This window comes from Porites lutea, chromosome 1, assembly GCF_958299795.1.
Source record: "Porites lutea chromosome 1, jaPorLute2.1, whole genome shotgun sequence".
Taxonomy (NCBI): Eukaryota; Metazoa; Cnidaria; class Anthozoa; order Scleractinia; family Poritidae; genus Porites; species Porites lutea.
The window spans coordinates 48,914,982-48,984,531 of NC_133201.1; the positions used below are offsets into that span (position 1 = coordinate 48,914,982).

At 39.8% G+C, this 69,550-nt stretch overlaps 6 protein-coding genes across 10 annotated transcripts in view; 3 read left to right on the forward strand and 3 right to left on the reverse strand.

The window, feature by feature from the left end:
- Positions 1–5,824: 5,824 nt before the first annotated feature.
- On the reverse strand, positions 5,825–10,613 carry LOC140939400 (pyridoxal kinase-like). Its single transcript, XM_073388843.1, has 3 exons — positions 10,477–10,613; positions 7,254–7,308; positions 5,825–6,447 (listed from the first exon to the last, which is right to left on the reverse strand). Exons 1-3 carry the CDS (start codon positions 10,567–10,569, stop codon positions 6,200–6,202), a joined length of 396 nt encoding a protein of 131 aa, XP_073244944.1. The 5' UTR covers positions 10,570–10,613; the 3' UTR covers positions 5,825–6,199.
- A 2,355-nt stretch (positions 10,614–12,968) lies between these two features.
- LOC140953574 (importin subunit alpha-7-like) lies at positions 12,969–26,743 on the reverse strand. Its single transcript, XM_073402991.1, has 13 exons — positions 26,514–26,743; positions 26,307–26,396; positions 23,693–23,789; positions 22,468–22,559; positions 22,182–22,313; positions 21,671–21,759; positions 21,471–21,570; positions 19,758–19,921; positions 19,439–19,517; positions 18,735–18,860; positions 16,741–16,868; positions 15,941–16,116; positions 12,969–14,255 (listed from the first exon to the last, which is right to left on the reverse strand). The coding sequence occupies exons 1-13, from the start codon at positions 26,634–26,636 to the stop codon at positions 14,068–14,070; spliced, it is 1,584 nt and encodes a 527-aa protein (XP_073259092.1). The 5' UTR covers positions 26,637–26,743; the 3' UTR covers positions 12,969–14,067.
- Positions 26,744–32,095: 5,352 nt separating this feature from the next.
- On the forward strand, positions 32,096–33,347 carry LOC140931375 (uncharacterized). The gene is made up of 2 exons (XM_073381182.1): positions 32,096–32,373; positions 32,779–33,347. The coding sequence occupies exons 1-2, from the start codon at positions 32,130–32,132 to the stop codon at positions 33,345–33,347; spliced, it is 813 nt and encodes a 270-aa protein (XP_073237283.1). The 5' UTR covers positions 32,096–32,129.
- Positions 33,348–33,769: 422 nt separating this feature from the next.
- On the reverse strand, positions 33,770–44,672 carry LOC140953658 (zinc finger-containing ubiquitin peptidase 1-like). Of its 2 annotated transcripts, XM_073403074.1 has the most exons (11): positions 44,358–44,672; positions 44,164–44,226; positions 43,737–43,802; positions 41,947–42,128; positions 41,395–41,526; positions 40,440–40,608; positions 38,887–39,078; positions 37,923–37,985; positions 36,990–37,095; positions 35,816–35,985; positions 33,770–34,278 (listed from the first exon to the last, which is right to left on the reverse strand). In XM_073403074.1, exons 1-11 carry the CDS (start codon positions 44,530–44,532, stop codon positions 34,013–34,015), a joined length of 1,584 nt encoding a protein of 527 aa, XP_073259175.1. In that variant the 5' UTR covers positions 44,533–44,672; the 3' UTR covers positions 33,770–34,012. The 2 variants fall into 2 exon arrangements, with proteins under 2 accessions (XP_073259175.1, XP_073259182.1); XM_073403081.1 differs by lacking the exon at positions 43,737–43,802 and having other exon boundaries at positions 33,771–34,278.
- Positions 44,673–46,637: 1,965 nt separating this feature from the next.
- LOC140953584 (serine/arginine-rich splicing factor 5-like) lies at positions 46,638–53,579 on the forward strand. Of its 4 annotated transcripts, none has more exons than XM_073403017.1 (8): positions 46,638–46,852; positions 46,936–47,006; positions 48,780–48,848; positions 49,363–49,456; positions 50,584–50,657; positions 50,944–51,037; positions 51,289–51,359; positions 51,826–53,579. In XM_073403017.1, the coding sequence occupies exons 1-8, from the start codon at positions 46,721–46,723 to the stop codon at positions 52,157–52,159; spliced, it is 939 nt and encodes a 312-aa protein (XP_073259118.1). In that variant the 5' UTR covers positions 46,638–46,720; the 3' UTR covers positions 52,160–53,579. The 4 variants fall into 4 exon arrangements, with proteins under 4 accessions (XP_073259118.1, XP_073259124.1, XP_073259103.1 ...); XM_073403023.1 differs by having other exon boundaries at positions 51,886–53,579; XM_073403002.1 differs by having other exon boundaries at positions 46,639–46,852; positions 51,805–53,579.
- A 4,638-nt stretch (positions 53,580–58,217) lies between these two features.
- LOC140953612 (uncharacterized) overlaps positions 58,218–69,550 on the forward strand; it is a 20,789-nt gene continuing 9,456 nt past the window's right edge. Inside the window, exons 1-13 of the mRNA XM_073403033.1 lie at positions 58,218–58,501; positions 58,647–58,839; positions 60,421–61,690; positions 62,530–62,659; positions 63,541–63,831; positions 64,172–64,514; positions 65,318–65,616; positions 66,497–66,639; positions 67,156–67,355; positions 67,971–68,045; positions 68,819–68,847; positions 68,971–69,042; positions 69,274–69,339. Coding sequence (XP_073259134.1) covers positions 58,394–58,501; positions 58,647–58,839; positions 60,421–61,690; positions 62,530–62,659; positions 63,541–63,831; positions 64,172–64,514; positions 65,318–65,616; positions 66,497–66,639; positions 67,156–67,355; positions 67,971–68,045; positions 68,819–68,847; positions 68,971–69,042; positions 69,274–69,339 — 3,219 coding nt within the window. The 5' untranslated portion in view covers positions 58,218–58,393. The remainder of the gene's footprint in view (positions 58,502–58,646; positions 58,840–60,420; positions 61,691–62,529; positions 62,660–63,540; positions 63,832–64,171; positions 64,515–65,317; positions 65,617–66,496; positions 66,640–67,155; positions 67,356–67,970; positions 68,046–68,818; positions 68,848–68,970; positions 69,043–69,273; positions 69,340–69,550) is intronic.

A 69,550-nucleotide genomic window follows, 5' to 3' on the forward strand; every position in this document is an offset into this window, starting at 1 on the left:
TAGCTCCCGCTCTACCTTTCGCGTAATAACTCGATTGAAAACGCTTGCTACGCAGGCTAGAAGTTTTTTTGTTAGATAGGACTTCTGTTCACACATAGAACGATGATTTCGGCGCGATTTCCGTAACGGTGCGAAGCAGCGCCTCGCCGATCTCTTAAGTGGAGACTGACATATCGGATAGGTATTTATAATTTTCCCGATAGCTTTTCGTGTCGGCACGACAACCGAGCTATCCGGTAAAGTACGAAGATAGCCTTAAGGTCCCTTGTATAGGGACAGGTGGCCCCGGGGGGGGGGGGGGGAGGAGGTGGTACTTGCTTACTAGAGGCTAGTGGGGATGTGCCCCTGGGTGGGGTCGCATTTTCACGACTGGATTGACTATAACGGGGCTGCATTTTCAAGGGAGTAAATAGAATAGGGTCGCACATTTTCGGATTTTTGGGGTAAGAAAGTTCTTTACATTAACGGTTAGTAAAAGTAACTCAATCTTTCTACTGTACGTAAAAAGTAAGGTCTTCAGTCAATTTAAAAAGATGGGTCAATTCCTTTTAGGATGACCTATTTAAAAGATTGATAAGGTAGATGCATAAATAGAAAGTGACTAAGTGGGGATCGCGAAAATTACATTTGCCCAGAAGTGACTAAAATAGGATCTACAGGGACTCTGAGAGGCCAGCGGCACATACACAGCAAAAATTAACCTAAGTACCCTCTCCCTGGGGGTACGCAATAAGAGAAACATGTAATGTCAAAAATACATTCTTTAAGTGAGAAATAAAAGTGATTTCCTCGTTCTTTAAAAAAAAGAAAAACAGGCGTGCCACGCTTGAGTTAATTCCGCATACCGCGTAGCCACTGTTTTTCAGTGACGTAGTCAATGTGGCAGGGTATTCTGCGGTTACTCCACAGCCAAGAAAGAAAGTTGTAAAAAAGCGAAACGAATTCAGTCAGCTGACCAGTGACTGTAAAATAGTCGTAGGCCTACTTTTTACCCTCTGCGGAGAATTTTGCGAAACATGCATTTTTTTGACCCCAGAGACTGAAGATGCAATAAAGTGTAAATGTACATCACGGTCGACCCAAGGAACCTCGCGAGAGAGTTATGACGTGACAAGTGGTGCAAAGATTTGTGGTTAAAATTAGTCAAGTCACTATCACTCACTTCCTTAAATTTCTGATAGCGCTTGTTAAATTTTATGCAAGTTCAATAAAGGTAATAAATCAATTGAAAATTCTGCAGTACAGCTTCCGCATAATAATAAATCAATCAGAGGTTCAGGTTAGACTGGATCCGAAGAGAGTGACCCTATTTTAACAATGAATTATCTTGGCAACGTCATAGGGTTTACCGATCATTTATCGCTTATTGAGGCCATTAATAAATGGTTTATATTTCTGAAAGTTAGTAAGGCGGATACAGGGGGATCTGACGTAAGAAAACGCCTACAAAATTTACATATTTTTTGAGGATAATACCGTCTCAAGCAACATTTGATCACGCGAAGTCGAGAACCGAGAACTCGCAAATCTAAAGGATGGCATTACTAAGAGTTGGTATGGTGCTCTGTTTATCTTACAAGAAAAATATCATATTGTGTACGTTGATTGTTTTGGGGGCATTTATTTCTGGCGTGAAGTGCATCGGTGAATCCTGTTCCAGCTCGAGCGATTGCAGATATTCGGAAAAGTGTTGCAGACAGACTTCAGTCGGGATTTGTCGCTTCGAAACAACACCTTGCCTCGGTGATTACTGCTCTTCCAACACTCAGTGTCCGAGTAACTCGGTATGCTGTGATTCCAGATGCGTTCAAGGCAACAATTGCATCGGTCGCTTCTGCGTGCTGCAGTCGGAATGTGGTTTTGATGAATCATGCTGTAATGATGTGTGTGTTCAAGGGAAAGATTGTAGTGGTCAAGGCTGTACTTTAAACTCTGACTGCTCTGGTGGTCAAGTTTGCTGTGGTAGGAAGTGTAAAAATGGCACGAAATGCAATCTGAACATCATCATACCTGTTACCGCAGCATGTGCATTTGTTGTTATTGTTGCTATCGTAGTCTTCGGCTACTTTTATCACCGGAGACGGCAACAACGTTTAATGGCATTCTCCAACGTTCCTTTCGGGCACTTGACAGAAAGCACCACATCTCACCTCCCGCAACCGGCCATCAATACCTTCCAACAGCCCCCACCAGAGTATACAGCAAGTGTAACACCACCGCAGTACACATTAACATCAGGAAATGGATCCGACGGAATGAATGCCACTCCAAAAGCCTCTGTTACTTCCCCACATCATCAATGAAGTTTGCTTGTCTTGTGATCACCCGATGGAAGACGACGTAGTTTATGACGGTGGATTACGACGGCGTCTACGCCGTAAAGAGAAGTGGAAATAAACATTTTCACGTCGTGGTGGTGCGGAGACGATAAAGAAATGTACAAAAAAGTGTGCTGCACGTGCAAAGCTGTTGTTAGGTAGTGTTGTTAAGTTAGATAAGGGCTTCTGTTTACACATACAACGGTGATTTTGGCGCGGTACATATGATACGTATTCATACTACTTCCGATAGCTTTTCGTGTCGGCACGTAAACTGAGCTATCCGTTAACCCCTTCAGTCCCAATATCCAAATACAAATTCTCCAAACTGATCTCCATACATTTCCTTTAAGAATTAGTTGAGAGAATTTAATAAAAGATCAAGGCATTTACTCTTTTGTGATCATTTGTTAATTCTCATAACTGTATCTCTTGACAGTGAATGGATATCGTTAGGAGAAAATTGTTGTTGGTCACTATTGGGACTTAAAGGGTTAAAGTACGAACATAGCCTTGATGTCCCTGACAGCGTGCGTAGCAGGCGCTTGGAAGTGTGGGCGCAAGAGAAAACGGGCGCGCGAGAGGGAGACACGCAAGAGGAGACGGAGGGAGGGAGGGGGAGTTCCCTCTCTCGCGCGTCCGTTCTTTCATGCGCCCACTACTTCTAAGCGCCTGCTAGGTAGGCTAGGTCCCTGATACAGGGACAGGCGTTGGAATCTAATCAGCCAAAATATTTAGAACCAAAAATGAGAAGTCCAAAGACTACTGCAAAGCTGATTAGAAAAACGTATATTGAATTTTCTAAACATAACCCAAGGAAGGGGGGTAGGCAGTAACAAATACGCAGGGAAGGGGGCAGGCAGTAGGAAATACGTGTAATGTCAAAAAATTACATTGCCTGAGTGACAGATAAATTCCCGAAGTGAACGCGCGTGTTACGCAAGTGAGTTCTCCGTTCTTTGAAAAAGGCCTTAAGTAAAACAAGCATGCCATGTTTGAATTAATTTCGCATACAGCGTAGCCATTTTTTTTTCAGTCGCGTAGTCAATGTGGCAGGGTATTCTGCGTTTACTGCAGAGCGAAACGAATTCAGTCAGCTGACTAGAGACTGTAAAATGGTCGTAGGCCTATATTTTACCCTTTGGTGCAAAAAATGCATTTTTTGGACCTTAGAGACTGATGCAATAAAATGTACATCAAAGTCGACCCAAGGAGCCATGCGAGAGAGTTATGACGTCAAGAGTGTGCAAAGATTTGTGGTTAGCATTAGCTTAGCTTCTGTCTCACTGTATGTTTCTTAAATTTCTTAAAGTGCTTGTTCAATTAAATATTAACCCTTAATAATGCAAGTTCAATAAAGGTAATCAATCAAAATCCCGCAGGAAAGCTTCCATATTATATTTAATCTCGTACCCAGATCTCCCACGGCCAAGGGAAAAAATTGTAAAACAGAGTGAGATCTGGGTACGAGATTATATTATATTAAATCAATCAGTGGTTCAAATTACTCTGGATCCAAAAAGAGTGACCCTATTTTAACAATGAAAATTATCTTAGCAACTGCAGGGTAGGGTACTGGCATACCAATCATTTATTGCCTACTGAGGCTATTTGCAAAACTATACACCGTATTCACAAATGGCGGACACGCGGGAAAAAACTGGTGCCTAGTCATGAAAGCGAGGCGTTGGAGGGTAAACAAAAATTGCAAATGAAGACTTTCAGTGAACTTGCAGAGTGTTTAGCACGGATTCCACCTAAATTAACTTTGTACGGACTTCTTTTTTAATTCAATTACGTGGGATGTCTTCTGCTTTTAATGTTTAGTATTGATTTGCTGTTTGCAATCAAAAGGGACGCGTATACCTTCGAGGAAACAGGATGATTTTGTAGGTTTCCGAAGCATCAGAAGCTCGACAAGTGGGCGATGGCTGGAGAAAAGCGGCAAACATGTTGGCCCAAACTTCACATTGAAACCGAGTTTGAAAGCCAGCTCACTGCAATTCGGTAAAACAGAAATATAAACAATGCAAATGTTGGTGGCAAGAAAAAAAGAAAAAAGCGATGGATATATGGCCTACTTGTTAACGCAAGAGACGTGTGCCATTGAACAAAACAGTTCAAATCGAGATGGAAAAAAGGAAGACAGGAAAGAAGCGGTGACTGAGGTTTCGATGAAGTTATGTTTGGTGTTTATTTGCCAGGACGTTATTCTCTGGTCTTTATCGATAAAGGACATCAATTAGAACAATCTTTTTGGTATAAATGCAGGAGCGATCGAGTGGCGTACGCTCAAAATTTCAACTTGTTACTCGGCAGACTCGGTAAGCCGTCCACATTTCATTTCAGCGAGTAATTTTCCTATTTCTTATCTTTGGCTGTTAAGAGTTTTAACTTCATGTTCCATAATATTTTAAAAGTGAAGAATAGAACATAAATAAATAAAATGATGGTCTTCCTAAACGGATCCAGACTCGCATTTAATGATTCGAAACAGAAGCTTGCCGTGTTCAGTCCTGACACAAACATTGCCTTAAAAGTTTAACCTAGTAAAATGTGAGCTTTATACCACTTTTTTACTAAGAGCTCTCCGAGATAATGCCGTAAAGGAGACTAGGCAAATAGCAAGCCATAAGATTCACACACTAGAGCTTCTAGTTTTGATAAAATTATTTTATTTCGCAATGACAAAGAAATCAAAAGATTTTAAATTTGCACTGAATTTGCTAAGCTCTGCCAACGTACCTCTAACAATTCACTCCAAAAGCGACGGAATTATTATCATCCAAAGGAAGTTGTAAATACAGACATACATAGATATGTGTAAAATGACACTGACATGAATGAACGAGTCTCGTGAATGAATCTTTCACCCGCTCTCGGCTTAACCTGTTTTGAGTAATGGCGGAGGTCTCTTCCGTTGACAAGTAGGCCATATATCCGTCGCTTATTTCCTTTTTTGTTGCCACCAATATCTGTTTTTACTTCTGTTTTACAGATTTGCAGTGAGCTGGCTTTCGTATTCGGTTTCAGCGTGAAGTTTTGGCCAACATGTTTGCCGCTTTTCTCCAGCCATCACCCACTTGTCGAACTTCTGAGGCTTCGGCAACCTACAAAATCATCCTGTTTCCTTGAAGATATACGCATCCCTTTTGATTGCAAACAGCAAATCAGTACTAAACATTAAAAGCAGAAGACGTCCCACGTCATTGTATTTAAAAAGACGTCCATACAAAGTTATTTTAGGTGGAATCCGTGCTAAACACTCTGCAAGTTCACTGAAAGTCTTCATTTGCAATTTTTGTTTACCCTCCAACGCCTCGCTTTCATGACTAGGCACCAGTTTTTTCCCGCGTGTCCGCCATTTGTGAATACGGTGTATCCTGTATCAGAGTTGCATTTTTCTTGCTAAGTCTAATGAGGTGAAATACTGGCTTCTGATTGGACAACAGCAGCAACAGTTCACATGTTTTTCTAGACTTTCATCTGGCTTTCACGTTCAAAAAAGAGAGTCAGAATGCTGCCACAACTACCCACATTTGAGCTAAACTTGTAACAGACTTCTTTAATTCTTTTTTGCAATTGTTAATTTTCATTTTTCTATTGCATACCCTACGATTTTCCTAGAAAAAGCTGTCTGCATGTCAACTTTTTCTGGTCACAATTATTTAAAGGACAAAAGAAACAGAACTATTCAGAAACAAGGTGTTCACAAGAAACAAAATGGGGCAATGAAAGGGAAATTAGAGGGGAGGTTAAGACTGTATCAAACCCAACACTAAGAAAAATTGCTTTGATCTGCAAATGCCCAAGCTTCGAAAGCTGATATTTCATTGCACCTGGGACAAACAGGCCTCGAAGTGCCCAACTTATAAATGGCATTATTTTGACTCATTATAGCCAGACAACGACCAGAAAACAGCTTGACTACCCTCAAAAGGTGATTTTTGACAAAATTCCCTGGAGCAAATGGGTTTATGAACAACCTCTTTTACACTGCATACAACATAGTTAAAATGTGTACCTGTAAGCAGATGAGAAAAGTGATGCAAATTGTTGAGTTTCAGTCCTTCAAACAGTTCTTTAAGTTCCTTTGAATCCAACACTTGACCTTTCATATGCTCATAGCCTACTAAACAGAAACATGCACCTTTAGAAGTAAGTGTTTATCAGACTGTGTAATGGTGTGAAAAAAAATTTGAGGAAACTAAGACATCTCTTGAGGAGATGGCACACAAATGAAGCACACATCTAAGGTTTATCATAGGGAAATAAATTACGCGATAATGTGAATATTTTATAGTTTGTTCACTAGATTAACATCAAAACTTGAGGAACATTTTGGAAGCTCAACACAGTATTTTGAAACTTTTTAATAGCCTTACCGCAGCAGGATAAGGCCAGTAGGTTGAGTGTTTGACCGCACAGTGGGGAGGGGGGGGGGGGGGGGTGTAGGTTTGATTCGCTGGACTGGACTAATAATTATCAGGGTCTTAAAATAACTGAGAAATGAAGGTACTCCCTTTGCTAGACCTTCGCATGGCTAGCATGACCACGTAAAATGGCAGTCCTGTCTCCAGTTGTAGCCATAAAAATAGTGTCTCCAATTAGTACTTTTGTACTAATTAAAATCACATTGACACTCAAATAAAAGTGCATTTTTTCAAATTAGTAGTTAAATTTGTTATCTGGTGCAGATTATGCAGCAGTTTATTACAGGATTTCTTATGGATTACACAATCAGATATGATTTGGATTAATTGTACCAAATTGTACCATCTCACATTATCAGGTGCCCTGGTTTAAAAAAACAATGACATTGTTAAGTAGGAAGGATCATTAAAATATGTATTAAAAAGAACAACATGTGAAAAACTATTTTACTATCTGTCGTTAAACAACAAAAGCAATATTAATGATAGACATGAAACAAACCAGTGTGATTGGAAAGTTGTACTGAATTGATTGTGTCAACCTCAAATCCAAGAACCTAAAATAAAAAAAGGATGGAGTAACATCATGTTAGGATTACCTCAAGTACCTATAGTCCTTTTAGGGTAGATTTCCACTGTCAAGTAGTTTTAATGTCCATACATGCGTAAAATTGATGTGCATAAATAAATTAGAGGCAATGTAGAAAAGGCAAAAGTTGAACCTCACTCAACTTTTACTTATACTTTTGCATGACACTTCATACACTGCCTTTACTCTATTTACACTTATAAAATTTAGGCGTAAAAATTACGCGGTAGCGGAAATCCACTCTTAGTCTGATTTTCACTCATAACAAGATCAGAATTGGAGTCTGCATGCTTTCGAAAGAGTGACAATCAAAAATTATTGGATTCGTTAAGTGGAGTCATGAGTGCGGTTATAAAAATAAGAACAGCTTAGGTTTCTTCCTGCTCTGCTCATCATCCCATCACTTACAGTGCTCACTCTCACATTCAGTTATTGCCTTTCAAAAATTAAAGAAAGTCACTGATCACCAAATGGATGGTCAAGCCAGCTATTCAAAATTTCAAATGCATAACTAGACTGTTTTTTTTTTTCCGGGGTGCTAACAGTTAAATACACTGGATTTCAGTAGGAGTATTAAGCTTGAAAGGCATTTTTCATCTCCAACTCCCCCTGCCCCCCTCCCACTTGTTGGTGTCTCACAGGGACTGTGATACCTAATGGAAGATCTTTGATCAGCTCTATTCCTCTATTAATCCAGTAACTGCATCCGTGATCTACAAATCAGAAATGTGGCTCTATCCCAGATAGCCTCTGACACAGACATTGTTGGGGCTTCATCAGCAGTTTCTGCCCCAAGAACATCTGATGAAACAAGCAGTTAAATTCCTTTTCCCTTTGTTTGCAATTATCAGCTGGAGATCACTAGCAAATGAACAGAGAACAAATCAGCACTAAGTCATGGTTTAATATAAAGGCCAATAATCATAAACGACAGTATCCCAGCTGAGATCTTCGAGGCTGCGAGCCCCAATGCACTGGAGGCTTTCCATGATGTTCTGCAAAGCATATAGAGCAAAGAGGCCATGCCTGAAGACTTTTTTTTGCAATGCTCTCATTGCTGCTCTCTACAACAACAAGGGGAGCAAGTCCAACTGTGGAAACTACAGAGGCATCTCACTTCTTTCTGTAGCGGGAACTATCGTTACTCGCATTCTCCTGAACTGACTGATCATGGAAACTGAAAGAGGTTTCCCAGAGGTGCAGTGTGGCTTCAGACCAGGGTGCAGCACCGTGGACACAATTTTGTCATCAGACAGGTGCAAAAGAAGTGCATTGAACAGAACAAGGCCCTCTTCTCTGTCTTTATAAATCTGACAAGGGCCGTTGATACAGTCAACAGGGATGCCCTCTGAATGGTCCTGGAGAGATATGGCTGCCCAAAGAAGTTTGTGAGGCTGATCCAGCTGCTTCATGATAGAATGACAGGACAATTAAGTCTTAGCAGCAGCGACCAGTCAGCTGCCTTTGCCATAACAAATGGAATAAAACAGGGCTGCATCCTACACCCAGTCCTGTTTAATCTCTTCATCACACACATGCCGCAGGCATATCAAATAGGTGGAGAACTTTTGCATGTGTGCTCTCCGTTCCATACTTGGCATCCGCTAGCAAGACTATATCACAACCTCGAGGTCCTGGACCATGCAGGGTGCACCAGCATTGAGACTATACTCATCAAGGCCCAGCTGCGATGGGTGGGAAATGTCATCAGGATGGACAATCATCGCCTGCCCTGTCAACTGTTGTATGGAGAGCTTGGGGCCGGCAAGAAAAAGCAAGGCTGCCCACGCAAGCAGCACAAGGACACTGTGAGGGAAAACCTTCAGTGGTGTTGGCAACCAGCCGAAAGAACTTGAGGCTGTAGCCAGTGACAGAAGTCACGGGCGCTCACTGACCCACACAGCCTCCAACACTTTCAAGGATGACCACTGTCAAAGACTTATCGTAGCCTATGAACGACACTACAGAGCATCCTCTGCTGATATCACAGTAATGGAGTTCTAGTGCCCCACCTGTTCTAGACTTTGCCCTCCCAGACTGAGTTTGCAGAGCCACCAGAGAATCCATAGATGATCATACAACACGCAGTCTTCTTTGGACACGAAGGACAACCACCTGAATCATTATCAGCAGAAAATAAAGTGTTGACAGGCCAAACAAGACTCACAAGTGAAGCGTATTTGTGACCTTAGAGTTTTGATATAAACAAGGAGATCTTCCAGAGACTTTCCGTTCTTATCCCGTTTTTGTCCCAATTTCATCAAGATTGCCCCAAAGTTGCTTGAAAATCCAGAAATCTTACTAATGTACAATCGGGATATGACAAATCCCAATTATTGTTGGCACTCGAGTTATTTCTCTATGGTTTAGCAATCTCCAGAGTTTTCATACTCAAAAGGTTGGACAGTGTAAAATACACTTCTGAGATCTGAAAGTGTGCTGTGATTGGTCTAAATTTTTTACTTTCTTGTTTCACAAGACATTTCTGGGGTATTATGCATGACGACACCCTTATTAAAACATCTGCGTGAGAGGCTATTTCTAAGAACACCTATGTGAGATAACACTGTTTACAAACGTTGTTTTTGTTATTCAGCTTCGTAACGAGTGGTGAGGTCAGCGTGCAGGTGTATGAGTATCGCTAGCAATACTCACGCTGAAGTCACCTATTGATATTAATGTGCCAACCAGAAGCACATTGATTCTGGAAAAAAAAATATTCCTTTGCTTCATGCGTGACAAATTTGAATAACAAAACCAGTAATTACAAATTTCCAACACTAAATTCTTCAGCCACTGATCAATCACCCCCTAAAACACTGACCAATGGATTCTTATTCCCTGCCCTGCTGTCCTAAACAAAACAGCTCGCATTCTAAACACTTCAGAGTAGCACACATCCCCACACAATATGACAACTGCATTGATCACTGATGTTGTTATAAGTAACAATATCCGAACGAAAGTATGTCGAAGGAATCCTTGACTTCTAGTATGAAAACACTTTTCAAAAGGTAGCTCTGTCATGAAGCTGAACATGGTCTAATTAGTGTACAGTGGTACCACTGCAGCCAGCGGGAAAAACCGGTGTTGGTGTCACGTTCCACTGGTACGGGAAGTGTAAAAACTAGCTTACCTGAAGAGGAAATGTCGCTGAATCATTCCCTACATAACCTGATACAACATGGCTTTGAATAGAAAGGACTCTGCACGTCTCAGTGGATTCCATTATTTTGTTGCATAAACCGTACTTTTGCTGATGTTACTGACTGGCTAGTACTGCCACGGACACACTTAACTTGGTAGCCTCGCAAAGGCCGTCAGTTTCAAACGTGGACTGCGGACTGCGGACCACGGACTGCGGACTTGGCATAAAGTGCGGACTACGGACTGTGTATATAAAAACAGCTTCGACTGAGAGAAAAGGATAGTGGACTAGCATTAAACAGTAGTCCCAGCTTCTTGCCTAATAACATAACAACTTTATTTAAATGTCGATGTCTTTAGCTTATAAAAGCTAATTGGGGACACTAAAATAATGGGCAAAAAAATATAAAATGAAACATGGTATAAATAGGTAAATTTATAATTCTCTAAAATCTGAAAATTTACAAAAAGTTAAAAGACTCTGAAAATTTAAAAGTTAAAAGATTACGGAGTTATCCACACTAACATACACAGAAAAATGCTTAAAATATTTATAAAAATTCTCAAGAACTACAAATAGGACAAGAGCCACAGTTGTCAACAATCATAATTCCTTTGGCAGGTCACGCAGTCTATTCTCCCAACGTCGGCGTGGAAAAGGAAAGCATAACTTTCTTTCCTCCCTTTCTTCCCACCCCCTCCCCGCTGTTTTACTTGCGCCATTTTTCGCGCGGTCTTTGACTGTCGTTCCTCGTTTTTTGCTCCTAAACCGCACGGAAACGCTTGATGGGCAGGGTAGGTTATGCCGCTGCTCAAGGCAACTGAAAATGAAACTCTGAATTTTATTAAAAGGAGTTAGAAGAGAATTCAATTTATAGTTTTAAACCAATAGGAGATATGAAATTGAGAGGCACCGAAAAAAAAAAGAAATTAGTATGTGTTAGTAAGAGGGACATTCTTATATATGCCACATTTCCATTTGAAAGCCCTGGGGATATGAGGAAGGGAAAATCCAGACGAGAAGCCCAACATAGGGGCAGTCGAAGCAAAAAGACAGTATTTGGAGGGGAAGGGGGGGGGGGGGGCGGTTAATGACCTATTCATGAATAAGAACCGAAATTAAATAATGACATGACTTCCACCTATATTAACATGTACATCGCGTTTGTGACCCCTTTCATGGATGTTAGAGACCGAGACCAGGTCTAAAAATGGGTGTAGAAAATAGCATTTTCGACAGGCTCAGATTTGGAGAACGGCCATTTAGTACAGTACTTGTGTACCTGAATTGCGTGTGCTTGCGAATCGACTGCAAACATGATTGTTGCATGCATGTGCTTTCACCTGATAACCGTGACACCAGACGGACCTTAAACTCAACACCAGGGCCTTCGAGGCCACATACAATACATATTAGTCGGCACAACAATGTGGAGAGCACTTAAGGAGAGCACTATGCAGTTGAAAGAGTGCCGCTGACCAAGAACAGGCGGCCGGCTCCCAATATCGCCCGCAATAAAGGAAAGGGAAAAGCGTCTTCAAAACAGTGCCATATATAGTGCAATTCAACACGATACCTGTCCAGTCTCATATAAACCCCCAAATGGCTAATACAAAAATGTTGGCTACCTTTCTGCAAAGGAAAGGAGGCAAAGTAGGTTGAGTTAACGTACGTAGTCCTGAAAAAGACTGTTGTTGACAGTGACTGACGTTTCGACGACCTGTACGGTTGTCATCTTTAGAGTCAAAGTGAGTTGTATCACATCAGTTCATGGTATAAATATAAACTCTGGTTATTGACCTGATAGGTCAATTAAGTCGCGATGTTAGTGGTCGTCTGTCAGTTTAGTCGTGATATTATTGGCTACCTACTTACAAAATGACTCCTGGGTTCAAACCTTTCAGTTTTAAAGGAGGCAAAGGCTGTTTCCCATTTGCATGCGCAAACCGGTCGGTCCACAGTTTGGGTAGCCTCCCACACAGACGTTCTTAGGAGTTCGTCACGGGTTCCCGCACCACAGGAACGTGACGAACCTTAAAGAACGTGCGCGTGGGAGGCTACAGTTTGGGCAAATGGTACGCAAAATTCAGGACTAGTAATTTAATCCTGGAATGGGCTTTACCATTTGTACAAATCAAATCCATTTACCGATAAACGGCCGCGAAGGCCTGAAACTGGTATCATAGATGGCTTTGATGAAATGGAACACAATTTCCTTTTGGAATATCCCGACCGGGAAAACAGGACATTTTTTCAAATGTTCCGCTGCTCCAAGTATTTTTCCACTGGAACGACCCAAAAAGTCGTGTTCAATTTACTGTTAAACCGGATTTTAAGGAATTTTTTTGCGCAAGGTAAACCACCAAAACCACAACCATAAATTTCTCGTCATCGGAAACGGACGTAAATAGCCTGTTCCAGGCTCTTTGCGCCGTCCCCACAATCTGGACGCCTGCAACTGGCTAGGAAGTAAATGACACTTCAGCAATACCTAAATATTTATTGTGTATGTACATGCTCGAAGCGTTTTTCATTAAATTCAAGTCTTTGCTTTAAATTTAAAAAGCATGATCAGTGTCTTTCTCGTTACATTCGAATGCCCTTTCTAAATCATCTAGGCTATACGCAACGTCTCTCGAAGTTACTGGCTTCGACTAAAGTCAACTAGCACTGTGCATTTCGTAAGAGCACAAAATGAAGCCCAAAGAAATCTAACATTTATTGTCCCTTTCTGTAAATTCTGTCTTTATTCTCACCACCAATATGGGGAGGTACGGGGTCCATTCTTTCGGGGTATACCTACGTACTGTGGGACAATTTTATCGCGGGGTAACTCTCTCTCTCTCTCTCTCTCTACTCAAAGATCCATTCTTGTGGGGATATTTATGGACACGGGAACTCCTCCTTGGGGATCTGGCGTTTTGGGTATCAACTCTTTATGTCTGGGGTCATTTTATTAAATTTTTTCCCTGGAGATCAATTCTAACCTTTTATAAGACGGGAAGGGTGGGGTCCCGGAGTTCTCATTAAGGGGGGTTGGGTTGGGTTCACCATATATCTCACTCGAGCTCGTCTCAATGCCTCAATGAACATAAGACGGGTAGGGGTCCTGACGGTGTCCTTATTGGGGTTGAGTGGGATTTACCATATATCTCACTCTTTATCGTCTCAACTGTCTCAATGTATTTTTTAGCCTTTTACAAGACGGGCAGGGGTCTTGGAGTTCTCCTTATAGGGGTTGAGTGGGATTCACAATATATCTCAGTCTTTATCGTCTCAATTGTCTTAATGTATTTTCTAGCCTTTTTATAAGACGGGCAGGGGTCTTGGAGTTCTCCTTACAGGGGTTGAGTGGGGTTCACCATATATCTCGCTCTCTCTCTCGTCTCGCTCGCGCGATGGAAGTTTGCAGGCTCTACACACTTCAGATGAGTGTGTGCGTGGCTTAGCAATGATGGGAGGGGAGGGTAGGGAGGGGTGTCCTGTCCGTCATCAGCTCCTCGTCAAGGGGGGTGTCTTCTCCGGTGTAGGAACGGGGGATTTTAAGTCCAGTTTCAGTCTTGCCGAAGCACACGCAGTCTATAACTGAAAGCCTCCCTGGGGCACGCTGACTCCTGCATATTGGTATTGGTTCGCTTCCTGATCAATGCCAGGCATAATCTTGTCATCCTCGTCTTCACCGCTAAAATAGTATTCAATTATTTCAAATGCTTTTCTGTAGATTTCCTCATTGTCGTGGCTTTGAAGAAATTCAATCTTGTCTAAACCTAAAGAGAGACAATTAATTTATATTTATGGGTTATCTGTGAGGAAACCAGTGGTTTCGATACAAAATCGTTTCGAAACAAGTCGTTTAGACTGCTTACAGTCCGCCTTTTCTCTTAAAATCCGTCTAGTACTTATTGTAACGTAACATCGTGGTTTGCAGTCGCGTTGGCTGAGATAAGAACTAGACGGATTTAAAAGGAAAGGCTGACTGCAAGCAGTCTACAAGTCGTTTCGAGACGCACTCAAGCAGTGAGATAGCACAAAAATTTGTTTCACTTCCAATCTTCGAATACAGTATGTGTAACGGCGTGACTTCATGCGTGACAGGCATAGTGATGCTAATAGTATGCATCTTAGGTATTGTTACATAACAAGTGAGGTTATCCTAGAATAGAGTGGGTAACGGACGTTAGCGGTAGCTTCAAGAATTGTGAAGTAAAGAAAATGTAAACTAGACATTAAATTATAGCGTGGGGCCTGAGCCCGAGTTGGGTCGGACATGCGCAGTTTAGGAGACCTACGACTCGTGTAACTGTTATGCTAGTTTTAGTTTAAGTGATTCGAACGCTAGCTGTGTTAGTTTTGTTACAAAATTGGCGACGAAGATGGAATGCGTGAACAAGAAAAACATTCTGGGTGAATATTCTTCGTTCCTTAGGTCAACTACGTAGAACTATTTACAACTAAACTGAGTAAACTTGTATCGAAACGACCGGTAACCATCTATGATATGGACATATCACTAAAACGAGCACCTGGGGTGGGTCCCTGCCTTTCTTTGCACCTTTCACTCTATACGACAAACACCTTGTTACAACAGACACTTAACAGTCTTTACTCCTCTACAAGATTAGTTGAACATCTCTCAAAGGTCGTGTTCTATTGGGATCAACCGTTTTTGGTTGGTCGGGCTTTTTAGTGTTCTATAGCGAAAAAAAACCGTTTTTGGTTGAAACTGTTGGTCCCAATAGAACATCTAAGACACGTTGCACCGCTTCCAAAGGTGTTAATTCAAAGAGTTAAATGTACAAGGAAAGTAAGTAAAAGCTTTCCGGGCAGAGACCTCGAGGATCATCAGGGTAGCCAAGGTACTAGAGATAGAAGCTCTTGAAAAATAATTAAAATACCTTTTTTTGGAATTAGCCATATAAATTTTTACAGTCTTGCTTAACATTTGAGTTCGCACTCAATCCTGGGTACATTTGGGCCCAATACTTCGAAGGCTGATTAGCACTAACCCGGGATTACATTTCAATCTGGGGTTTTTTCTTTTGTGAAAATCATTTTCTATTCTTTTTAGAGCATCTAGTCATCAAATTGTGGACAAAACGAACTAAACTGAATTTGTCTTTTACGCTTTCAAATCTGAATTTAAATTTCGCACTAACCCGGGGTTATCTTAACTCACCTTTAAACAACCCGGTCCAAGGGCCCGTTTCTCGAAAGGCCCAATAACTTTTCGGACCCGAAGGCAAATTTTGAAATAAAACCTGTTGAACAGTAACACAATTCCTGGCGCACAAACCAGTCAATTTTGCTTCGTTAACTGATAGTTTCAAAACAATTGAAACTTTGATCTTGAATGCAGACGCAGCAAATATAAACAGCTTTTCGGGCCCGAAAATTTACCGGGATTCTCGAGAAATGGGTCCCTGGTACTTAGAAGAAAATGAAGATGTCTTACCATACGCTTCCTCCACCATAACAGCAAACTGATTAACACCATCCATCTGATGTCCCTCCTGTTTTCCCACTCTTAAAATATTTTCTAATCCACTAAGCGCAACTTGAACAATCTTTGAATCCATAACCGTTAAGAGCTCACACAAAGGCTTGATAGCTCCTTGGCTGACAAGGTAACTGTTATGGGAGGAGAATCAGAGAGTTCTTAAATGAACACATCAATTTGGGGAAGGCGCAGGGGTGGGGTGCCGTAGAGGTGAGTACACCATCCTCCATCAATGCTGCAAGATGCAATCATTTTGGTTGCCATTACGGTCAAACCTAGTCTGCTACACAGCCGTTTTTAGTGTCGTCACGCAACGCTTCTCCCCACAGGGAGGGAGGAGCATTGCGTGACGACTCTGAAAACGGCTGTGTAGTAGACTAGGTCAAACCGGGAAAACCGAAAACACCAGAAATATTTCTGGAATGTTATTGTGTTGCAAGAAAAAAGCCAATCAGCCATGGGAAAACTAAACAGCAAGCAAGGACGTGAATTAATTTGCAGTTTTCTGGCTAATTAGCGTGTTTTCATCTCTGCTGTGATTGGTCATAACACAATAAAGATTCCTGAAATATTTCAAGTGTTCATGGCTTCCCCGGTCGCACTGTAAGAGTTTGAAAAAAAAATTGGCTACCAAAATTGCATGTTGAGTCACCAATTTGGCAAGTTGCGTGACTAAGCCTAAGCATTTACACTCCATTTTCTTTATAACACGATGCAACAAACTATAATGTTTTTAAAAAGCTACTGTCATCAACCTTATCTGCTGTGATGTTCCTCCAGATGTGGCATTGGTTATGGCCCAAGCTGCCTCTTTTCTCGTTTTAAACTCTGCCTTACTAAGAATTTCCACCAACATTGGAATGATATTAGCATCTATCACTGCCTGTAAAAAAGCAATAACTAATATATAACACATTTAAGCACATTTCATGTACTAAGTACTTAACTTGAGTTCAACTTAAAAAATCTGTGGTCCTGTGTAAATGTAAATTCATGAAGATGCGTTCATAATTGACAGTTCTGATAGTAACTAGGAGCTACGTCCAGCAAAATCAAGTTGATCTTTTGTTTTGTTTTCTTGCTGTCAAGTTGGAAGTAAAAAGCTTTCAGTAACCAGAAGAACTTTGTATCAGAGTATTAGTCTGTCAAATCATCAGCACTGCTAAACACTTATGGGCTCAAGGCTACTGAGAGTCAAAATGACTTCTAGCATGCGAGCAGGCTGTCCTATTTGGGCGAGCGAAGCAAGTCTCCTGAGAACGCGCGAGCGAGTAGCGAAGCCTCAAGGCGCACCCTCGCTCGCGTGTTCTCGCGAGGCTTGCTTCGCTCACCCAAATAGGAGAGCTTGCTCGCAGGCTAAATGACTTCCTTCAGTAGTTCTTTGGAGTCATGGTAGCCTCAGGGCTGTGATTAAGTTTGGAAGCTGCCAAAGCAAATGAAGATTCACGCATAACAACTCTCAAAATAGAAATTTTATCTTCAGGGCGCAAAGGAAGTCATTTTTACAGCTTGCCATTCAGGCAAGCTGAAGCTGGCATATACTAGGCCAAACGTCATTTCAACTAGCCCAAAAATTTTAGATGAGCAGAATTGACTTCACAGGTCTTCTGTAAGTTGAAACATCAAAAAAACATCACTTGCCCGTCGGGCAAGTTAAGAACAGAATTCACTAGCCCGATAGCAAAATCCACTATCCCCAGGCTATAGGACACTACTTTCTTTGCACGCTGATCTTTAGCTTTCTCGTTTGATCAACCGTAACGTCAAGTGAGCTTAGCCATAACAGGTGCTAAAGGTTATGGCCCTTAAATACCTCGCAGAGCCTGAGCCTGCACAGCTGGTGGTTTTGAAGGGGAGGGGAAACATAAGGGGGATACAAGGAAACAGCAAAGCCACAAAAAGTAAGGGCAGTGATTTGGTTACCTCTGCGTCCTGCATCCCTGACACATAAAAAGCCCCAAAGACGTAAAATAATTCGTGGCATGCATCTCGTAGGACACAAAGATTGATCTGAACATGTGTATTTGTAGAAATATCCAGCCCATTCATGTAATTTCTGTGGCAGTTACTACGGCTGTTGTTTAGCAATGCATATTTCTTTTAGCCTTTTGTTGTGCTTTAAAATAGAGGGACTATATTATTTTTAATTTTAGTCTACTGTGATACAGAGTTTTGGAGTCTGTCTTCAGATTAACTGTCTGGTTACGTAAAGGACCAAGCATTTTCAATTTCGGACTCGTATTTTTTTTATCTAGGTCTCATGATTTTTCACAAGACGAGTCCCAGGACTCACCATAACTATTTGTAGCAAAATCATTGGGAATACAAGGAAACAGCAAAGCCACAAAAAGAAAGGGGCACCTTTCAAATGTTTTACACCATCCCTCTTTGTAAAATGACTTATCAATGTGAGAATTGAAGTGAGATCTGTTTTTGTCAGATATTTTGACGATGCCAGACTAAATTAATCTGTGCTTAGCTAACTTAACATTTAGATTCCTAGTTATGCGGTTGATTTGATCTTTTGCTGCTACTTGCGCGGCATTCCCACTTAGTAGAGTTTCAATGCATTAAAACCATTTTTTGGTCAAAAACTCTTGGTTATAAGCTGAGACCCCCTCTTGGGTTCAAATTTCACTAAAATTTAGCATTAATTTGTGAAAAATCACTCGGCTTACAGCCAAATAAATACAGAAATAAAGTTAGTTTTCTAGTAAACCCTGAATCATTACTTTCCCTGGGAACCTACCTGAATCTGTGCTCTGTTTCCAGCTGTGATGTTGGAGATTGTCCAACATGCCTCCTTTCTAATACTTTCTCTGGAATTACTAAGTAAATGTAAAAGACTAGGAAGTGCATTGCAGTTGAGAATCACCTGAAAAGGAACAAAATTGGTTTAAGAACATGATTGTTCTTCTAAACACCACTGCCAATATCATTCACTCTCTCACAAGAGGTCATGGTCAAAAGTCGACAAAATTTCCAAACTTAATCTGTGAAAAGCTGGAAAACAAAATAGTACCATCTTAAAGTAGTTGCCAAAGAATTTTTGTATGAATTATCACATACCAGTAGGTTTTCATCTACAGAAGGCGAGCAGTCTAACCTCTCCTTACGGCCACCTCTATAATACGGACACCTCTCTATTACAGACAGTTCGTTTGATCCCAGAAATGCCCAAAATCATACATTCCCCACCTCTATAATACGGACACCTCTGTAAAGCGGACACTTGGTCCTGTCCCTTTGGTGTCTGTATTAACCCTTTAAGTGCCAATGGTGGCCACTTCATGGCACACAAATTCTGGCCAAAATAATGATAATACACATGTGTTGACATCCATCCAGGGTCATGACTGTAAAAACAAAGTGGTCATATTGCAGAGTTCTACTGTTTTCCCAGGTTAAGGATTTTAATAGACCTGGAAAGTCTGGATATCATTTTTATCTTACCTGTGTTTGCACATCATCACCTGTCACAATATTTCCCACTGCCCTAAGAGCGGCTGACACAACATGGGTCAGGTCATGCCTGAATGAAATAAAATCAAATTGCTATCAGATACAATACATTGTGCAGTACATATGTAGGTTCCACCTTTCTTTAATTTGAAAGGGGTAGTCTCATAAGCTGCGCATTCTCAGGAAATTGCTGTCAAAATCGCTCTTCCTGCTCTCCTTCGGCAGAATTTTTGAAGCAATTGTGCTTCACCTTGCACACGTGCAGTTCATGAGATTTACCGTTTAAGCACAAAGTTAATTGAGCTCTTACATTAACAATTCCACTAATCTTCTACAAACTCCAGAATCTATTACTGCTTGGATCTTTTCATTAAGGCCATCTGAGAGATATGAGAGTGCCCAGCATGAGTCGGCAAGAACATCTGCATCATTGATAAAGAGAAGTCGAGCTAGGACTGGTAAGCACGCAGACACCTAGAGGAAATATGCAGAAATATTAGTATAAATTGTTTGCAAAAAGATGAGTTCCATTTTCGATAAGCAACATCATTGGCAATTACGTTATCGCTATCAACCAGCAGAAGTTATACTGTGAAAAGTTGCACAAGAAACCTAATCTTTCCTAACTGCAAGGTGTGTGGTTTTGCTACTTTGATTGTTCATGCTGAAGCTGTTCTTTGACGGACTTATACAGATGAAATAATGTCATGGAATATATCATAATAGAACAGAAAGTGAACAAATGAAATTATATGATCAAAAATGATCCTCACAGTTATGAGCACAAACTAATACAGGACTCTCACAAGATTCAACCAGTGACATTGTGTTACACTGTTGTTGTCCAAGTAGCATTTTATATAATAAATACAGTTAGTTGCTGTTCTTAACTCTGCCCAGATCACAAGCACTACAGATGATTATCACCATGATTATCATAAATAACATTTCAACAAACTCCCTTATCAATCATGGCCGTTGAGAAATCATCAGCATCCTTAAGTTTTAAGCATTCTATAGGAAAATTCCTTACCTGATGAGCGAATTCCACGTTAAATTGTACGGGAAAACCGATATTGGATGAATCGCGAAGCGGTGAGTGCAATATCGGTTTTTAAGTGCAATTCAAAGCAGAATTCACAAGTCAGGTAATGGATTTTCCTTGAATCCCATAATTGAATAAAAATAACAAAAAAAGAAAACAGCCATGATATTGCTTGTTTTTATCCTGAGCACGCGCTCCAGAAAGCCATTTCAAAGTCAACTGTCAGAACTGTCATTACATTAGTGAATAGGAAGCAAGGTCAGTCGTACACATTTGAACCTTGACAAGTTTATTTGTACCTTACGCTTGTTTTTACATTTGCTTTCAAACTTTTTTGAAACTAATCTCAAGGATAAATAGTGGTATTTCACTGAATTTACAAGCCATTTACCTATAACATCTTTTCTCAATTTCCAAATCCATTTGCTCGACACTGAAAGAAATGAAGTGTCCAAGCGAAAGAAAATACATGTATTGTTGCTTCTCTGTCTTGTTTGGTTGAACCTTTGCTTGCCATATTCTGGGCTGTATTCGCAGGATTTTCTTGCTTTCTCATTGTTACGAGTGAAAGAGGTTTTTTATGCCTCTCCAAGAATTTGTAGTTCAGTTCAAAACAAGGAAGAACCTCCGGCTCACTTTGAAAAACGCTTTTGTTTGTTTTTGGCTCTTCAAAAGGTTACAATGGTTTTGAAAACATTTTAAAATGACATTGTAGAAAAACTTTTTTGCAGTTGTTGTGTTAGAATTTGACGACAATCGTTACGTTGATGCAAAACAATATCACTTAGCCTTGTTTTCAACTTGCAATTCAAAGCTAAATACCTCGCTTCCTTAAGCAATCAGAATGCAAGATTTCATTCAATTACGTGATTCTATCTGGAATTTTTGTTAAGAAGTCAGTTACTTGAAGTGCAATCAGGGAAGAGATCTGCTAGTTAATACTACAGATGGCTATTAAACAGATTTCAAGAGGAATACCTTTGAAAAATCAGGTGGTGGATTTTTTCCTCTGCACAAATTAGAGAGTGCCCAAACCAGATTTTTTGTCATTGAAAGTCTTGGTGACTGTTTTAAGAGCCTGTTAAAAGAAAGAAAAAAATGAGTAAGAGCCCGACATTTTCAAGAAGGATAAAAAAATCAGTAATAACTTGAACATATTTTTAATAATCTTAACATACTCCAGAACTGGCTGTAGCATTCCTAAGTTAAGAACATAATCTCTGCATTCTGCACTGTCACCAGCAATGTTCCCTAAAGCCCAGACAGCCTGAAAACAGAAAAACAAAAAGCTCAAGTAATCAGACATGTAAATATAAGGCAGTATGGTAGATATAAAAATCACAAAATATGAAATTGACATAGAACTTACACCCTGACAACAAATGAATGATGTAGTGCAAGTTTAAAACAAGACATGTATGTGTGCTTGTAATGTTACACTATTTTCACTTTTCCATTGAAAAGAACATAGAGGAAACAGGGGTGTGGGTCAATTTTTCCAAAGGCTCTCACAGTTTTCCAAATCAATCCAAACCAGTAGAAAGATAAATTTAAAATAGAAATAATAATTATCATAAGGTCAGGAAAAGATCTCTTGACAACAAGACCAGTCCACAAATACTGCTGCAATTCTAACTTAACAGTTTGAAGATGAACCTCTAAGTCACATGAGAAAGAGCTGTTTCTAACCTGTTCTTGAACATCTACGTGAGGAGATTCAAGCAGCTTGATGAAAACTGGTACAGATCCTGCTTGAACAACACACTGTGTCTGTGGTGATGTCCCTGACGCAATGTTTGTTAGTGCCCAAGCAGCTTCAAACTATAAATAGAGTTACAGTCATCCCAGTCAAAGAATTTTTTGTAGGAAAAAAGGACAACCCTTGCAATACATTATCACCATAGGAATGTTATCTTATTTTAACCGAAAATGGACAGTACCAAAATAATGATGGATTTGATAGATATGGTTGTACCTGTAGCATGCTATTGTCATCTCTTTGTAAGAAGTATATAAACCTAGGTATCACTTCACATCTAATAACATCATCGATTGGAGGATGAGGTTCTAAAAACAAAGAGAACATTGAGAAAGAAAAATAAGTAACAGGTTATCTGGAGTGAACTCCAACTTCATTCATTCCTAGCCCCTTAAAACAAATTCTTCTTACAGAAACACTGATTTAATCTAACATAAGGGTCACAAGAAAAAATAGCAAACTAGAGAGAGCACATGTTTACAGTTTTTGTTATGTCTGTTGTGAACTTGCCATTTTATCAGCTTGCTATGTCATATACGCATGTAATTTCACGTGTTTTGTCAAAGAAAATAAAGCATGATTTCTTGCTGGAAGAGCAATTAATTTTTGACATACAAGGTGACGCATTCATGTCATATAGCATGCTGGTGACCAGCATCAAAGAGAAAATGAAGAGTGACTTCTTGCATCAAGAAAATTGTTTTTCTTTTTGGCGTGACCTGTCACACCTATTTTTTTAGATGCAACAGGTCACACTTCACCTTCATGTTATGGACACACCAATGGACCTTTCCCGCATTCCTGTAAACGAAGGCATCAACTCGAGGCTCAGGTAGACAAAATACAGTGATTTGTATTTGTTTATGTTTGCTCACTGGAGAGTAATGCAGAAGAGGTCCATTACCCCTCTCTTGCAAAATTTCTTTTGACTAGAAAAAAATAAAATGATAAAATCACAAGCAACAACTAGACTCTCCTTGTTTGCAAACCGAAACATAGGGTATTTGGCACCTGGCCTTCGGAAAATTGTTGTTTTTCTTACTTACGAACATTACGGACACAACATGAATGCATAGTGATACAGTTTCTATGGAAACTCTAAACAACACAATAAGGATATAATTGGTGAAAAAGTTCTCTATTTTAAGAATCTCCTTTTCAGCACCAAAAGGAATGTGCAGAGAACAGTATGTAGAATAAATAACTATGTATACTGTTATTTGCTATAGAGTGAAAAGGGTTTTAAAATGAGGCTTATGAGATGGGTTTTTTTGAGTGCCTCCAATTCAGACAAGTGTCAAGATAGCCTGGCTGCAGTTCAGTGGCCACTGTTGGAGATTGAAGTAAAAATGAGATTGTTTCTTATCTCCTTCTCTGGGACCCCAAACATGGCAGCGGAGGTTCAAGTAGATGCCTACCAAGACATTACTAAGCAACAAACCTTTAGAAAGAAGTTTACGAAATTTTTGCATGGCTGCTAACTGCTTATCAGATTCTTCTGAGTACAAAGCTTCCAACACATCTGGTGAAAACACTCCCTGAGAAGTAAAATCCATAGAGTATTAAAGAAACTTCATTACCAACAAAAACAAAAACATCATTAAAAAATTTTTGGTTTTGCCAATAACCTTATGACACATGTCCACCTAATTGAAAATTAAAAATTATTATAGATAGCCTGCGAACGGCAAACGCTTTTCCTCGCTCATTGCCGCTGAGGGACATTTCGCGAGGAGGAACATCTGTGACTCAGCGACAGAAATTCCACACTGATGATGTAAATCAATGTTTACATAATAATTCCGGTAGTCCTGGGGCTCCAAATACAAATTTGTTCAATTTTACGTATCTCCTGATCGATTTTGGTAAAAGTGTTGTGTTCATCTGCAAATGAGCTCCAGCAAAACTCAAATGCTTCTAGAGAAGACTATATTCCACAAATATTGACTGTTTTGTTAGAGATTCATTGCATTTACATTTGACCTTTGCGGCCTTTTGTCTTTTGTCTGTCATTTGTAAACAATAGCTAAACCAATGAAACTACTCTGTCGACCTATTAGCGCTTCTGACCAGATTCCGGACAGATTTTACGTCATCAGTATGGAATTTCTGTCGCTAAGTCGCAGACGTTCCTCCCTGCGAAACGTCCCTCTGCAGCAATGAGCGAGTAGAAACTTCTGCCATTCACAGGCTATTATACAGATGGCTATAAAATCATTTCAGCATAATAACAGTTTCTGACTTCTTGGTGCCAAAAGCATCTCACTCGCTTTTGTTTAGTAAGGACTTAAAACAATGTTAAACAGTCAACATTCAAATATTTTATGTCAGTCATTTTCCTCCTCCAGCTGGGAGAGGTCACGGATAAGTGACTCACAAATAAAACATGAAGCTTGACAGGGTTCATATAAAGTCCCAAGCTGACTTTTCTGCTGGGCAAGTATCCTTATAATCACCTTTCCTTCAGAAATGAACATCATCTAACTAAATCTAATTGCCATCCAGAAAAGAATGTCTGCTCATCCTCAGTGTAAAAACCTGTAAAACTGACAAGTGATGAAAACAAAGAATACAAAGAAGCCACTAAGAAGTCAACGCAATAGAGCCAAGGAAAATAATAGCTAGAAAACAAAGAAAAACTTCACAGGTTTTTACACCGAGGTTACTAAATCATAAAGTAAGACAGGCATGCAACAGAAGGATGCTGGAATGGAGTTTAAGGCACAGGTGCCCATGTGGAAATAGAAAGTTGCTATGGTGATGCAATATTTCAGGGCCAAGATGGTGTTCAGATTTCAAGACATTACAGATGAGGAAGTTACATCGTTGAATTAAAGGAAAGCAAAACAGCAATATTATATCAGCAAGAAGGATTCTGGAACGTTTTATGTCAAAAAATCAAAAAATTGAGAACTTCAGGAAACTGCAAAATTCCGAAAATACACCCCTCAATGTATAGGCTCCCCAAAATATAAGCCCCCAAACCGGTAACGTAAAAAAACCCTCCATTAAATCGCCCCTCTAAATATAAGCCCCCCGCGGGCTTGTAATTGGAAAATTGCCCTCAAATACAAAGTAAAACAAAGCAAAAAAAGTAAATTTACTTCCAACTATAAGGCTAGCCCAATCGATTTTGAGACGCAAATTTCCCTCCCTAGATAAAAGGGCCTTTGAAAAATATAAGCCCCAGGGCTTATTTTCAGAATTTTTCGGTATGTGAGCTTAACCATATTGGTGCGTGGAATTTCAATATATAAAACATAAAAAACTGACGTTTGTGGGCATGACTTTTCACCTGCGATATTGCTGTGTTATCAAACAGTACTTTCATGAAATAAGGAAATAATTTTGTCAGTTCTAATCTTTTTTTTTTACAAAAGTTTGACAAAATTCACATGAAATTAATTAATTTCACTCACTTGAATACACATACAAATTTGATAATTTGAATTTGAGCACTTAGATGATGAAGGTTGGTGGCAACTGTCGTTGATTTTCAGATGTTCATAAAAATGATACAATGTACATGTGCACATGCAATGTACCAGAAATTATAAAGAACCCTACACGAATCGCAAGTAACATGACAAATAAACAGATGTCACTAATTACAAGTATCTGAGTTGTTTCATACACTAATTAATACAAAATGCTTGTTAATCTCAATGACGTTTGACACAACGACGTGTTATTTAAAATAAATAAATTCTCAATTTAATAGTTTGCGAACAAATCCAAGGGTAGAAAGCAATAAAAACCACGACGAATATTCGCAAACGTAAATGATTAAGGATCGAGTCTATTCACTCTTCTAAGTAAATGATTCAAGTGTCTAAGTACTTATTGAATATTCTAAAATTTCTTCTAAAAAACTTAAAATAGACCGGACTTCTCAATTCAAGACAGCAGACCCTTAAGTTTTCGTCACCTGAATTTAAAAGTGACCTCAGAAAAGGCTCGTAATATAACATGACAATAATCATACTATTACTCTCTAAGGCTTTACTACGACAATGAAACCATGTAGTGAAACATTGCGACATATAAATGATTACCTGACCAACGTGGTTCGTGGTAAGAAGGGCCTCCAGTTCACTAGTCTGACTCATGGACTTTGTCAAATCAACATTTCTTCTTTTAAACATCTAACAAAAAATACCAAGGAGAGAGGAAAAACGTTAAATTTACCAAGCAAAGACAAAATCGGTAAAAATATCATGTACCATGCACGCTGTCAATTTTGAATTTTGTACATCACTCACTTGTTCTTCGCGTTTAGTCTTTCGAAGTTGGATCCCTTCTTCTTCCCGCCTTCGCCTCATTTCTTGCGAATCTAAGGCCTTGTTCTTGTAGGATTTTATTCGTGCATTCGCTCTAGACGCCATCTTGAAGACGGGTTAAGGGAAAGTGCAATAAAATCTTACAAAGAATGACCACTTTGAACCGCGAAATTGAAAATGTCTCTGCGAATTTTTCGGCTCTTTTTCCTGGGTGGCGTGCTTCCACATGAAAATGTGCGCCTGCGCAGCATTTATGGAGCCCAGTCTTCAGTCTGCAACAATCCGGCACATCCGACCCACTCCTGATTTTTTCTTTTAATTAAAAAAAATCACGATTATTTACTGTTACCTGATAAAAAAAACTTTTACCGTCCTCAAAAATTTACACTTAACTCGCACTTAACTCAAAATTGCATCGGTTACACCACATGCGGCCAAATTTGTCTTCGCCCGGGAGCGGGCACAGTGTTCATTTGACCGTGACAAAGCGCGCCAAAACATCACGCGAGCTTCCGGCTATTTACACAACCGAGCAGTCTTCTTCGTTTTCTTCTTGGTCTGACTTCGCTGCTTTTCAAAAACCTTTACACTATCAATTTAAACCTTCCAGATTCTTTAAAACAACGATGCACTATGTGTACAACAACGCTTTGCGCGACCGTTGATCACGTCACGTCCCAAGTGCCCAGTCATACGCATCGAGAGAAAGAAATCTCTGGGGAAAAAATTTAAAATCAAGCGCTTCGCGAGCGGTTTTGGTGGAATCTGAGACTCCAGAAGCATAGAAGGGAAAGACAAATTATCAACAGATTCTTTGACGGTTTCTGAATTTTGAGTACGGTCAACTTTTGCCTTGCGGACACCCCGCTATAACGGACACCCCGATAACATACATAGGATACGGCACCGAATCCACCAATCTCCCGCTCTCCCGTACGGGTCACCATATCTCCCGGATGAAATCATCTTTTGGGCTTTTCTGTGCCTTAGTTTGAGATTTAGCCCATTCTTAGTTCAAAATTAGAATTTTTTCTTTTTCGCAGTACGGTTTCTGGGGCATTTTTACACGTATTTAGTCACTGACAAAGATTCTTTCTGGCATCAAAACGATGATTGCGAATTTTGACAGTATGTACTTCATGGAAGACTTCATATAATGTGTTAAGTCATTCCCATTGTTGTCGGGGTGGGGGGTTGTCCGTTGAAATTCTGGGGGGGGCATTAAAAAAAAAAAGAGTCTACAGATTTAAGATCTCCAAGGGTTGGCATCTCTGCGATAATACGGACAGCAGCTTAATCCCAATTAAAAATAATTTACAGACGTTTGACTGAAATAAACTCCGGCTATTACAAATTCTCGCTAATGAGGACACTAACTCGAACTCGAGGTCCCTACAGTGTTCGCTATAAAGGGAGTTGACTGAAGGTGACCCTGGGTCCTCTCCAACTCGGTCCCCGTCGGGGAAGATAGGAGGTCCAAGTAAGAGAGGACCCTGGGAACGAGGTTGGATGGGCGCTCTCGAGTACAAATCTTTTACAGCATATCACCATGTGTAAGAAAATTCCGCAGCCTTTATCGATGCAAAAACTTTTGGGTGTGATATCACCGTACTTGCAGCCATCCACCTACTTCATGCAAATGTCACGCGTTCACGTCAAGAAAGGCAACCGTGTACGAGATATTAGTCCTTGACTATTTATCAAGGTACCTCCTAGTCGGACGTTAATCTGGTCCCATTTCCCAGTACAAAAATGAGCAATTCAGTCTTCATTTATGGGCTTAGAGCTTTTCATGGCCCTCTATTATCAATGTATGGTCACGCACAAAAGTAGGCTCGATTTCCGCCACTATCTCGCGTTTGATCTTTATCACTCCCAGCCAGAAATTACATTGATCTGGAAAAAAAATGTAAGCAATTTCGTTGCCAAAACCCCTCCATAACTGTCATAACGTTTTCAGTCTTTATCCATTTCGATTTATTGAAAAGCACACGCCCTGGTCATTGACCTTTCCTCCGCCTAACTCACTAAAGAAAGAAAAAGGAAACAAGAAGTGAGAGCTGTAGCCTCGGAAATTCCCTAGCGGTGAAGAGTGAGGAGAGATGGCCGTTTTCGCAGACTAAGAGAGCTGAAAACAATTACACGAGATAAATAAATTAGAGAATCAGACAACACGCGAACATCAATCAGTTTATTTGCTTCTTTATTATCAACGAAAATCTTCTGTACTCAGTACATCTTTAATAACAGGCCTTTCAGGCACGTCATTTCATCGATAACTGTCTTTCAAAGACAAAGTTTTACGTTCCAAGCCCTACGTCATAGGGCTTGGAAAGTAAAGAAGACAGTTTTCAATGTCTGAACCTCTGTCGACACGAAGTAAAAAATAATCTACAAGAAAAAAGAGGGAAAGCTTCGAGATTTTCAAAATTAAGGCTCGAAGCATTCTCTCTCGCTCTTTTTTTTTTTGTGGATCATTTTCTTACTTCTTGTCGATATTTTCAACTTGCCAATGTCGGCAAGATTCTTAGAAGTAAAAGATTATCAAAATAAGTAAAAAATGCATCAAAATCTCTTGCATACGGGAGGGCTCAGGGTTTTCATTGCGTTACGTACTATGTTTAATGATTTACTTCTCCCTGTTTGACACGATCGTTTCTCTCTAATATTTTATTATTCCGACTAAACAAGTTTAGGCTCCTTTTCGTCCCGCCGTTCTTTGATCTTACTCTATTCGGCTGCTCCACAGTTTTCTTAAGGTTCTCAAAGCCAGCTGGGTAAAGTTGCTGGGTACCAGTTTTCGGTGACTTCTTTACTCTATCTTTTCCAACTGGGATTTTAAATTGGGTTCCAGGTTCCTCTATTTCCATCTTCTTTGCTTTCGTTCCTCTACAAAGATGTCTCCATCCTATCTCTATTGTCCGTCTCATACTGTTTGGGTGGTCCAAGTGTTTCTTTAGATTCTGGAATCCAGGATAAAGTCTTTTCACACTTGTTTTCTGGGTTTTCCTCCTGAATGCCATTTCACTTAAAGGCCTAACGCGAGGCTGTTCTCCGGAACCAGCAGATGAGTAATGAGTTGTCTCAAAATCTTCTTTCATCAATTGATTTTCCCGTACCCCTATTTCCTGTAACCCCTTGTCCACTCTTTCCAGCACTTTCCCTACATTGTGGACAATTCTTGACCTGAATGGTTACATGGCTGACGTTGGGCTACCCCCCTCTCCAAACAAGACATTACAATGATGCTTGATGCTTTGCAATGTCATATGTCTTGACAGGGTCACGCAAACCGTAAATATCAGATCTTAGTTCTTTTTAGTTCTTTTAAGGATAGAAAAAACTTTAGTCCCACACTTTTCGAGGCAGGAAGGAAGGTTTTAAACTTGTTCTACCTCTTTCAACCTCGGCACCATCCCTCAATGGCGGCAGTTCCTTCGCTGTTTTTTCATGGTGTAGCTTCTGCCTTCTCTGCCTTTTTTTAGCTTAGGGAGGACCTCTTCAGGGTCATAGAGTTGGGGTTTCAACATATCCTCAGGGTTTTCCTTAGATTCTGAAAGCCAGCATGAAGCTGTTCAATCCCAGGTTTTTCTGCCTTCTTTCCGCTGTTTCGTCCAAACGTCAACTTACGCCAATTGCCAGACTTGACATCTAAATTTTCGTTGTGGTCTCTGGAGCTCGAGGATCGGAAGACTGTGGAGGTAGGTGCCGTGAGAATCCGGGCACTCTCCAGGATTACCTTTTTCTCTGTCTTTGTCAACAGAGTTAGATTCTCTTACACTGGTAGCCACCACTTCACTACCTTGAACATTTTTGCAAGAATCGTCCATCTCCTACCCCTTCCTCCCAGTGGCGGACATTTCTCCACCTGTTCAGAAGTTTTGATCTGATGCTTTTTGGCAAGTCCAATACCACTGTTTTTCGTCTTCCTTTTCCTCTTCCACTTAGGTGGAAATTTAGACCGATGATCACCCTGAACATTCAAATTTTCCGTTCCCCATGAAGATTATGAGGAGACTGTTGCTTTGACTCAGTGTCTCCTTGGTTGAAACCTTGTCCACAAAGGTCGTCAATGGCAATAGACCCTTCAGTACAGTTCTCTGTTGTCTTGCCGGGCTAAAATTTTCCAAGTACGTTTTTCCATTTGAAAGATACCTTTGAGAATGAACCGAATGGAAGTTTGGAATTTTCCATTGAATCCACAGACCCAGAACTCGGGTTAACGTTGTTTTCTTTGTCATGCCACGTCGAGGAACCTGGTTTTTCACTCTCATTTTCCTTTCCCCGTAAGGGAATCTTTTTGTCCGTAAACGACCGTCTTCAGTGGTTCGAACTTTCGGATCATTTTACGTTTCTGGGAAACTACCCACCCACCCCTCCCCTTAGCCAACATTTTGCCCTAAGTAAGACCTAAATGTTAATGTTGGTTTAGGGAGGGGGTAGGTGGGCAGTGTCACAGAAACGTAAATGATCCAAATTTCTCCTCTTCATTCTCACAGAAAGAGTTGTGTTGGGAACGTTCTCCATCGTGTTTATCGTGGTGAGAAGACTTCAATGGAGAAGTCGCCCTTTAAGTTTGAAGCCTTTGAAGATCGCGAACTGAAGTAAACATTAACGGTGCGTGAGATTTCTTTGCGTTTTCCTCATCGCATTCTTCCCATGCAATCTTCTCAGCCGGAGATATCTTGTTTTTTCTAAACCGCTTTTTCTTTCTTGACCCTGACGTTTTCTTGACAGGAAAACCTTGAACCCTGCCACTGCTTGCACCGCATTCACGAACAGCCATTGATTGTTCGTCGCCCTTCTTGAAGCCGCATGCGCAAATATGGATGAAGATTTAATTCTTCATCCGGGATGGAAATTTTTCGTTGAAGCGTAACAACTTTGACGTTTAATTTTCTGTTTAAAATATGACGCATCTCAAAAACTGAAGTGATAACTGTCCAAGCGAGGTCACCCTGTGCAAAAGGGCAACCATACTTCAGACTTCGGATTTTAATCTCGAGTTCAGTGTATGACGGCGTGTAGGTGCGCGGATTTTTGTGAGTATGCAACTAATTTGAGTGTTGGCGCGCAGGCTAAGATTTGTGATGTAATGTTTCATTTAAAATGCTAATGACGTTTCATCGAAACGCGCGCATATAGCTTGGAAATTGAAAATTATGCAATAAATAGTATAAAGCAAAAAAGAAAAAGAAATAAACGAGAAAAATGGTAAAAAGAATTAGGAATATATGAAATTTACTGATAATTCTATGTTATATTGGGAAAAGACGAAGGCGTCATTACCCTAGTGAACGCGGGGCTAATACTGAAAGCGAGGCAAATGTGTGTCAACACACACAGGAAAAAAACAAAAACAAAATCACCCTAGCCTGTGAGCAGGCAAAAAAATGGGAGGGGAGGGGAGGGAAAAAACGCAAAAGGTAATGTCCGTCCGTTTTTCCCTGCCCCCCACCCCTGGGCTTTTGACGCCTGCCAATACAGGGGTACAATATCAGCGCGAGACATTCCTCTAACTGTGACGCAAAGTAATTTTCGATATGTCAGCACAAACACTAGGTCGTGCTAGTTAATATCAACTTTTAGTTTCTCAAAATGTCTCTCAGTTTGACGCATGTTATCACGGTGGTTCCATTACGCAAACCTCGCGAGAAGCTTTGGTTGAAAAGAAGCTGCGTAAAGGAAAAGGCGAATCAAATAACGCAAGTGTTAGAAAAATTTGAAAAAGTGGACGACAACAGAGACGATTCCTTGTTACGGCCTAGAAGAAACAGTAAAAACGAATCTGACAACCGACCACCTGTTAGCAATTTAAAGGGTGTTTCAAGAGAATCTCCAGGTATGTCAGCGCCATTTGAAACTAAAGATATTGTAAAACGTGCAGCAAAATCGTGCAACGTTTTTTGCTACATTGCTGCACAACGAGTTGATCATGAACAGCGACGTTGCCTGTTTTACCACGCACGAATAAAACCTGCCTTAAAACAAATCAGCTTGTTGTAGGTTTCGAAAAGTTTTTGCGAAAAGTAGAGAGTAACTCTGCTTTAGTAAGCTTGGTCAATAAACGATTTATTATAGGGCCAAAAAAAGAACTTTTCTTACGGGACCAACACAAGAAATCCCGAGCGGCCTACATCGGCCCAGGTAGCCAATCACAACGCAGGATTCGTTTCATTTTGCCCGCTCACGGATTGCGCCATATAAAAAAGGTTCTGTCTGAGCCAGTGTCTTCTTCTTCTTTCAGGACTTCTCAGAGCTCTTGAACTATACAGTCCAAACAATCCTACTGCAGCCAAATGGCGTTCTGCGCTGCGGCCACTGAGTATTTACCAACAAAGTCTGCTTGAGAAGTCCGTTAGAGACTACACAAGGCTCTATAGCGTTCAACACACTCCGCCGCAGACGACGTTAAGCGTCCGCTGGCGAAATCACGGCACTGTTCCCTGCTACACTGAAGAATCTCTGCAGAGAGTTTTCGGCCATTTTGGCTCGGTTAGGAAAATCAGTTTTCAGAGTGAATGTAGTGCGCATGTCGTCTTGGAGAATGCAGAAAGCGCATGCGCAGCTCTTAGCCTTTCAAATTTGGGGTTTCCTGGATGTCCATTGCATATGCGTTGGTTGCCAGAGGAACACAAAAGACTGCTATGGAAGAAAAAAGATGCTGTTCCTAAACCGATGAAAGAAATGAAAATGAGCGGACGAGACACTGCAAGGAAGAAATCGCATGGAAAGCGATCCAGGTTCCAGGCCCCTCAAGCTCTTACTCGCCCAAGTCAAATTTGCTGCACTTTCCACACTAAAACTCGCTCATAGGTTTTCTGTACTATGGATAAAGGTGTATCAATTTTTTTTCTAACAAGCCTTTAGTTAAGCGCAAGAGACTAGATTAAAGCGCAGTTTAATTTGCGCTTAAAAAACCACCGTGTTAAAGGTTTTCTCCAATAATATTAACACGCATGAGAGATGTTATGAAATGAAGTTGATGACACAACACGAAATAAATACTAGAAAATCGCAAACTACGCAACTTCATTGCATAAATACTATTTATTTTGTTCCATTTGAAGTAACTAAAATAAATGTATCCAATTCTAAATTTGAAGAAATAAATAAAGTTAAAACACAATTCTTGGATGGCAGTACTTACGTGTATCTGTCCCTCTTTACATTCCATTCTTAAGGTACAGGGTAAATTATCATACAATATGGTTACTTTTTAAGACTCATTTTTAAAATGACGCATAGCGTCGTCCCAGGGTTGTTCTTCTCCTGTTCAGTTACTCAGTTGGCGGGGAGAAGAGAGAGAGACTGGGAACAAGGTTGAACAACGCAGAGCGGACGAAAGGGACTGGAACAAATTCGATAAGGAGGAGAAGAGTTATCAGTACCAGTTCTCACGGATGGTGGCGGCTAGAGAGTACTGAGAGGATATATTCCTTTAAATTTGTACCGAGTTTTTACATTTAACTTTATTTTAGTCACGGCACTCTCAGAGAATCCATAGTTTTACTTTCTTCCATTTCCGAGGGTTCCATGATGCCGTCAACGTACACAATTTGGTACTGCTTACATCTCATCTGCTTGAGAGACCGACGCAGATGCCGCAAGCCCGAACTACTGCTCTGAATATCTTCCAACAGGCTTTGCATCTGCTTCGCTGAGTGTGAAGGATCGAACAACAGAAGATATAAGCCTCCATCCTTCCCAGAATGCTCTTCCACTCCAATCACTAACCGGCTGTGCCCTGGAAATAAGTAAAGGATTGGAGTCATACAACAAACCGAATCTAAGGCTATGTTCATACTTAAGCGGACAGCTTTTTGTGCTGACACGAAAAGCTAACCTGTATAGTATGAACATTAACCCTTTCACTGCCAAATGTGGCCAAAGGCAAAATTCGACAAAAAAATCTCAAATTTCATTTTGCGAAATTTTGAAAAACAAGTAGCACCATGTGTAAGTACAGGTAGAAAGATTTCATTTGAATGGTCACATCATAGGATTTCGTCCACAGACTCAATAGCTATAGCTACCTTACAAAACTCTATTATTCACTCTAGCAGTGAAAGGGTAAACGGCACAGAACTGCAACAAGTAGTTCGCACACATCGAAGATTGTGCCGCCGAGAAGTTGGCCGAGGGCATTTGATAAACTAAATCCCAGTCCAGCCTTACTCCTGAATGTTTACTTCCGTCTCAGTGATTCCAGTCCTCGCTCCTATTTATTCCCTTCCGCTACAGTCCTGGTCACATTGCACCAAAGTGAGATTTTCTAAAGTGTGACACAGAGTCCATCCGATATTCCACTTTCAAGATCGGCGCGACGCTCCGTTACAGAAATCGCGCCAAAATCACCGTTGCACAGAAGCCCATTCCGATATGGTTTTCATGCCGGTGCAAGAGCTGAACATAAGCTAAGGGATCCCTAGAAATCTAAACGCTGAAAGGTGTTGTCACAAAACCGCTACAAAAATCAGCATAAACAGGTAAAACGGGAAGGCTCACAAATCAGACTCTGCTTTGCAAAAAAGCTTATGGACGTTCTTGAAACTAACTTTCACAATCGCGAAATTGCACCTTTTCAAGAGTGTAACAAAGAAAAAAAAGGACTGATCTTGAAAACGGATTAAACTATTAGGAAAACATTTCTTCCAGATAACAATTGAATAGTGACAGTTATATTTTTAACAGTTTTTTTTGGGTTTCAGAACTAGAGACCTTTAGATTCCGGGACAAGGACATCTACGAGGAAAAGTTTTGACTAAGCCTTTTTTTCACGTGTTGTAAAAATTGACACTTCAGCAAGCTGTTAACACGGTTATTTTTATTGAAGGAGGTTAAGCCCTCCGGCGATCGCAAATGATAACATTTGATAAATTTGTTTTCGTCACTACGACTCGTGGTACAATGATGAAGGCTATCACGTTTTCGCGCCAAAATGACGCTGAAAATCTCGTCCTCTTAGTAGCGCTCGTCTTAGAATCTAATGGATGAGGATGATTAGGATGAGCGATCAGCGGTCAGCGATGATGATGGCCGCGTCCTTTGAAGCTGTTTTAATGAATAACAAAGCTATATTAGAATAAAGTCAATCCTGTTAAAGGGCCATAATTAGTTTTCTATAATGTGCCCTTCTCCATTCTAACTTTCTTTTTTTTTATTATGTACCCGTAGTTTAATCAACCTTGTACTAATTGATATAGTACACCGAATGTATTATCTATAGGATGGAGTAAAAATAAACTACAAAAAATACAAATACGTCTCTATTGTAAGCTAACCTTGATGTTGAAGGTAAAGTGGTGGAACAGAGGTTTGCCGAAGAACTGATGAACTCGTAGGAAGTACAGTGGAACTGACGCTACAGCTGAAGTAACGCTTGATCCATGAAAACATTTCTGGGTGTGTTCCGTCACAGCCTGTTGCTTGATGAAAGTCAATTATTTTGGTTCTGCAAAAAAAATGTTCACTTTAGTCAGACATTATGTGACGCGAAGCTGTAAGAACGTTTGAATCCCGTGGCAAAATCCGCACAACCACGACGACGACGGCAACGAGAACGGCAAAAAATCAGAAACAAAACAGCAACTTTGCAGATTGAAATTCTCTACTGAAAATGGAGAACGTAGAGTTGACTTTGGTTCTGTTAGGGGATATCCTAGAAAAGGACAAATGCCTACACACAGGGAAGATTAGCCTGCGTGCAAGCTTCCCCTGCCTCCTGAACCGTCGGGAGCGTGAGAGAGTTACGCTAATTCTTTGTTCAATTCAGTTACTTCTTGGGTTTATACGTGGCACATTTCTTTATAGTGTTTTGGTCAACCCCTCGACACTCTTGAAACAAGACGCTATATGAGCGTATACTTAGGCTTCACCATCTGCTCAAACGAAACTCTACGCCTGTGCATTTCTAACATTAAGGCGTTTAGCTTAAACTTGTCCATATTCCGCCAGAATGATTATTAACCCAATTAATATCGAGCATTTCCAGCGACACATTGTGTAGGCGAAGAAACATTCGATTACAGGTTTGCATCCAAGTCATCCTCTCTTGAGAAATGTCATGGTTGTTTTCACACATGTAGCATCTGTTCTTTTAATGGCTCAAAATAACGGCCAGTCATCCGACAATGACCGGCCAGAATGGCGCCTTGACCGGCCAAAAACTTCAGTCCACGTCATGTTGACCGGCCACACACACACTCTCCTTCTTGAACAAACGTTGAAATCCTCAATTGTAAATCTTAGGCTATCTTTGGTTACGTTTTAAGCCATTTTGTCCAATAAGCGGCTTTTTACACGCTCCAGCAACGACTTAAACAAGCAGATGGTAGTTTCAAGTTTACTAGCGGTCATTCAGTAACTTTTCGTTTTCAATATCTTGACTGGTCAGGAACTAAACTTGACCGAGCCACCGTCCGAAAAAGATTTTTAGCCCTGGGTTATTACGTCTACCTTATCTGAAGAGATCTCAACACCGCTGCAATTTCTGTTGCACCAATCCACTTTCTGGTATTGATCAGTTTGCAGCCAAGCTGTTCGGATCCTTGTCTGTCAAACCCTTCAAGATATCATGGCAACATTAGATGCACCCTACAAGAAGAGCCTCCTTTTGTCTTCTTGAGTGAGGAGGAAAAAAGGAGGCTTCAAGGAAGCCAAACCCAAGCGAGCGAAAGAAAAGCTCTGCTGGCAGGATGCATTTGATGAGGCAATAGAGAGCTTTGGATTCAAGGACGAGGACGCCTACGGCACGACATTTGTCTCTCCTATTCTCTAAAAGCAGACACCCCGGAAAGCTTCATTGTTCTTTTTTTCACCACAAAAGTTAGCACGCTTAGTTCCGTTGAAGGAGGTAAAGCTCACTCCTGATCGCTAAATCATAAAATTTATAACTTGTTTTCGCCACTACCACATTCTCGCTAAAACTCGTAGTAGACTGACGACAGCTACCACATTTTCCCGCCAAAATGACGTTGGTTCGTGCTCGCACCACTTAGTATTGGGAAAATCTCGTTCTCGTAGTGGTCCTCGTCTTAGAATCTAAAGCTCTCTAATGTGTGAAATAGCACTACAAAACAAATTTAATTCATACAGAAAATACATATTTTACGCTATTGGCCAAGGAAGTATTAATTTATACCGCCAAAAAGGATGAATTTTCTTGCGCTAACAAAGTGGGCAATCCCGCGTGGGTCAATACGGGCACGTTCTTGCAAAGAGTTGGCTCGGCTGAAAGTGACCGGCCTGTTAGCCGGCGTTAAAAATGATGACCGTTACAAATGATGACGTCACAAGCGGTATATGAGACGTGGATCCCAACTGGCAGTTTGGAGTGGTTCAGGTAAAAATGGTAAAGTAAATGGTTTCAAATTCCATCAAATGACTCACCATTTGTCCAAGCTGACTCAATAAATTGTTGAATTCGTGGGATGGAGGGCACTTTGTCTCCAACTGCATATATAATCCAAATAAAATAAACAAAAATCACTTTCTAAGATTGTTAGGATTAAAACGTACCGCAAATTACAAACTAAATAGTTTTGGGCTGCAGAAGTTTAGCCTGCATCACAGACGGTCTAAATACGCGATATAGATATGAAGTTCTCATGTAGGTCTCAAGTGACAAGTCTGGCTGCAACGTAGGCTGCAGAAGTTGTGACATATGTCCTCCTTAAAGGAGATGTGAAAGTTACAAATTTGCTCCAAGCGGATTTAACCCTAAACTGCCGATAACTGGGACTATTTTGGCTGCTAGACCTACTATATGTAAGGAAAACCAAAAATTCGGATCCGAAAATCAAATGACTTATGCCATTCCGTTTGAAAAGCTCCAGGAAACATGGGCTGTCATTTCAGGCAATGCAATTTTATTTTTTACTATTATTAATCTCTCCTACTGATTTGGCTCAACTTTGATCTGGCACCTTCTCCCAGAAGGTCTTTATTGCTAGAGCATCTCTGAGTTGCCTCAAGCTTCTGTTTCAAAGTGAGGCTAAGTGCAAAGCTATCGATATGAAAATGATCTTTTATTCGTATGCAAATAAAATCCATTTTCAAAAGAAAGGTTTTGAATTTTAAATAGTCTTGTTGTGAAAGTGAGAGTTTTTGAACTCAGAAATGGCCTGTTATGAAAAATTTATGCCCAAGATTTTAATCTCATACACAGATCTCTTGTCAGCACTTACGTCACTCCCTCACAATCTAGCCAATCAGAAAAATTGAATTTTCTTACTTGACCAAATCTCGCCTTGGGCTTTGTCACCTAGAGATCTGGGTATGAGATTAACAAGATTTCTGACTGAATAGTTTGCACAAATGGTATCAAAGCACCCCAGAATTCTACTGTACTCACCACTTAACATAACAGGTCTGTAGATTTCCATTTTCAACAGTGCAGAGATCAGCATTTGCAGGTTTCTGTATCCACAGCCCCAGCCAGCATCACCCACTGTACTAGCAAAATGATCTGTGTCAATTGCAAGCCATGAAGCCTTTGTACCACTAACACCCATCTCATAGCGATGATGAAGCTGAGGAATGATACCTGTGGGCAAACACACACAGTAGACTTTTTAACCATAAGAGTAAGAGAGAAGCCGAGCTAACCCATGAGGCCAAAATGGCCAGCGCTTGAGCCAGTTAGGGGGTGTTTACATGACACCGGGGCGACTTTCGCCCTAGAGTGAGTTCACTGGTTCCCTCTCATGGCTCTATATTTGTTTACATGATACCACCACAAAATGTCATGCCGGCGCGAGTCACCTCGGCGTGAGTTCACTCACCCCGGTTCTTGTACCGGGGCAAGAATTTCACTCCGGTACGAAATCTCGCGACGGTATCATGTAAACGTGAAACGTCCACCCGTTTCGGTGTGAAATCGGTCTCTCGGTAGACTGGAACGGGTGGCGCATGCATAATGTTGCAATTTTGAATCACACGTGTATTTTATCATCATGAAGTGTACCTTCAAATAACGAGATATGAAATGACCCGGTCATTATGTAAACGCGATATGAAATGAAAAAGTCATCCCAGTATGAAACTCGCACCGGTGCGAGTTTTCTCATGTAAACACCCCCTTACTGTAGCATCAGGCACCAAGGAGAGTTGCTACCGCCCCCCCTCCCCCACCCTAAGGAGGGTGGTGCTAGTCAATCGTTGGGTTACTCTCCAACAGTATATGGTGGTACCAAAAACACCAGGTTGAAGAAAGTCAAAGTGGAGCCAGGAGCCCACAACCTGCCCTAGCGTTTCATGGACCAGTTTATTTTTAGATACATTTTAAAGAACATTTTGGAAATGGAAACTCCACTCCATCTATGAGCACATTTAAAGTGTAAGAGATCAAAAAAGAAAATTAAACACCACCGAAAGGTTAAAAATGCAATGTTAGTAAAAAGGCCTGTAGATTTTGCTGACTGGTTTGTGGGACTTCAAAAAATAATATTCTAAATTTGCATCATAACCATTTTAAAAAATCAACGGGTTGGTGAAAGTGCAGTGAAATGAGCAACCTCATTCCCACGGTCCTTTCCTACCCATCTCAATGGGTAAGAGAGAGAACCTGGCAGCAAGGTTGTGAAATGAGTTCATAGAAGGTGATAGCTCTGGGTTATAAGCTCCTTGGTGGAGCAGAGTTTCTTCTCTGAGGAAACAATGCCACAGGACGGCTCAAATTAATAACAACAGCACAATTTAAGGGGGTGTGTGCTCTGGCAGTGCCTGGAGGCCCCTGGTGCCATACTTTTGCTCTTGAGGAACTAGGAAAACTCAGTTCTTATATCGAAATCACATGCTGGACACCCTGGATCTCATAGGTTTAGAGTATTGAGCCCCGTAGGATTTTTTCGTAGATCACATCCTTGTATACATGGTACAACTGTACATAAAGAATGTATTTTTTACCCCTGGTACAAGATTCTCCACTGTCATTATCGGTCATCAAAATTTTTAGCATCTCTGCTTTCCTGGCATAATAGTCACCAACAGATGTCTTGTTTCGTGCAACCTCTCTCTCCAGGTGCCGACTGTACTGAGAAACATAGCCGCCGGTGGATGACATACCATACATTGCCTTAATATAAGAAAAAATCCATCAATGATGAGGTTACTCAAGTGAAAATGCAAGTTCATCGTAAGTGGCCAGCAAGAAAAGAAACTAAATTGAAATAAAAAAATATCATGCCCCGGTCACCTAATTTTCGTTTTGAAGACGTTGCTTTTACATGAAGCCCTTAAATTGTGGAAAATATAGGATTCTAATTTGTTTAAACATTAGATAGTGCTATCAACTGCATAAATCACTATCCAGCAGGTCCCAGTTGTCCAAACCTGGATAACGCTATCCACTAGATAAATCTCTGTTAAATGGATAACGCAATCAGTTTCCCCAATACTTATCCACTGGATAGTGATTTATCTGATGGATGGTGCTATCCATTGTTTTAACAATTAGGGTGAGATAAGTACTTGGGAAACCAATTTATTATTGTGCTATCCACTGGATATAGATATATCCACTGGACAGCATTATTCACCTTTTGAACAACTGGGGCCTAAATGACAGGATTGCTGGAAAATTTTGTTCCGGATGACAGGATTGCAAAATCCTTTTGCAGACCATCACTTAAGTTGAACGTGTCCTCCTTCTTATCTTTGACATACAGACAAAGCTCTCTTAAAAAACACTGTTATACTTGGTCGGCTTTAATTCTGGACCATTAATTTACTTTCTGAGGGCACCCACTTAAGGGAGCTTTAAGGGTAACATATTACTTCAGGAGAGAAAAGAAAAAAAAAGGTTTTTATAAACAAATATGAATCAATCATTTGTTTCATTATTGGGGAATGGTTCTTATACCTGCAGCTTTTTGAACTCTTCCTCTTCTTGCTGTCGCTGTTCTTCAAGTTCTCTTCTTTGTTCACTCTCCAGAGCTTGAGCCAACATGTGATCATCCCATTCACATGGCTGGTTTTCAAGTCGCTCCATTTCCTACACAACAAGAAACCAAAATACATGTTAATAAGGCACGTACAGTGTATACTAAAAAAGCCTAAAAGATGAAAATTAATAGTCTTTTCCAGCGGGACAGAAAACTGTCCGATATAACCATGATGTCCCCAGAAGCTACACATGATGTCCCCGGCAGGAGGCAGCACGGACAAGCGGTTGGAGTGCTAAAATTGTAATCTAGAGCTTAACTGCTCTGGCTTAACTGCTAGATGGATTTTTTGTCAGTTTATACATAAGTTCCAAGTTCAACTCCTTGGTCACACTTATAAATAGTCTGCTGGTTTGCCTCCAGCCAGTCGGGTCTTTTGATCTTTTGGGTCACAAATGAAAATACTAAGTTTTCCAGTAATTCAATTACCCCTATAAAGTAAGTTTTTTAATGGGGACGGTCTAGAGCACCTGTTTTTCAAGTTCCTGAGCCAGTGCCTGATCACTTTGTGCATAGATTAATGGCATGTCGTACTGCTCTTGCTGATGAAAAGTCACAGGAGCCTGAAGAAGATTAGTGCCAGTGGAATCACTTATTGCTTGGTCTTCCAAAGTGTGAGCAAAGATATGGTCATCCCAGTCTGAAGTAGAAACTGAGATGGGACAAAGTATTAACTCCATGAACCTCAGGGTATTTTGAAATGTAGTGGTTTGCAAACCATATGAAAAAGCATGCAGAGAAATACTGTGTCTGAATAGCCCAGGTTTAGTGGATTTTGTGGGGCTACTGAATTCTGTTCTTAATTTGTCCGACAGGTGAGTGAATTTTTGGGGGAAACTTAAATTCCAGATTGAAGTACTGTCAAACAAATCGTTTACAATCCTTAAATAAATCCATGGGGATTTAAATTACAGCTGTTCTTCAAGCTGATCTGACAAATTAATTGCTTATCATTCCTGCTTGTCCAAAGGGCAAGCTGTTAAATGGACTTTCTTTGAACTCTGTGAAATGCTCCAGAACTATGTAATGCTATGAATGACTCAACCCTTTAAGCCATGAGATAGATCAGCATAAAGTCTCTCCATGTAATAGCAATGCTTTATGGAACAGAGTGGTCATGAGAATTAAGAACATGATCACAAAAGATGAATTAAATATTGATACTTCAACAATTTAGTTTCTACTACTTCCACAGAAAATAAATGGAGTCAAAAGACAAATATATGAGAATTTATACACGTAATTTTATATTAAGGTTTTAAGGGTTAAGTAGTCTTAAGTAAAAGCTCTTTAGATTTTGATTCTAGCAATTAAACAATCTTATTTTTATCTAATAATTACTAGTGAAGTATTGTACTTTTAATTTATGTTTTCTGAATATTTTGCTTGTTTTCTAATATGAAATAACACATGTTATTTTATATCAAGTTTAAATATACTTTTCAGCAAAAAAAAATTTAGAAAAAGGACAATAAAGCATGCTGTATGTTTAAGCTGTAGGGGTAGCACATGTAGCTTAAAAGCTGAAATTTAAAGTGACATTGAGGATGATGTTTTTAAATTGTATAAATATGAGTGGTGATCTACCTTTTCCTTGAGAAAAATTCCCTTTAAAATCAAACTACCCATAGATGGACTAACTTAAGACCAGACCTGTGGCTGTGGTCATAAATACAGGTGTGCTCATTGGAGTTGTCTACCAGCAGAAGTTTTCACACAACCCCTCTCTGTTCTCTTATTGAAAAACTGGTCCTTTTAAAACAATATTGTCCTTGCCAAACTAACATTCAACAGCTTTAAAAATTTGCTTTTCATTTGATTGTCAATGTATTTAGCACAAAAATGCAATCTTCTTGAGGACACTATATTTACATCTCCTACTGGATATTTACATCTCCTACTGGAGATGGGACTGCTTCTTTAAATGGTGATCCAAGCCACACAAGAACCTAGCCATTTGAATGGCAAGGGCAGTAACTTTTTTTCTCAGCTAACTCAAGCCCCTGAGTATTGGTTTGGTCCCTAGAATCAAAATCCCTTTCTGCAGTCAAGTGCTCTATGGACAAAGCTAACCCTACCATGGTTATGTTCTAAGTACATACTAACGGCAGCATACTTCTCAGCTTCAAGGCAAAAAATGATTCTCAAAATCAAGTATTCCCTATTTTACAGAGCTTAAACAAAGTATCAGTGTTTTTCTGTCAGAGAAAAAATAAGAAAAAATTAGAAAAAACTAAGAGACTTTCCATTAATGGCTTACATGGTAAAAATTCTGTTCCAGTTACTATTGAGTGACCTTCTATGTATGATTGTTTGGCTCTGTCATCTGCTGGAATCAAAGTAAACTTAGAATAACAACAGTCAAAAATCAATATTTTCATCTAATATTTAAAATTTTGCCACTGATTCATTTTAAAATTTGTCAACAATAATAGTTAAGCTTATTTTAGTTAATTCAATTCTTTTTATTATGTATACATTTAGTTGTCATTTAAACACTTTGTGAGAGACATTTCCTAACATTACTTCTTTTGGCTGAAAGAGGGAACATTTAAGCTTCTTGTGAATGTATAATTTAAGGAATGGTTGAGTTGAAATATTTATAGGAGACCATTTTGAGAAGAAAAATTTAAGGCGAACTATAAGGTCTTTAAATGCACCAAGAAAAGTCAAATACTGAACATTACCTAACTCCTGACATTTTCCATATGTACAAGCCCGGAAATCAGCAGAATCAGAAATTCCTTGTACTAAAATCAAACGAAAACAAACATTAATTAACAGCCAGAGTAACTCAAGCTAGCTTTGGGACCTGCTAGAGGCTTTAAATTTGCTACTTTTGTTGACGTTTTACGAGCGATTTCGATAATACTTATCTTACCTTCTAGATCATCGAATCTGTTACCCTCAGAGGATGTAGAAGGCTGAGTAAAATGTTCTTCAACGTGAATTCCAATGTTTTCCTTTGACACTGATGTCCCACAAACGGGACATATCGACAACGACGGGGGAAAATCGATGTCATGGCGATAAAGCTCCTCCCGCCGTCTTTTCATATCAACGAAAAAGATCTCTGATTAGGAAAACATCATCGTTAGCATATAGAAATCATGCCTTGGGTTTAGTAGCAGATTGAAGGCAGAATAATCCAAAAAAAGCTGATCACAATGACTTCTTCAGTTGCCACCAGCAGAAAGTCACCAGGCGTTACGATTTAGATTGAGCATCATAACGAGGCCAATCCTCGGGGACCGTAACCGGGGACAGTCAGTCCGGTCGGGAGAAAAGGCGCGAGGAAAGTTCTCAAGTACGGGCAAAGCTCGGCGCCCGGGATGGTGCACGTCACGAAACGATTCCTACAGTGGAAGTGCCCTAGGTTTTAAATCAGAAATGCCACACACACCACAGTTTGAGATCACCGCAACACCGCAAGATGGGGAATTTATCAGTTCATTATGGCTCTTGATTCACTGCAACTAGCACTCTCTCGGATCAGTGCATATGGTGATCACTGCGAGATCAGAAAATCGCTCCATTGTTGACTTAGAGCCGGTCTTGATTCAGTGAAAAAAATCGCTCAGCTTCCGCGCTTGTGATCGGTGGGGTGCAGGCAACGACCTGAAGGCGATGGATGTTTGGGAAAGCATTTTCATCGCAAACACCAAGTGCTAATAAAAGGTTGTTTGGAACTGGCTACCTATCTGTTGACAGCGAGAGTGTGCTCCATCTACGTACCTAATTTCCAAGGGATTTGAGAGATGGAATGTCTTTCTCCCAGAACAGCATGCCTTTTACTTCACCCGATCCAGCTGCAGTGCCCTATTTACTATAATCGATGGCACGAGACAAAGCAGATGGCTGGGCGTGACGATCTTCGTCAGAAGATCGATCTTGCATTTGGATAATTGAGGAGTCAAGAAGAGGAATAGCTACAATCTTCTTATAATGATCGATTGGACTGGAACTTATATTATAGTTTATAATATTATTTTTGGTATGAAAAAGGGATAGACGTGGGTAACCAGACAAGTTTGAAAACTTCCCAAAGGGCGGGGGGCCGGGGGGGGGGCGGGGTTGCAACCCCTTCAACCCTCCCCCTGGATCCGCCTCTGGTGTGCAGGAGAGACGGAGATGTTCTGTTAAGGACTAATACACTAGAAGATAAGTTACACACAAGGGTTCCTGTTACTCAAAACAAAACTAACATCAATATTAACCACCATATATGTTAAGAGTATGGGGTAGTTCAGTAAAATTTGCATTCCTTTTACTGATGTCCTCAAAAAATGCACTTCCACGTTCAACTATAGCATGTAATGTATCATACTTCCAATAATTACAGGGCTGCAAGGCTGTGCTCTAGGGACAATTTCAGGGAGCCCTTCGGGCTTCCAAGCATTTTAGCTGGGGTGCCCAGGCGTAAAAGACCTACAAGCGCGGATCTAGGATAACTACTGACCGATTTCCTAAACGAGCGTCAAAGGCGCAAGCCTCTAGCGGGGTCCGGGAGCGGGCTCCCTCAGGAAATTTAATACTGAACACTTCGTTGCCACAAAATATCTATCTTATCAAGAGAAAGTTAGCCATAAGCTCCAATCATCTTGCTGCAAAAGCAGTTAAAAAAAAGTCCGCCATAAACCAGTGATTCGATTTAATTTGGCCAAAAAGAATTTTTATGCACTTGGTGTTGAGCTTTCCTGTAGATGTTGCTGGAAGTTATCCGCTTTGACGCTGTAACTGAGGATAAAAAAAGAAAAGAAGGCAGGACTTTTAAATTCCAAAATTATAAAAAGTAATAACAAAACAGTAAAAACAAAAGCGACTTGAGGTTTCCCGATATTTTGGACGGACAAGCCGTCCGTTCTTCAAGGGGCTTAACGAAGAATTGCTCTTAATTTTGTACTTCTCCAGCGGCACTTGGTGAGTCACAGGGCCAGGCACCAGTAGAGAAAGGGATATTTATTCTGGTTTATAATGAAGTGAATTCAGTTTCCTTTGTCGCCCCGCAAACCGTTGAGTAGAAATGTTTGACAATGTCTTCCCGCTGGCTCACAGGGTCCTTTTTACGCTAAGCCGAGGCACCTACGAAGGCCCCTTTTTGCTGAGCGTTTCTGGGCCCGCTTACAACAATACCCAGCGTGTTCATCCGGGACATCGGCGTTCTCAAAAGCTCCGCTTGGGGGCCGCCATTTTGCTTTCCTCGTGTCTTCATTTTTTCCTTTCACGAAATTTAAATCGCCGAATATGTCTCGTGGTGGCACACGAGTCTACTTTGGAAAGATTCCCAGAGATACAAGAGAAAGAGATTTAGAGCGGTTTGTGCGTGGATTTGGCAGAGTGCGTGAAATTAGCATCAAAGCTGGATATGGTTTCGTGGTAAGTGCGGAAATACAAGCTATCGAGCATCTATAATCTTACTGCCGTAGCTTTGAACTGTATTTTCGTTTCCCTTTGGCTAGGAATTTGATGATCCAAGAGACGCAGATGATTGTGTATATGATTTAAATGGAAGAGAACTTTTAGGAGAAAGGTAATTTTATCACTTGTTCTGTCATTAATGACTAAAAAGAAGTTCATTGAAATTGGTTCCGTGAATACCTGCACTTAAAAGTAAGATAAGCCGATGTTTAACATCGTGGTTAAACAAACTAATGCTTCTTGGATCAATATGAAAGCAGTGAGAAAGCCTACACAAAATATCGTATATTGTACTCTTTACGTCCAAATACAAAGTAGGGGTATTTCGCAGAACGCCGCGGAACGCTGAATGACTCCGAGTTTAGTGATAAGGGCTAGGTTACAGCTGAGGTCCAGAGTGTTTAGTACCTAAATATAGTTTAATGTAACCTGTTGGAACAGCGTTGAGAATTAGTGTTTTAACAAAATAATTATAAGCCACAGGGTAGGAAGTGGGATTACAATTAGAAGGCCGTTTTCACCAGATCATAATGCACTGCATTTAACTCAGAGTAATTTTTACTCAATTCCTTAACTCTCTTGACTGACTTAGTGCCTTTAACTATAAACAAAGTGCTCTGTTAGAGATATGAAGAAGATATCAAACAAGTCTCATCAGAGAACACAAACTACATTTTTTTTGGTGGTTTTTGTAGACATAGCATTAAAAGTTGAAAAAGTTGGCTCAAGTATTTTTTTTTAAAGTTTCAATCCAAGTCTATCCTTGCCATCCCTTGTAGCAGATGACAGGAAGAGTATCAATACCTAAATATAGTCTTAAATAACAAACCTGCTGGACCATTGCTTTTGGAATTCAATACAGGCAAAAAAAAATGTTTTAGCTTTTTGAAAAGATAGCAAATAGTGTGACATAGCCCTTTTACAGCGGTTACCACTAACACGCGCCTTTGAAGGGTTTTTTCTGTCTGTTTAAACCTGAGTTTTTGTGGACATCAATCCACTGTTTCCATGGTTTTCCAAGCGCTCTGACAGAGAAGGTTCCCTCATCGCTGAATGAAGGGCGAATAATTTCGAACGATGACAGCTTTTTAAAATTATTTTATTAAGATGAAGGATTACATTGTTAAAACAACGAGGTCTCTGCGAGCTGAGTGAAATAGCCGAAACATTCTCTATAGTTTACGTAACGGTTTTCAGGTTGTTTATTCATTTGATATATGAAAACACGGGAGCCGTGGACGACTAAACTGCCAAGAAGCTAGTATAAATTCAAAGAAACAAAAGATATCACACCGAAAAGGGAACAAGTTTCCTCTGAATGGAGGCTGTTTTCGAAAATGAATTTTACAACTTATCATTCTTCATGTTATTGAATAGAAACCAGAACTAGCAAGAACTCAGACGAGTTGCGAGTGATTGAGAAAGGTTATGTGGTTGTAACTTACAGTGTGTCAATGTGTCGATAATTTGAGTTTCTTCCGACAAACACTCAACAAATTCGTACTCCTCGTAATCTTGACATGAAGCGGTGTCAGATCCTGCAGCAACATATTGCAAAAACAGCTGAAACGCCGACATATTCTTCCGAGTGCTCAAGAAACGGAGAAAGAATCTTCTCTAGGCCAACGCATGAAAAACCATGGTAACGGTTGATTGATGTCCCCCAAAACGCAGGTTTGAACTGAAGAAAAAACCCTTTGAGGGCGCATGTTAGTGGTAACCGCTGTAAATCTTGTTTTCATTGAATGATAAGATAACAAGAAAATAAATGCACAAACTCAAGCCCTTGCTACCTGGCACTAAGCAGTTATACTGCCTACAAGTGCAAATCATTTTGACTGGGTTGATCACTAATGAAGTAGCTTTGTCTTATTTACAAAAACAGAGTTGTTGTTGAACATGCAAGAAATCCATCCAGAACTTCAGACTACGGTTACAGAAGTAGTGCACCAAGGTAAATAAATCTGGCAATAAAAGAGTGCTTTATACAGACATAGAGGACACAAAGTTAACTTTGTCTTTTAGAAGTCATTTGGCTGCTTGAAAGCAGAGGCTAATCTCAACAATATATTCACCAAGCCACAAAAAAGTTAGCATGTGATTTTACTCTGTTATGTTAAATGTAATGCCCACCAGCATGACAAGTTTTCAGTGCCAATAATCCCAATCTGTTGTATACAGTCTGTCTCAAAGTACTATGTTAGAAAGGAGATGCTTCCAGGGACTATTGATTTACAGTATATTTACTGCAAAATGGCTTCAGCAGTAAATTTGTTTCATTGAGTATGTGGAAGCATGTGCTAATGTTTTGTAACATGAAAGATGTTTGGATGTCCAAACCAGCTTCAAGTGAAGTTCCAAAACAATCACAAAAGTCATCAGAATGAAGGAAATGATGGCTAAACAGGGCCTTTTTTAGTATCAGTATTGTAGTTGATCTTACTTACGATTATCAATTTTGTTCCAAGCAGTAGCAGGCCTCCCAGAAGAGGGCGCTCACCACCAGTTAGGACAGAACACAGGCTTGCAGTGGAAAATCTTTCTTCACGTATCAACTGGCAGGTGTGTAATTGCATAAGCTTATTTTTTTATTTATTTCTGTGTCATAAATGTAGTTTATTACAGTGTCTATAAATGCGTTTTGTCTAAGGACAGGATGGAAGATGACTGTTTATTAGCAAATGATTCAGTGTTCTCAGTCAAAGCTGATTGGAAATCTGATCTCCTTCATTAGAATTCCCTTTTTTTGTTCTACACTCATAACGTTTCAGTTGATATTGCATTTTTCAATGCATTTTGATAGGGTAGTTTCATTTGATTATGTTGATTTTGTTGTAGGATACAGCGAAATGTTCAAAGTTGTAGGTAATAAAATAATTGAAATTCAATTGGTAACTATCATGGTTTCAACAAAATTGACTTTTGATCACCACCTCTTGATTGATCTGTAGATATCCAAAGCTAGCTATGCCATGTCCTAGCCAGTCTGCCTGCCCTACTCCTAGTCGGTCATTCAGTCAGTTTCATACAGACAGACAGACGGACTCCATTTGAGCCTCTGCTACCCAACCAACCGTAGCAGCAAGTGCCGAGATGTTTGAGCACTGTGGCGATGCCATGTTAATTTTCCATTCCGAGTACCGTACCGTACCCTTGCCTCAACAAACAGACAGTGTTTCAGGGCTTAAGTTAGTGCTATTTTCCTCCATCCAACCAGTGAGGGCTCTGTCTTCAGTGCCATGAGCTAAAACTTACAGTTGGCCACCGGTGCTCATCAGCCACATTCAGTTTCCAATTTGTAACATATGATTCTCTAAAATTGATGCAAAAGACTACTGGATGGTAAGTACAGTAACATGGTTGCTGGAAGCCCAAGGGAACATACAAGTGTGTAATTTTAGGCTAACAGTGGTTGGTATTCGACTATATTGTTAAAACTTCTCAGTGCCAAAGAGTGTTCCTATTGCTTGGTTTTTACAAAATTTCAAAGCTTTCAAGAATTTGCTTGCATTTGTACATGTCATGTTGATAATCAAACAGCCTTGTATATCTTGTTGTATTCCTCACAGATCCAGCATTCTATTTTGTTGGAACCTTATCTCTAGGATACATTTTTCTCAATGTCTTTAGTTATGTTTCTCTGTTATTGTATTGTGAATTATAAAAGTGAACTTGAAGTATTGTTTCAGGATTTAAAGGAGTACATTTCTAAAGCAGGAGAAGTTACATTTGCTGATGCCCACAAGAGAAGACAGGGAGAAGGGTGAGTATTAATCAGAGGTGTGATTTAGCCCTGTCCGTCCAAATTTTTATTCGTAAAACCAGAAGATCTAAATAGTGCTAAAGTTCTGCTAAAGAGGTTGAATGGTACAGCTGTAACACCAGAGGATTTCATTGACAGATGCAAAAGTTAGAACAACAACACCATTTGAAAGCACTTGCTGGGTGGAGGTGTAGTGAAGAAAAGTTTAAGCATGACATCATGTGTTTTTTTTATGTACAGTTTGTTGCTGCAGTTTTCAGCTGTTCATTTTTTTCTTTTTCTGCAGAGTTGTAGAGTTTGCTACCAAAGAGGACATGAAGAATGCTTTAAAGAAACTTGATGATTCAGAATTGAATGGCAGACGCATCCGTCTCAAAGTTGTAAGGCCTATCTCCCATTTCCCCTTCTCTTACCTGCTTTACAGTTAACAAAGGCTCTTTATGCTTCAAAAGGTTTTTAAAAGCTGTTGGGTCAGGTCATTAAATCCCATTCAGCAATGTCATCCTTGCTTAAAAACAAAAGAATATAGGAGCAAAAGACTACATTCATTCTTTCTTGTTAGTTTCTCACTTCTTCACTAAGACCATGGAAATGAGTGTTAAATTTTTATTACCTTTTATCTTCCAAATAGGAAAAGGTGAAATCATACTCACGTCGATCACGTAGCCGTAGTAGATCTCGATCTCCAAAGCGCAAAAAGAGGTAAGAATGTTTAAGTGACAGAAACGTGATTCTTTTAGTCAGAAAAGATAATGGCAGAAATATTATGTTTTCGAAGCACATTATCACATAAATCATCTTTCAGTCAAAACAAACCTCATCAGATGGAGTTGCATTCTTCTGTGCTTAGTAACCAGGCAAATGTTTTTGACGCATGTTTGACCAATCTTGGTGGATTATTTAAGCATTTCTTGACATCTTTCAGTTTGTTTTACACCTTCCCTTGTTGTAAAAGGCTTACCAGTGTGAGATTTTAGTTGTGAGACCTGTTTTTGCCATTTACCTGGCAACTTGAAATCTTAGTGACAGTCCTATTTTATACCTGTACACAACATATTTCCTCTGGCAACTTGAAATCTTTGTGCCACACATGAATACATTTACGTTCATTTTCATGCATGAAATGTTTGTCCTGTTCTCACAATAGAAGCCACTCTCGTTCTCGCAGCCATTCAAAGTCCCGTTCCAAATCACCAAAGAAACGCCATCATTCTTCATCTCGTTCAAGGTCACGCTCCAAATCACGCAAGTCAAAGTCCCGCTCACAGTCCAAAGAGAAAGAGCGATCAAGGTCCAAGTCTGTGGAGGAAGAAGACAAAGAGGAGAAGAGTCCAGAGAAGGAGGACCAAGAGGAGGAGGAAGAAGGGGATGCAGGTGCCGAGGCTGATGGTGATGGCGAGGAAAAGGAAGGTAGTCCAGAAGCAGTTAACGGAGATGGAGAGGAAGAAAATGGCGAAGGTGAGCAAGAACTTGAAGTGGAGGATGAAGTTGAGGAGGACTGAGTAACATTGAAATCAGTGTTTTACACTGTAACTCATATTATTAAAGCTGAGCCTGTTCCTGCTGTTGAGCATTCTTGAAATAAGGCGGCTTACTCAACAGATTATATAAAGTGACACAGATACCTGTTAGAGGTTGTATTAGTGACTTTCAAGTTTTCACTTAAACAAGTGAGTTTTCAGTAGTGTTTATGTAAACTCGTACAGTAAATGCATCAATTGTTACACATGCATGTGTTCAATGTAGTCTACAAAGTAGAGAAATGTTTTTTAGCACTTAAACCCATTTTTAGCAGTAAGTTACAAACTATTTAGTCTTTGATATACACTTTTGTGTCGAGCACTCAACAGGCCTTGATTTCCTGTTCCAATTCAATCTATTTTACACAGCCGTATTTGTTTATACTTGGTGCAAAGCAATGATTTCTTTCTAGTATGGCATTGTCTCCTACAGTGTATACCAGTTTTACTACACTTCCATTTTCTTCTATTTCATGGACCCTTTTAACGTTTATGTGAACAAGAAGGTCAATTAGGATTTATTGTTTTTCCTCAAAATTCTTTCAAGACATTGGCAGTGTTAGTCTTGCGGGGAGCATTGCGTTACTCCTGCCTGCAAAGTAGAGTAAAGTACTGTGTGTCCAAGCATAATTACATTTAATTAAGCAATGCATGTCCTTTTATACTTAATATCAACATTTTATTAAATTTCCATCCTTGAAGACTCAAGGACAGCTGTCTCAGATGGGGCTTTTGCAGATGAAACTATTTCAAAGTTTGACCCTTTGAACCCTCATATGAGCTTGCATATTCTCGACACTGCTCTCCATACAGTTCTTGTATCTAACTCTGAGGAGAATTAGTTCAAAAATCAAGACTTTACACTTGCTTACCACTTTCTTTCTTCTTGTGACTTGTATGCCTGACTGAGCATTTAAGGAGAAATTAGCTGTTATACAATGTTACATGTAGGGTTGAAGGTTTGCATCAGAAATGGGATATTGAACCAGGTCGGGAAGCATTTCTGGCCAATTACAAGCAGTTAATAGCCCACATTTGATGTATTAAAATTCTAACATGACTCCGATTCTTTCTGGTCATTTTTCTATATTTCGGTTGGTTTTCTTTGTGCTCAAGTCTATTCTGGGAATTGTGAGACAGTGGAGTCGTGAAAGATTTGCAATTTTGACCCTAAAGCCTTGGAGTCATGTTAGAAGTTTGATATATGGAACGTGGGCTATTCAAACGCTTCTGGAACTTGTTTGATGCTCAATTCCTCTTGGAAACTTTGCTCACTATGATTTTTGTCTGTGAATATCCCCTCTCAGTTAGCTGGCCTTTAACTTCAGGGGTGTGAAATGTCTGAACTAATGTCTAAATTTGTAATCTGGTGTTCCCTTGGAATTAAACTTCTGTGATTTTATTTTTGTTGTAATGCTGGATTTAGTTATCCTTTCTGTTCTAGTAGTATATTAGATCGTTTAGAGAAAAAAATACTAATAATGCCATTGTGAATTGCTGAAAAACAATATTTGTTATTAAGCAGCGCTAAGGAAATGCGTTAATTCCCTCACCCGACCTCTTCCTAGAAAGACTACGAGTAGTCCCCATTCCTCAGGGATAGTAGAGTGCGCATAAAAATCACCCCAGGCGAGAAGGGTTCTCTCTTCCCGCCGCGTCTTGCCTTTCTTGCGCAAGGTGATTTTCACGCGCGCTCGCGTTTCGCTCGGTCTACTATCCCCGAGGAAAATAGGGGACTACTCGTAGTCTAACCTCTTTCTTCCCTCTTTCATGGACAGACAATGTAAAACAAATTATATTGTTCAACACGATGGCTTGTGAATGCATAACATCAACCAAGGTTTGATTGCTGACCTTCTGATATGTCAGCAGTATTGTGTTGATCACTGAATAGACTGACACCCGCATCACACCGCGGACCAGAAAACTGGTGGGTCTAAAATATTGGCGACAGGCAAGAAACGTCCGTTTTCCACCTGACCACCTAGCCAGGAGAAAACGGAAAAGGACTTGTAATCTCCCGCGAGGTACTCCCTTTGATGGCTTATATGGGGAGGCCTCGCCCGGCCGGAAGGGGTACCTTTCTCAGGGTTCAGGGATATTAAACGGTAGGGATTTCACTCGCTAAAGTAAATAAAGGGGTAGGAAAATCTTTCATTTTGGTCTTATCTGTATAAAGGCTTTATGGCTGTGCAAAAGTCGAGAAAATTTCCTGGTTTTGTAATTTATTCATATGTTTAAGACAGTACATTTACAGCAGGTAAAAAAAGGTGCAAAGTTCTTAGCAAGATATGTGAAAAGGGTACCATTTGCTAATAGAAGGTATACGAAAGGGGAACCCGCTTCTATCAAAATGGTATATAAAAGCGTAAAGGGGTAGGACCTAAGGGAGGAACCTCCCCGCATAAAACCTTTTTATAGTACACTCCAGGGTCTAGGCTGGAAAGTTGCTCACTGGAATGCCAAAAAGTTGCTAAAAAATTGCCAAAAATCCGAAAAGTTGCCACCTAAATTTCAAAAGTTGCCACCTAAATTTCTTGGTATTTTATATAAACGTCAATTAAAATCTTTTTTTCGTTCTTCACAATAATTACTAACATCGGTGAAAAAAAAATTTAAATTTAAAAAAATTCAAGTTTGTCTATGAAATCGTTGACTTTTCGTGCTTGATATGTACTCCAAACCTATTTTGCTCAAAAATTGCTCAGAAAGGCAAAATTTGCTCGAGGTTGCTAGAACCGCAAAAATTTGCTCCAAGCGCCAAAAAGTTGCTCAAAAGTTGCCGAGCACAATCGGGAAAAGCTTAGTCTAGGCAGTGGGATGCCCACACTTTTGTGCCCTGCCAATGACTTCAATGATAGCCTGACAGTTCAGCCGCATTTGATCACTCACCTCCGCAAGGAAGGTCCATGAGAGGTGGCTGTAGTCACTGACAAGATGCACTCAGCCTTTAAGCTGCTATTATCCACACGCAAATTCTCCACACTTTCCTCATGAGATTTGGTGAGAGAATTTGATAAAAGATCGAAGCATTTACTCTTCGGTAGTAATTTTAATAGTCCTCATAACTTTTTCAACCCTCAATCACTTTGTTAGATCCAGTGGCTCCGCCGCCAAAACTTTAATCGCGCAATGACGTGACTTGGGGCGACTGTACAGCTTTTTAATCCTTCAACCTTTAATTTCCCGTTTGTTTAATATTTCCTTTTATTTGTATCTTTTTGTTTTTGCTTTGTTAACCTTTTGACCTCCATGCCATTCTTAAAGTGCTCCAAATCTCTTCCAAGATTGAAGAAATATCGAGAAAGGCAAAGCCGTTCTCAAGGGAGAGAGATTGATTTCTTAATTTTTCCCCAATTTTCGTCTCAAAGTTGTATTCGTATCAAAATCACACTCAAATATGATCACGTGACCATTTTTCCGTCCTGATTTATCTTGATGCCGTTTGTCTGTCCCATTTCCCATTTGCCGTTTTCATTATAGACATCATAAGGAAAAGTGTTAGTGTTCTTTACTTTGTGAAAAACTTGAAAATGATCTTGCGCCCTAGTTTTTATCTCTTTGAGTCATTGCATGCATTTATATCTTTCTAGGAAACGTGTATACCAGGGGTATACCCTCTTTTTTCTTTTTTTTTTCTCAGGCACGCAAGCGTACGTGCTTATAGCTAGATACGTCCTCTACTTTGGCATTTCTATCAAAACATTCTCAAGGAAGTTATTATAACAACAAAACGTTTCCTAGATTTTCAAGCATTCACTCGAATTCATTCTTAGCATAAGTTACACCGGAAGTTTGAGTCATGACGAGGGCTGAAAAGAATTATAAAAATCTTTCTGAGTGCTGTAGACTCTAAAACTCAGTCTGGCTTTAAGGACTAGACGATCCGTAATCATCAATTCATGTAGAAATGTTCTAAATAACTGTTAAAAAATGACGTTGACCTCCAGGTATGCTTACGTCAAATTTACAATGTCATGGTCAATTATTTTTTTGTCATATTTTATCCACGGAATAAATAAAAAATGTAAAGAAGATCATCGCAGTTAAAGACTCAACTTGTGCAGTTGTAAAACAAAAGCCTGAAAAAATTCAGGCGTGCGCCGAACGTGACCTCTGCGATGCCAGTGCTTAGCAAGCCAACTGGGAGCTTGAGTTTTTCGTTATTCTAATTGGTAGTGGTTGAGGTATGATTTCAACCTTTTGAGGCAATCAAATGGATTTTTATTATCATGAACTTGTACTACTAGTTAAAAAAATAATAATAATAAAAAAAAAGAAGATCATATACAAGAAAAATATTTTTATTAAACGTATTCTATCTTATCATGATGCATAGTAAAACGTTTTAGGAATTTATTTCGTTTACATAGTGTTTGTTGATATTTCATCTAATCGGTGTTTATATTGTTTCGAACGTGATTTTGTACCGGATCAACCGGTGACCTTGTGACCGTGCCCAATCAGACCTCATAGCCGAGAATGTTTCCAGTGCTTGGTGATAAGAAAAAGAAAATGTTTCGGTTTCTCTAGAGGTTATATAAATCTTTAAAATTATTTAGGCACTTTTAGGTTATTATGCAAAATTTGATTTTCAGTTTTTCTACAAATTACGCGTGACGTCACTTTAAAATTAAAAATCAAGGAATTTTAGTGCGGCATGCAAAACATTTATTTAAAATGAAAATCGTTTCCGCCCTACTTCCTCGAGTTTTTAAATGTTATGACTGACAAGCTAAAAGTTAATAGAAACATAACATTTAGTATCGTCTCTGTCGCTGTCAGTTATTCTTATTGTAAGCTGGAAAGGCAGTACTGAAAAAAGCCTTCTGGCGTTTATTTATTCATTTTAAACTGTAAATTCAGGAAGTTCTGGAATTTTAAAGAAAAGGCATTCAAATGACATCATCGTTGTAAAGGCTAAGTAGACCAAGAGAAACCGTTAATAATTTCATGCTCTAAATCAAAGAATAGATATGATATGGAATTTTAACTAGTGCTTTGAACAGGCAGTTTTTCTTTGGTATTTTCTGCTAGACGTCTTGCTAAACGTTTGTGTCCACGGCGGGGTTCACTAATGTCTGGCTATATTTGCTTCTTCTTTTGTTGAAGTTAAAGTTATTAAACCAACCTATCATCCGTTAGACTATAAAATGATCAAGTAAAATATTCGCCAGTAACATTCACTGGCCATTCGACCATTTAAGGAATTATAATATTACGTCATTGTTATAAATTCTTAATCCACAATGTACTTTTAAGGTCACGCTAACGGAGTATCAGTACGAGAAAAAAAATTGAATTATAAATGAATCAACGACCTCAGAAGGCTATATCTGGTCATATCCCCTCCATGATCTACATTTCGATTATAGTTTTCGTCCATCTAGGCCGCCACCGAACCCACCGATCAAAATTGGACAGTCGGAAGGAAAAAGAGATAGGCAAATCGTGACTATCAACCAGACAACTGATTTTAAATCCGTCAAAAAATTAGACAAAGCTATGGACTGACTTATTTGTGATCGGCAAACAGACTTTGTAGAAAGCCTCTTTAAGGAGATCATCGATTCACACCCAAACTTTGGGAAGTCTTGTAGGAAATAATGGCGTGCACACAGGGGGCGGAATACAATAAAATAAAAATCATATCACAGCATTTAAGAAGAGTCCTTTTAGTGAAAGTGGCATAAATTTACTGCATCGTCAACTTTTAATTGAAGAGTTTTGATTTGTGTATTTAAATCCAAATAATTAGCAATCGATGTAGAGAAAGTAGAAGTTCAGCTAAAATGGTGTGAGTTTAGAGGTTTCTTGAAAATATTTATCGTTCGGGATCGGGCTGGAGGGCGCGCGTTTTAAATATTTGCTTTAGTAAATTGCCGCTGCTCCACAAATTTCGATGCCGATGTATGTCGCTGAAAATAACAGCTGACAGCCCCACCCACCCCCGCAAGATAGCGCAGCATGAGTGACGAGACATTCCTTCTGTGTATCGACCAATCACATGCGCGGATTTTTTGATCCGTAATTATGCATTCTTGCAATCGTTTACGGTGGCTGTGGATATACGTCCTGTGATAGACTTGTTCTTTAAGTCAAATTGTCTCGCCAGGTTGAAAAAGGTTATTTGTCATTCGAATCGAATTGAGTTATCCCGTTTAAGAGTCGAAGAGTTCTCCGATGGTATAGGGTGGCGAAAAACTGCTAACAAACATGGAGGACATACGAACGAAGCAAGAAGAACGCGAGTATTTGCGAAGACTGATTACTGAATGGAACGCTAGCCGTTTGGATATCTTCGAGATTAGCGAGCCCAATGAAGTAAGTTTGTTGTTATGATGCTCACTGGCTTCAAAACAGTGCAGTTTGGTGAATTTTGTATCATTTCCTTGCTCTCTTAAAGATGTTATTCTAGGGTTTGATGTTTGTCTTTACACTGTTAAGTTTTGAGGTGTTTATTTCACAGGAGTTAGAGTACCGCGGCGTGATGCGGTTTTTCTTCCAAGATGCTGGAGCAAAGATGGCCACCAAGTGTATCCGCGTAACTAGCTTGGAAACAGCGGATGATGTAACACGAACGCTAGTGGAGAAATTTCGCCCGGATATGAAAATGCTCACAAATCCAAACTATTCCCTGTATGAAGTTCACCCGAATGGAGGTAAGCTTGGACATCGAGAAGCCTTCCAAATGAGCTCCTTTGCACTGGTTTAGATATCCTTAGTGACGTTGCTCGATTTATTACAGCTTTGGTAGACTTTTGAGATAAATAAAATGCTAATAATTTATTCATTTTTTGATTTACACGAGCGCTTTTTGTCTTTTGGACACTTGGTTTCGCGACCTTGCTACAAATGGTCTTACTTTTCGGTTATGTAAAATCATTCGCACTATTTCAAATTTGCTGGAATCTTGTAGCACCATCTTGTAAGCCAACCCTCTTGTGTTTCTGCAATTGGCGAAGAAAACTTCGAACACAGCTTGGTGGCATTGAACAATTAACGCCCAGTTAAACGTTATGTGTAATTTTTAATACGGACCCGTTCTCGTGATACGAGGAAGGTTAAGTTGTAGATTTCGTCTGTTTCGTCAGTGTCCTGTTTATGCGGCAATTGGCTAAAAAATAATTATCGCCTTAAGGATATCTCACTTCTTTTAAACTCCACATTCATAAGTGCACATTTTTCGTCGTTTTAAATTCAACTCGTTAAAGATCTCTGATCAACTACAGTGTTAAAATTCTCAGTCACTTTATTTCTCGTCTCATATTTCCGTTGAGAAATTTCTGGCATTCTTCACGAAGTCGATCATGTGTTCGAAAACTTTTCACGCTATTCCAGAATTAATCACTGAGATTTTTGGCGGTTATTTTAGATGCTATTAGTTTGAGAGATAGCTTTTCTATATTACAGTGTTGTACGTGTTATTTGTAAGAAGTCGGTGGCGATATTTTTTGTTCAACGCGATCCGGTATTCGCCCCGTATCATCGATAGTGGCCATCTTAGAATTTGAAACAAAAATAGTGATAATAAATATTTAGTTTTTGTTATTTGGCGTACTCCTTCTTTTACTGAACTTTGGAGGGGTCAAAGAATTTTCAAGACACTCAAAAACATATACCAGTAGTTTCCTTGTTGATCTAAATGACCATGGCAAGAAAATATGTACAGTAAACAAGTGGGACTTACAAGTTTGCTGGTGACAATCAGGTACACTCGATAATGCAGACAGTTTGTCTGATGGCACAAAACACACTTGTTTTGTAGTCTTCTTATTGGATTATCCATATTATACTGTATCACTTTCTGAACTGCCCTAAATTTTAAAATTTGATATTGAGGCTTAACCTTTTTAGCCACAAACATAAGAATAATTACTTCAAGGGTCAATTTTGTGCTAATTTGACAAATGTTCTTAATTTGGAGCCCTACACCTGTATGTAACAATTAATTGAAATTCTCATCTGTGCTCATAAATTGATTACTTACAACATTTGGGTACCACTTGTCATTATGTTGAACACTGTTTTTGGATTTGTTGGTTTAATAATAAACTGTCCACCTTCCTTTCATGATGAATTTTATTGCAAGTTACAATAAGATTGTCTTATGATGAGTAGAGTTAATTACTTTTTTTGTTCATCTTGATCTTTAGCCCTATGGTTTGCTCAGGCCATGAAACCTCTGTGTTTATTGACTATTTCTGTCAAAAGAGCTAATAATAATACGAACTTATTTGCAGATTCCAGAAAACTTCAAGATGATGACAGGCCTTTGGCCGTTCAGCTGTTATGGCAAGAGGATGACAGAGAGGGTCGATTTTTGTTGAAAAGTGATTCAGAAGCCCTGGTTGCTACAAACGTTTTTAAGAATGATGAAAATGATCCCGGTCAAAGTTTTAAAAGGAAATTGTCAAAGAGAGAGAAAAAGGAAATGAAAAAGAAGAGAGTGGAGGAAGCCAAAAAAGCTAAATTACTGGGTCCTTCGTCCCCAACTAAATCATCTGACGACTCTGCAATTGCACAAACACTTTACAATGAACTTCCTGAAAGTGGCTTCACTCGGAGTATTTCTAACCCAGAAATTGTCATGAAAATGCGCCGTGAAAGAAAACTGCAACGTAGGCTTCAAGAATTCCAGAACAGTGAAGGAGGTGCTGATAGTGGTGGAACACTTAAAATTTTTGCTGAAACTCTTAAGCCTGAGATTCCATACAAAACTCTCCTTGTTTCAATGCGTGATCCCACTACTCATGTTGTGAAAGAGGCTTTGGAGAAATACCAGCTGGAGAAAGAAAATCCTGAAGAATATTGCCTGGTTATGGTAAATATTCCACCTGGGGGTCCTAATGGCACTAACACACTAGGCAAAGAAAGGCTTGTTCATGATGAAGATCAGCCACTTGCTATTGCTGCTACATGGCCCAAAAACCAGGGTCATGTTGTTTTCCATTTGCGTCGCAGGGCAAACTTGCCCCAATATAGAAAACAAAAGAGAAGGTCAAAATCTCCATCTAGGGTACCCTTGGATAACACGTCACCAGAAAAAACAATCGGTGAAAGACTTGCAAACTCAGGATACCCTGAGCATCTACTGCCTTATTTGAGAGAGGTGGCATCTGATGGTCGTGAGATCAACAGACCCAATATACACCGGCTGCCAATGGAGGTTACAGAGGTTGGCAGTGAGAAATCCATGTTGTCAGGAGGTAGTTGTCTAGAGATTTATGCACCTGAAGTGCTCCCGCGCCATTGCGTGATAACCAACATGGACGGCATTGTTTCTGTTACACCAGCTTCAGGTGACGCAGAAGTTTATGTGGATGGCAAGAGAATTTATGAGTCGACAAAGCTTGATCATGGTAGCATGGTTAAGTTTGGCCGGCTTCACACTTTTAAGTTTGGAGACCCAGCCTTTGAGGAGACTCCTAAACCTAGATCACCAGCTTCTGATGGTGGAAGTCTCAGCAGTGGACATAGTGACTCTGATTTACAGAGAAGAAGAGATCCCAGGTACAGTATTCAGTTACCTTAAATCCTCTGTTAAGCTTCCTGGGGGGCTTATTTTTTCAAGCACTTTTGAGGGGGCGCTTAATAGAGAACGGGGCTTATTTAATTTAGCCAAACACATCAAGGGGAGCAAGGTTTCTCTGGTTCCTGGGCATTATACTGCTTTTTCTAACAATAAGAAAATAGTAATAATTCTCCACTGAGAACTAGAGCGTAAAGTTGAAAAATTTAAAGCACATGAAGTTGGAGGTCATGCAGCTGAAGAAAACAATATGAATTTCCAGCCTGAATAAACCATAACTGATCAGTACATGTTGTTTGTGAAGAGTAAGGATGGAGCGGTGGGGGAGGGGGGGCTTATTAACTTTCCTCCTCTTTAAAGAGAGGGGGTGGGGGCTTTTTTGAGAGGGGGGCTTAACAGAGGATTTACAGTAAATGTATTTTTAAAGGTAACATTTGCCTTAGACTAAAGCATTCTTAATGACTGATCTGTTTCTCTTAAAGAGTTCAAGGCCAAAAATGCTAACTAAAACATGATGAAGACAAAAGTCAGGTTTTATAACTACATATATGCCAACTCTCCCAGATACAGCACAATCTAGCAGTCTTCTGCATGGGTCACCAAATGTGCCGGATAAAATCCCAACTTGCTTTTCTGCATGTACTAAAGTTTGTAATTTTGCATAAATTTCTCCAGAATTGAAAGACGTTTTGATTTTAAAGTACAGATTGTATGTGGTAACTGATTTACTTTATAAGCTTTAATGTTGGACATGGGAGACAATATATATGTTGTTTGGTTTCATTGCTGCATTATTGTTATGTTCATTGTTGTTACTCAGGTCTGGACCAGGAGGAGTAAACAGAGGATATGAACAGAATAAGATGGTCAGAAACAACAGTGAATCAGGCATGTTTGAGACAACATTTGGTGTTGATGGGGAAGTTGAGACTTACACAAATGAGAAACCGGTGAGTGCCTATTGAAAAACATTTCTTTTTGAAACACAGAGAGGCAGGAACTATACTTCACTTGAGCTTCTTGAGCTAACAGATGCATACAATGTTATTGAGAAGAATGCAAGGGTAACTTAGGTTTTACAGTGGAACCTGGTTTATATGGATAAAGAGGGGACATACCATAGTGTCAGTATTAACCGGGTGAGTGTATTAACCGGGCTCTGAGAAAAAATGGCACAGACACGTGTTTTATCGATATGAAGACGAAAGTCGACATTTTCACAAGAAAACTTTGTTTAATTTTCTTAAATGTAACTGTAGCGAGTCCCATCCTAAATAAACCCTATGATCTTTTAATACTAGTATTGCACTAAACTGTCAAGTCAGTGTTCTTAGCTTATTTAACTTAAGAATAAGATATAGGAATCCATAACTTAACTTTGTACTGATGGCTTAAGTTTGTGACTCTATCAGTTGGACTAAATATTAGACAGAACCTTTGAAATTCATCATTTGCTGTTTTTATTTAGGCTTACACTGCAGGTGAGATATTCATTTGTAGGCAGTGCGCAGATGAATAGTGTCCTTAAAGCAGGGTTGATGATGTATGGGAGTTTGTGACTTGGGATACAGAAGAGTGTCCGTTGTCCATTATATCAACTGGTGCCTGTATTAAGCGCAAATTTTAGAAAAAGATATGAGCTTTTTGTAGCTAGGGACAAGTGAAACTGTGTCTTAATTATACGGGTGTTTGTATTCAGCAGGTGTCCATACAGCGGGGTTCCACTGTACTTCTTTAAATTAATTTAATGCAAATACATAGATCTGCCCCTTAGATGTTGGTTTTGATTTCTTAGGGTATTTTCTAATCTCAGTTTGTCCTTGATCTGTAGCCATATGAACGCCAGACACCCCCTGACTCCCCAGATGATGGCATGGGTGACAGGCTTCCAGCTAGGTTGGAGTTCCGAGAATCAGGAGAAGATGCCTTCTTTGCTGCTGTCATTAGTGAGGTCAATGGCGACAGAGTTCATTTTAAGCTTGCGCCAACATATACCCTGTATATGTGCTGCCGTTATCGTACATCACCTGCCTATCGGGAAGAGTTAACGAGTTACCAGCGCAATGACCGACTCAGTCTTACTGTTCAGAAGATTGCCAACATGGTGCGCTCCACAGTTGAGGTAACTTTTTAAAGTTAACTTTTTGAGATGATTTATAATCCTAGTTCTTTTTTACTGACCCTCGCCATGGTAACATCAAAGAAAGGCAAGTATGACAGCTAAAAATTGTCTGATAATATTTCAGTTAAATTCTACTGCAAAATGAAACAAAAAATCTCACCTTTCATACTTTAACGACTGCTACAGAGATGGCATGCTTGACAGGCTCTTTCATGAACTTTCTGGTTTTCGGGCTTCAATTCATTTGAGCTGACCCTGCTGTAGGTAATACCTACATGTATGGATTTTCAGTATAATTTCAGTGTAAAATAGAGTTTCTCTTCCTTTATCTTACCTGCAGGAAAATAGTCAGCTTCCTGGAAGCCTGGCATTTTGGTTGGCAAATTCATCAGAACTTCTACATTTCTTGAAGCAAGATATTGATGTATCACCATGCCTAAAAGACAGCCATCAGATACTAGCTCAGTCAGTTCAAAAGGCATTCAGGCACCTTGTTCAGTGTGTGGAACAAGAACTGCGGACGCTGATGTCGGCATTCCTGGACGTCACAGACGATGCTGATATGGAAGACAGTGATGGTGAGTCCATGATGGATTTAGAGTCTCCAGATAGCATGATAGCAGGTGAACGGAGTTTCAGATATGGACCATCTGGGAGGCCCCTTGGTGGGGATAGCTGGCTTGGTAAGCTAATATTGTAATTCACTTATTCATTCAGGTGGCCTTATATAGCTGAGCTATTCACCTGGCCACCCAGTCCACTCTGTTGTTCATGCAGACTGTGAGTTTGCTGGTGGATGCCACCTCAGACTCCTTGTAATACAATAAATAAACAAATTACCTGTATTTTACCAGTGACAGTGTTTTATGGTGGTCATTAGCATTTGGGGAAATGCTCATCAGTATTCAAAACAAATAATTAATTCAAATGAAACATGAGAAAATTTGATCCATTTTGTTACAGCTCTGATCACCATTAACACCTTGCATCTAGCCAAACAAAAAATAAAAAATGTAAATTTTCTCCCAATATCCATACCAAATCAAATTTTGTAATTTGTAAATTTTCACCCAATATCCATACCAAATCAAGGTAAAAAGGTCATGACAGTTGACAAATGATCACAAATTCTCTCAACTAATTGTTACGGAAATGTATAGAGATCAGTCTGGAGAATTTGTTTGTGGATACTGGGGCTTAAAGAGTTTATAAGAATGGACGGGGAAGTTGAAGTTGAGACTACTGGTATACATGTACCATTCAACAACTTCAGGGTAGGTACATGAAGTAGTTGGTGTAGGGCTTTAAGCCCAGGACATGTTGATCATAAAATTAATGTAGTTGCAAGTAAGTTGAGGAGAATTTGAAATAAAATAAGCTGAAGCAGGAATCTTTCTTTTATAATAATTCTGTTCAAGTAAAATTTCAGCTTTGAAGATTCTTATGTCAGGAACTTTATCTTCACAAATAATACTGTATATTTCAGGTGGACGAAGACGCCATGGCAGGCCAACATTGTCAGACATCCTGTTTACCCTTTCTTCAGCAATGTCCTTGTTACGTCGCTGCAGAGTGAATGCTGCTCTGACCATTCAAGTGTTCTCACAGCTATTCCATTACATTAACATGTGGATATTTAACAAGCTGGTACTGCAACCACAGCTGGGTCTCTGCACCAGGGACTGGGGACACAGGTTGAGAAGGAGACTGGGACGGGTGGAGTCCTGGGCACAGAAACAGGGCCTGGAGCTGGCAGCTGACTCTCACTTATGTCGAGTAGTACAGGTGAGGATTTGGGATCTATCATTCCCATGCTGCACTGCAAATGACATTTAGTAATTGCTCCAGTGAGTTTTAGTGATTTCCGAGCTTGAGAGGTCAGTAAAGCAAAAGGGAATTCCTGTGATGATAAAGCTGGGCCAGTGTTTGAAAAAAAAAAACTTGAATTCCAGCTTACATTTTGCTTGCCTAGTGCAACTTCTTTTCCCACTTTGGTTATGATTTAGTTTGAAGATGACTTACTTGGATCCTTGCCAATTTGGCGAGTGAGCTTGAAAGGTTACTTGCCCAGCAAGAAATCTGCTTGTCCTGGATCACTACCGGTTGGGTCTCTTTCCTTGCCCTGTGGGGGCATGGAGAAAAACTGTGGATGAGAAATCAACTATAAATGGAATGAAGCATTGTTGGATAAACCCAGGGACCACCTTACAGAGTTTGTATAACTGATTTCAGGGGCAGATCCAGGATTTTTCTTTGGAAGGGGTGCACCATCAAGAAATGGTGTAACTGACTGGTGATGGAAACAAAATAATTTTAAAAGTGAATACAAAGAAGAATGCTTTTGACTCAGCAATAACGTGATGTGAACTGCTGAGAATACATACCATACATATCTGCATATTTTGCAGAATGCCAGTTGTCAAGAGCCCTCTCAGGGTGGGGAGGGGGTGCACACACCCCCTCCCCGCACCATCCCCCTAGATCCAACCCTGGATTTGGAATATTTAGTGTACTAGGATTATCATTAGAACTATGGAGCACGGATATGTCAGCACTTCCTTGAATCTCCAGACCGGTTTGATTACCGTATTAAGATACATGTACTAGTATAGCTAGACTATCCAAAAGTAAAGTTTTAAAATGTGTTATAAATTTTTTATTTTAGGCAGCCTATCTGCTCCAGGCTCCTAAGAACTCTCAGAATGATCTCAACTCCATATCATCAGCTTGTTACAAACTCAACTCAGTGCAACTTCGTGCACTTTTAGAAAACTATCGCCCTGCCCCAGATGAGTTGGACATTCCGAGGTAATGTAAAACTTATTATTAAATAAACAGTTCATGACTTCATCATAGTTAGATTACCACTGCAAAATAATTTGTTGTGTTTAATAAACAAGGGTCACCCAAATTGCAAGTTTATGAACTGCTTCAAGAACATAACCTTAAAGGATCTTATCATTCTCACTATGGTTTTTGCATAGTCTTTTTAATTTTTTAGCCATAAAATTGGTGAATGTCCTAAGAGTATACAGAGATTAAGCGTCATGAAAATTATAAAGTTTATTGCATGAAGAATTTGTGTTTTAAATATGACGCTGGGATGTCTTCAAGGCACATACTAAGTTGTTGGGTATTACTTTTTGGTACTACGTGGCATTAATAAACAGAAAGATTACAAACTTTATATTTTGTTCCTTGCTCTTAACATAATTTATACAAGTGGATGCAAGGGAGGACTGATATGTATTTCCTCTTTTACATCAAAGGCTTTGCTTGGATACCTCTTGATATGTATATATGTATTATGATATTTCTCTTTAGGGATTTGATTGACAGTGTTGTGGCTATTGCTGAAAACACAGCAGATGAGCTCATCCGCAACCAAGGGCAAGAAGTGATACTTGAAGAGGACCCTCAACTGCAGCTCCCATTCTTGCTTCCTGAGGATAGGTACTCTTGTGAAGTGATCCGTGGGGTACCCCCTGGTCTGAAGGAGTTTTTGAACCCTCTAGCAGGAATAGGTCAGTTGGTATTATATTTGAAAATGATTATAATTGTTTCATTAACAATGGCATCGCAAAGTGGAGGTGGGTGTCCAGGGGCTTCCACTTTTTATGGCTGGTAAACCCATGCCTTCCAGCCATGAGCCCTCACACCAATGGAACCAGGCACCTGTCACACTGATATATCAGGGGAAAATATAAAGGGGGGGGTGGTGAGGGGTGGGGGAGAAAGAACAATCCAAAAGCTAAATGAAGTGATTAGGTGCCATGAAAGTGTTGTACTAAGCACATGGAGTTGATGCAAGCAAGGGTAACTGCACTTGCGCCACCACACTGAGCGCCGACCAACAACATGAGACAGTGCTCCCTGTTGTTAACTGCCTTAAATTGCATTAACTTCATCAAAACACTGGCACCTGATGAGAAAAAAATATTAATTTTCACCGGCTGTAGCAAATTTTCAACCAATACTCCTTTCTCAGACGTCATCTTGCAGGGAAACCAATGGTAGAGTCCCAAAATGTCAGCTGTTTTCTCAGGTTATTTGAAATGTTGAATTGTGCAGTTCAGCAGATAAGATTGTCCCTTTTGATTGTTTTGTTGTTCACTAATAAGTTGTCTATGTCATTTCAGGTCTTTGCAGACTGACTATTCAGCCATCTTCCTCTGGATTATGGACTGTATATCATATGAGCGACAAAGACACTGGTGAGATATACATATTTAAGTATTTTAATTTCTGTTTAGGCGCCATGACCTACATGGGCTACAATGCAAGTACGTCATCAAATATGAAGCAGGTTCGGCACTTATCAGCAGCAACTTTGCAATTACATGTACATGTTTTGGTTCAATTTTATCCTTGGTTTAAATTTTATTTCCTTTGTTTCAGACTCATTAACATACATTACGGTACCCCAAAACAAAGGAAAATAAAATTTAAACCAATGGTAAAATTGAACCACAACATACACAAGAGAATTCATTACTGTAAAGGTTACGTGCTTGTGGAAAAAGGATATTCTCTTTGTAATGTTTGAGCTTTGCAGTCCAGTTCAGGACAATAATTATTAAGTATACACAACAGGACAGCGGAAAGAAGAGGATGGCAAAACTTTTGTGTGTGACAAACGTGACAGGGCTATCACTTGCATGTCTTGTCGTTATGTGCACTTACATTAATGTTTTTTGGTCTTTGGCAAAAATATCTGCTTAAAGGAAGGTGAAGTTTAGGAGAAAGTTTTTTTTCAAACATAAATATTGTCACGCATGTCACGCAAGGTTTGCCGTCCTGTCCTGTTGCATAAGTTCACTAATAATAAGCAAAGGCTGTAAGTGACTAATTTATAATTTAGAACTGCGTAATCGGTTCATTGGCATTAATTATTCCCCACTACCCCCCCCCCCCCCCCTAAATATAGTAAATGTTGAAGTGACACACTCGATTACCATTGCGTGACAATATTTTTCTTTTTTGTCAGTTGACGGCATGGCCCAGAGGTTACCCCAGGTAAATACTTGCATTAACGTTTTCTTCATTTCTAGTGTGATGAGAATAATGATATAATTTGCACGTGGCTTTTTTTGGAAACCTTAATTTTTAATGTTCAGTTTGTCCTAACTTTCTTCCCAGACTCCTGATATTGTAGACGTCTCTTTCTACAAAGGGCAAGGAGGCATGGGTCTTAGCATTGTTGCAGCAAAGGTAAGATAAATATTTCTCTATTTCTAAGACCAACACTGCTGAAGAGAAAATCAGGAAGAAAAGTTTTTCAGGTGTAATGAGAATGAACGAGTAGCATAGAAAATTTCAAGAACTGGTTTATTGATTTAATGAGTTATTATAATTATGAATTTAAAACATGATCATAGACCAAGTTTTTGCTCAGAAGTAGATGAACTTCTGGGTTGACTCTTGGCCATTAATTTTTGTCAGGGAGTTGATCAGGACAAGCTTGGAATCTACATCAAACAGGTTGTGAAAGACGGACCTGCCGCAAAGGTTAGTTAGACACTTGATGATTCCATTTCCATTAGGCGTATTGCGCATGCGTTGAAAATAGCTGCACCACTTCCATTTCACTTCCATGCACGTGAACAATCAGATGATACGTTACTCTGGCCAATCACAGTAGAGGCAGGTAATCCTGTGAGCCAGTCGGACGTCGAAAACAATCAACCGGTGTGACGGAGAGAAAAGGCGTGCGAGTAAG

Excerpts from the sequence above, each read along its gene's own strand:
- LOC140939400 (XM_073388843.1), bottom strand. The coding sequence starts at position 10,569 with ATGGAATCCACTGAGACGTGCAGAGTCCTTTCTATTCAAAGCCATGTT. Across the intron at positions 7,309-10,476 it reads CAGCGACATTTCCTCTTCAG|GTTCTTGGATTTGAGGTTGA; the intron begins GTAAGCTAGTTT and ends TTTTTATTTTAG. Across the intron at positions 6,448-7,253 it reads ACAACTTTCCAATCACACTG|GCTATGAGCATATGAAAGGT; the intron begins GTTTGTTTCATG and ends TCTGTTTAGTAG.
- LOC140953658 (XM_073403074.1), bottom strand. The coding sequence starts at position 44,532 with ATGAAAAGACGGCGGGAGGAGCTTTATCGCCATGACATCGATTTTCCC. Across the intron at positions 41,527-41,946 it reads CTCAGGAACTTGAAAAACAG|GAAATGGAGCGACTTGAAAA; the intron begins GTGCTCTAGACC and ends CTTGTTGTGTAG. Across the intron at positions 35,986-36,989 it reads TTGAGATCTCTTCAGATAAG|AACCAAAATAATTGACTTTC; the intron begins GTAGACGTAATA and ends TTTTTTTTGCAG.
- LOC140931375 (XM_073381182.1), top strand. The coding sequence starts at position 32,130 with ATGTCTCTCAGTTTGACGCATGTTATCACGGTGGTTCCATTACGCAAA. Across the intron at positions 32,374-32,778 it reads TGTTTCAAGAGAATCTCCAG|GACTTCTCAGAGCTCTTGAA; the intron begins GTATGTCAGCGC and ends TTCTTCTTTCAG.
- LOC140953574 (XM_073402991.1), bottom strand. The coding sequence starts at position 26,636 with ATGGCGTCTAGAGCGAATGCACGAATAAAATCCTACAAGAACAAGGCC. Across the intron at positions 21,760-22,181 it reads ACGTAGATGTTCAAGAACAG|GCTGTCTGGGCTTTAGGGAA; the intron begins GTTAGAAACAGC and ends TTCTGTTTTCAG. Across the intron at positions 21,571-21,670 it reads ATGCTACAGCCAGTTCTGGA|GCTCTTAAAACAGTCACCAA; the intron begins GTATGTTAAGAT and ends TTCTTTTAACAG.
- LOC140953584 (XM_073403002.1), top strand. The coding sequence starts at position 46,721 with ATGTCTCGTGGTGGCACACGAGTCTACTTTGGAAAGATTCCCAGAGAT. Across the intron at positions 49,457-50,583 it reads CTTCACGTATCAACTGGCAG|GATTTAAAGGAGTACATTTC; the intron begins GTGTGTAATTGC and ends GTATTGTTTCAG. Across the intron at positions 51,360-51,804 it reads TCTCCAAAGCGCAAAAAGAG|AAGCCACTCTCGTTCTCGCA; the intron begins GTAAGAATGTTT and ends TTCTCACAATAG.